The 70,508-nt window shown below is 53.3% G+C and overlaps 1 protein-coding gene across 1 annotated transcript; it reads left to right on the top strand.

Annotated features, from left to right (window-relative positions):
• The first annotated feature begins 18,331 nt into the window (after window positions 1–18,331).
• Window positions 18,332–38,868, top strand: LOC140694461 (rho GTPase-activating protein 20-like). The gene is made up of 7 exons (XM_072957706.1): window positions 18,332–18,511; window positions 25,597–25,775; window positions 27,159–27,320; window positions 30,635–30,744; window positions 33,179–33,368; window positions 34,526–34,640; window positions 35,792–38,868. Exons 1-7 carry the CDS (start codon window positions 18,349–18,351, stop codon window positions 37,636–37,638), a joined length of 2,766 nt encoding a protein of 921 aa, XP_072813807.1. The 5' UTR covers window positions 18,332–18,348; the 3' UTR covers window positions 37,639–38,868.
• Window positions 38,869–70,508: the final 31,640 nt, after the last annotated feature.

Here is a 70,508-nt window from a genome sequence, read left to right on the forward strand (position 1 = left end):
TCCTCCCTTGTCCCTCTCAGCCTGTTCTGAGGGTGTCCTCTGCTGTCCCAGGTCCACTGGGTGCACATGACCTTGTTGGCTGGCTCCCTGGACGCGGGTGTCGCTGCATTCAGGGGGCGGTGAAAGGAGTGGGGGCGGGGCGGCCACACGGAGGCCGGCAAAGGGGGACAGGGGCTGCCCAGGCAAGCCTGTGGGTTTCCTCCCGGGTCCCCTTCAGCCTGTTCTAGGGGCGCCCACTGCTGCATGGGCTTCACTGGGTGAACATCTCCTTGTTGGCTGGCTCCAAGGAGGCGGGCGCTGTGCGCTCAGGGGTCCTTCTAAGGGGTAAGGGGGGGAGGCTCCAGAGAGTGCGGCAGCGAGGGTCGGGGGCTGCGGAAGTAAGCTTTGGATTCCTAGCGTGTCCCCCTCAGCCTTCTCTGAGGGCGCCATCTGCTAACACAGCTTCACTGGGTGCACTTCCCCGTGTTTGATGGCTCCAGGGATGCTGGCGCGCTATGCCCAGGGGGCGGGGCGGCTGCAGACAGGGCAGCAAGGAAGGACTGGGCCTCCCAGGAAAGCCTGCGAATTTCCTCCCGAGTCCCCCTCAGCCTGCTCTCTGGGGTCCTTCTACTGCCTCAGGGTGGCATTTGACATCCTTCCAGGTCAGTCGAGTCCTGGGAGGCTTCCTCCAATACACAGACAGACACACATATCAATAGAGAGGCAGAAACACTAGTCTCTTCATTCGTTTATTAACAAATAGATATACTAACCTCCCCCTCCTCCTCCTCCTCCATTAGGTAGGTACACACATACATAGATACAAAGACAGACACACACACGCACGCACGCACACACACATACACACACACACACACACACACACACACACACTACCCCTCCTTCTCCTCCTCAATTAGGCAGACAGACAAGCACACTAGCCTCCTCTGCATCCTTCGTTGCACAGATAGATTGGCAGAGATATAGGTAGGCAGAGAGAGAGACCGACATACTAGCCTCCTCTGCCGCCCTCCTTGTGGCTGCGTCGCCCCAACCCCTTTCACCGCCCCATGACCACAGACGAAGCCTCCTCCAGGAAGCCAGCCTAAAGGAGATGTGCACCCAGTGAACCTGGGGGAGCAGAGGGCGCCCCCAGCGGAGGCTGAGAGGGACAAGGGAGGAAACACACAGGCTTGCCTGGACAGCAGCCAACCTTCGCTACTGCCCTGTCTGCAGCCACCCCGACACCCCTTCCCCGCCCCCAGCCCCTAGGCATATCAAGAGAATATCTCAGGAGCCGGCCAACATCGGGAAGTGCACCTAGTGAACCTGGGGTAATAGTGGGCGCCCCAGCGCAGGCTGAGGTGGACAAGGGAAGAAATACACAGCCTAGCCTGGGCAGCCCCATCCTTCGCTGCTGCCCTGTCTGCTGTCGCCCCACCCCCTTTCCCGATCCTGCCCCCTGGGCAAACCGCGCCAGCACCCTGGGAGCCAGCCAGCACGGGGAAGTGCACCCAGTGAACCTGGGGAAGCAGAGGGACGCCCCCAGAGAAGGCTGAGGGGGACAGTGGACGAAATCCACAGGCTTCCCTGGGCAGCCCCCATGCTTCGCTGCTGCCATGTCTGCAGCCGCCCCGCCCCCTTCCCAGATCCTGCCCCCTGGGCATCCTGCGACAGCATCCTGGGAGCCAGCCAACTCGGGGAAGTGCACCCAGTGACCATGGGGTAGCAGAGGACGCACCCAGAGCAGGCTCAGGGGGACAGTCGATGAAATCCACAGGTTTCCGTGAGCAGCCCCATCCTTCGCTGCTGCCCTCTCGCAGCCGCCCGCCCCTTTCCTCGACCCCGCCCCCTGGGAATATCGCCCCAGCATCCCGCGAGCCGGCCAACACGGGGAAGTGCACCCCGTGCACGAAGGGTAGCAGATGGCGCCGCCAGAGCAGGCTGAGGGGGACAAGGGAAGAAATACACAGGCTTTCGTGGGCTGCCGCCATACTTCCCTGTTGCCCTGTCAAAAGCCACCCTGCCGCCTCCCATGACCCCGCCCCTTGGGCATACAGCTCCAGCATCCTTGGAGCCGGCCAACCCTGGGAATTACACCAACTCAAACTGGGATAGAAGAGGGCGCCCACAGAGCAGGCAGAGGGAGACACGGGAGGAATCTAAAGCTTACCTGCGCAGCCCCCGCCTCACGCTGCCATACTCTCTCTAGCCGCCCCGCCCCCTGCCCCGTAGAAGGACCCCTGAGTGAATAGCGCCCACTTCCAGGGAGCCAGCAAACAAGGAGATGTGCACCAAGTGAACCTGGGGCAGCATGGGGCGCCCTCAGAGCAGCCTAATAGGGACACGGGAGGAAACCCAAAGACTTGCCTGGGCAGCTCCCGTCCTTCACTGCTGCCCTCTCTGCAGCCGCCCCGCCCCCTACCCCAATCCCGGCCCCTGGGCGTACAGCCCCAGCATACGCAGAAATAAATTCAAAATGGCTTAGACACTTAAACGTAAGACAAGACACCACACACCTCTCGGTAGGAAACGTAGGCCAAACAGTATCCTACGTACACCTCACCCATTTTCTCCTAGGGTAGTCTCCCCAAGCAACAGAAAACTCAGCAAAAATACAAACACAAACGGGAGCAAACTGAATTCATCAGCTTTGGCACACCAAAGGAAACCAGAAGCAGAACTAAACCACGACCTACGAAATAGGAGACAATCTTTGCCAAACATGAGACTGACTAGGGGTTCATTTCCACCATATCCAAACAGCTCATCCGACTCAACGGACAGAAGACGACCCAATCCAAAAATGGGCAGAAGACGACCTCAGGAAGCAATTCTCCAGCGAAGACCCACCAGCGACCAATGAGAGGCACATGACAACACAGGCTTAAGGTTGCTAATTATCCGAGGAATACAAGGCAAAACTACAATGAGGTGGCATCTCACCCCAGTTAGAGTGGCCATCATTCCAAAGCCCACACAGGATCACGGCTACAGAGGCTGTGGAGAAAAGGGACCCCTCCTACACTGTCGGTGGGAATGTCGTTTGCTGCAGCCACTGTGCAAAACAGGAGGGAGGGTCCTCAAAAGACGGAAAATACACTGGTCAGAAGCTTTGGATCTCGGGGGCAGGCTAACAAGCTCCCAAAGGCCCGGCCTCGCCCCTGCTTCTGCCCCAGCTCGCCTGTGCCCCACAGGGTCCGGGGCGGCCTCCACTCCCAGGGCAGGGCCACCCGCGCGGGAAGGCCTCGCAAGGCCTCGCAAGGCCTGAGGGCCAGTCTCGGCTGGCCCGGGGCCGTCCAGCGCCCTCCCATCTCCCAGGGCTGCTCCCACTTTGCCAAAGCCGCCTGTGAGCGGCGGCCAAGAAAGCCGCGCGGTTCAGCCAGTACTAAGGAGGGGGAGGAAGGCACCCCAACCAGGCCGGGGGGCACCAGGACCCGCCTCACGGTCCCAACCTGGACGCGCGGCCTGGACCCCACCGACGCACCCCTCCCCCACCCCGGGCGCCTCCCCAACTGTACAGCCCAGGCCTCACCCGCCCGACTCCCCGACCTGCGCGCCCCCACCAGCGCCCCATTACCTGGCTCGCGACGGCAGCAGAGGCGACAGCAAGCGGCGGGAGGCCGAGACCCCAGGCAGCCTTCCTCCTCCGGGAGCTGGTCCAGGAGCAGCCAGCTCCCGCCCAGCTTCCTCACGTTCTGGGCGCGCCCCAGCGCCCCGGCGTCCCGGCGCCCGTGCGCGCGCGCGCACGCGCAGCTTTCAGCGCCCCTCCCCCTCCCGCCTGCCTGACAGCAGCATGGAGGCTTGGCTGCGACTCCAGCGGTAGGGATGCTGCGAGTGGGGCCGGGCGGTGGGCCGGTGGAGCTTCGGGCGGTGGGGCGGTGGGGCGAGCCCAGCCCGCGGCCAGGGCTGGCCGGGTCCCCAACACCAACGCGGCCCCCCACGCCCTCCTCCAGGGTCCCGGCCCCCAAGTAGGACCACCACGGGCCCAGAGCCAGGCCTCACCCCACCAGCCCCACTACCACTGCTCGCCGACCCCCCACCCAGTCAATGCCTCCCCACCCCCTGCCACGCCCGGTCCCCGATCCACTGCACCCCCGAGACAAAGCTGCTTCTCCTCACACCCAAATCCCGCCCCAGGTCTGCGCCCCACTTGGTCCTAAGCTACAGCCCCTGTAAACCGCGCTCACCCCAAGGGCCTCACCCCAGGTCCCCCCACCGTCCGGAGATACTCCCCTAACCCTTCACCTAGGAATGAGCCCCCACCCTTCAGCCGGGTCACTTCCGCTCCCAGCAACCCCTCCCCCTCCCCCTGTCCGCCCTCATCGCCAGATCGCCGCACACCCGGAGTGCACCCCTACCCCAGATGACCCCCTCAGCCCTCTCCTCACGAGAGCCGGGCGCTCCGGGCTCCGATCACCACGGCGACAGCCGCTAGACAGGGATGCCCCGGGCCCATGGCAGGCACGCAGTCCTGGCTCCCAGGGGCGCGGCCCCGGCGGCCGGGTGGGCGGGGCTTGAGGCCATTCCAATTCCCTGCCCCACCCCCACGCCCCCATCCCACCCCGAAGCCCAATGCCTCCTCAGAGCCCATGGGATAGGTGGTCCCGAGCTGCACACCGCTTGCCAGTGGGCCTTGGCTGCTTGATGCTGGTGCGGGGAGGGAGGGTGCAGCCTTAGCCCGGCCCTCGGCCCCCGGGATGGACAGCGGGCAGCAGTGGCAGTGGCAGTGGTAGTGGTAGTGGGGGTGGCGGCGGAGGCGGCGGAGGCGGGACAGGGCGGCTGTCCTGGGAGAGCAAGTCCACTTGCTCCCACTTCCCCCGCCGCCTGGCCTCTGCTGCCAGAGCTTCCTGGAAGGAGTTTCCCCCTGTCAGCCTGCCCCTGGGAGGCAGGCCGGCTATGGCCAGGGGGCGGGGCGGCGGCAGTGGCAGCAGCAGAGCTGGAGATGGCAGGATTGGGGCTGACCCATACTACTAGCCAGGTACTTGCTCCCATTGCCCGCTGTCTCTGTCGCTGCCCCCGCCCCTGCACATTGACTGCACCACGCCCACCTCTCAGGAGCAGGATCACCTGAGGACAAGCCTCCAGGGACCCTGGGGCAGCAGAGACCGCCCCCAGAGCAGGCTGAGGGGGACACGCGAGGAAATGCACAGGATTGCCTTGGCAGCCCCCGCCCCACGCTGCCGCCCGCCCTCTCTGCAGCCGCCCCAGACCCCGCCACCACCACTGCCCCCTGAGCACACCGCGCCAGCATCCCGGGAGCCGGACAACACGGACATGTGCACCCAGTGAACCTGGCGTAGCACAGGGCGCCCCCTGAGCAAGCTGAGCGGTCACCAGAGGAAATCCACAGGCTTACCTGGGCAGCCCTCGCCACCGCTGCTGACCTCTCTGCAGCCTCCCCTTCCCCGCCCCGGGCCACCATCCCCTCAGCGCACCGCGCCTGCCTCCTGGGAGGCATCCAACACCTAGGCGTGCAGCCAGGGAACCTGGGGTATCAGAGTCCGACCCCAGGCCAGGCCAAGGGATCATGGGAGCAAATCCTCGGGCTTCTAGGGCAGCCCCGCCTCCTCTCTGCAGCCCCTGACCGAACCTCCCCAGCCTCCCATGACCTGGCTGACAAGGAGACTTCAATCCCGCAAACCTGGGGTGGCAGAGGCTGTCCCCAGGCCAAGGAGAGGGGGAGATGGGAGGAAACTTGCCAACTCGCCAGGGCAGCCCCCTTAGCCGCAGTGCCTCCGGCCCCTCCACCACTGACCTCTTTCACTGACCGCACCACGCCCGCTCCCAAGAGCAGGCTGATTAAATGGCTTCAGTCTGAGGAACGTGGGAGAGCGGCGGTCGCCCCCAGGCTAGGCCGTTGGGGACACGGGAGAAAATCCTCTGGCTCACCAGGGGCACCCCAGTCCCCGGACCCTGTCCCCATCACTGTCCCCTGACTGCACTCCGCCTGTAGTGAGTGTGTCTGTCCGTCTGCCTGCCTGCCTGCCTGCCTGGCTGTCTATCTATCTGTTGGAGGAGGGGAGAGGCTAGTCTATGTCTGTGTGTCTCTGTGTGTCTATGGAATGGAGGAAGAGGAGGCTAGTATGTCTATCTCTCGGCCTATCTATCTCTCTGACAATCTATCTAAGCAATGGAGGAGGCAGAGGAGGCTAGTGTGTTTGTCTATCTACCTAATTGAGGAGGAGAAGGAGTGTAGTGTGTGTGTGTGTGTGTGTGTGTGTAAGTGTGTGTGTGGGTCTGTCCATTTCTGTATTTGTCTATCTAATGGAGGAGGAGGTGGAGGAAGCTAGCGTGACTTTCCGTCTGTCTGTCTGCATACGCACCTAATGAAGTAGGAGGAGGCTACTGTGTTCCTCTAAGTGTCTTTCTATTGGAGGAGGTGAGTGTGTCTGTCTCTCAGTCTGTCTGGGTGTTTCTTTATCTACTAGAGGAGGAGGCTAGTGTGTCTATCTACTTACCTACCTGATTGAGGAGGAAGAGGAGGCTGCTGTGTGTGTGTATCTCTCTGACAATCTATTTCATGGAGGAGGAGATTGGTGTGTCCATCTACCTACCTAACTGAGGAGTAGGAGGGGGCTTCTGTTTGTGTGTGTGTGTGTGTGTGTGTGTGTGTGTGTTGGTGTGTGCCTGTCTGTCTTTTTATGTATGTATCTGTGTACCTATCTAATGGAGGAGGAGGACGAGGTTAGTGTATCTATCTGTTAATAACAAAGAAAGAGACTAGCGTGTCTGCCTATTTATATGTCTGTCTCTCTGTGTATTGGAGGAAGCCTCCCGGGACTCCATTGACCTGGAGAGATGTCAAATGCCACCCTGAGGCAGAAGAAGGCGCCCAGAGAGCTGGCTGGGGGGGACTCGGGAGGAAATCCACAGGCTTGCCTGGGCAGCTCGCGTCCTTCGCTGCTGCCCTCTCTGCAGCCGCCCCGCCCCCTACCCCAATCCCGGCCCCTGGGCGTACAGCCCCAGCATACGCAGAAATAAATTCAAAATGGCTTAGACACTTAAACGCAAGACAAGACACCACACACCTCTCGGTAGGAAACGTAGGCCAAACAGTATCCCACGTACACCTCACCCATTTTCTCCTAGGGTAGTCTCCCCAAGCAACAGAAAACTCAGCAAAAATACAAACACAAACGGGAGCAAACTGAATTCATCAACTTTGGCACACCAAAGGAAACCAGAAGCAGAACTAAACCACGACCTACGAAATAGGAGACAATCTTTGCCAAACATGAGACTGACTAGGGGTTCATTTCCACCATATCCAAACAGCTCATCCGACTCAACGGACAGAAGACGACCCAATCCAAAAATGGGCAGAAGACGACCTCAGGAAGCAATTCTCCAGCGAAGACCCACCAGCGACCAATGAGAGGCACATGACAAAACAGGCTCAAGGTTGCTAATTATCCGAGGAATACAAGGCAAAACTACAATGAGGTGGCATCTCACCCCAGTTAGAGTGGCCACCATTCCAAAGCCCACACAGGACCAAGGCTACAGAGGCTGTGGAGAAAAGGGATCCCTCCTACACTGTCGGTGGGAATGTCGTTTGCTGCAGCCACTGTGCAAAACAGGAGGGAGGGTCCTCAAAAGACGGAAAATACACTGGTCAGAAGCTTTGGATCTCGGGGGGAGGCCAACAAGCTCCCAAAGGCCCGGCCTCGCCCCTGCTTCTGCCCCAGCTCGCCTGTGCCCCACAGGGTCCGGGGCGGCCTCCACTCCCAGGGCAGGGCCACCCGCGCGGGAAGGCCTCGCAAGGCCTCGCAAGGCCTGAGGGCCAGTCTCGGCTGGCCCGGGGCCGTCCAGCGCCCTCCCATCTCCCGGGGCTGCTCCCACTTTGCCAAAGCCGCCTGGGAGCGGCGGCCAAGAAAGCCGCGCGGTTCAGCCAGTACTAAGGAGCGGGAGGAAGGCACCCCAACCAGGCCGGGGGGCCCCGGGACCCGCCTCACGGTCCCAACCTGGACGCGCGGCCTGGACCCCACCGACGCACCCCTCCCCCCACCCCCGGGCGCCTCCCCAACTGCACAGCCCAGGCCTCACCCGCCGACTCCCCGACCTGCGCGCCCCCACCAGCGCCCCCTTACCTGGCTCGCGACGGCAGCAGAGGCGACAGCAAGCGGCGGGAGGCCGAGACCCCAGGCAGCCTTCCTCCTCCGGGAGCTGGTCCAGGAGCACCCAGCTCCCGCCCAGCTTCCTCACGTTCTGGGCGCGCCCCAGCGCCCTGGCGTCCTGGCGCCCGTGCGCGCGCGCGCACGAGCAGCTTTCAGCGCCCCTCCCCCTCCCGCCCGCCTGACAGCAGCATGGAGGCTTGGCTGCGACTCCAGCAGTAGGGATGCTGCGAGTGGGGCCGGGCGGTGGGCCGGTGGAGCTTCGGGCGGTGGGGCGAGCCCAGCCCGCGGCCAGGGCTGGCCGGGTCCCCAACACCAACGCGGCCCCCCACGCCCTCCTCCAGGGTCCCGGCCCCCAAGTAGGACCACCACGGGCCCAGGGCCAGGCCTCACCCCACCAGCCCCGCTACCACTGCTCGCCGACCCCCCACCCAGTCAATGCCTCCCCACCCCCTGCCACGCCCGGTCCCCGATCCACTGCACCCCCGAGACAAAGCTGCTTCTCCTCACACCCAAATCCCGCCCCAGGTCTGCGCCCCACTCGGTCCTAAGCTACAGCCCCTGTAAACCGCGCTCACCCCAAGGGCCTCACCCCAGGTCCCCCCACCGTCCGGAGATACTCCCCTAACCCTTCACCTAGGAATGAGCCCCCACCCTTCAGCCGGGTCACTTCCGCTCCCAGCAACCCCTCCCCCTCACCCTGTCCGCCCTCATCGCCAGATCGCCGCACACCCGGAGTGCACCCCTACCCCAGATGACCCCCTCAGCCCTCTCCTCGCGAGAGCCGGGCGCTCCGGGCTCCGATCACCACGGCGACAGCCGCTAGACAGGGATGCCCCGGGCCCACGGCAGGCACGCAGTCCTGGCTCCCAGGGGCGCGGCCCCGGCGGCCGGGTGGGCGGGGCTTGAGGCCATTCCAATTCCCTGCCCCACCCCCACGCCCCCATCCCACCCCGAAGCCCAATGCCTCCTCAGAGCCCATGGGATAGGTGGTCCCGAGCTGCACACCGCTCGCCAGTGGGCCTTGGCTGCTTGATGCTGGTGCGGGGAGGGAGGGTGCAGCCTTAGCCCGGCCCTCGGCCCCCGGGATGGACAGCGGGCAGCAGTGGCAGTGGTAGTGGGGGTGGCGGCGTCGGCGGCGGAGGCGGGACAGGGCGGCTGTCCTGGGAGAGCAAGTCCACTTGCTCCCACTTCCCCCGCCGCCTGGCCTCTGCTGCCAGAGCTTCCTGGAAGGAGTTTCCCCCTGTCAGCCTGCCCCTGGGAGGCAGGCCGGCTATGGCCAGGGGGGCGGGCCGGCGGCAGTAACACACAGGAGAAACAGTAAATCCAAGTGGTTAAGAGCCTGACCTGCAGGCAGAAGCCGTAGTTTCAAGCCTGGCTTCACTGCTTACCAGGTGTGTTTAACAAGTTTTTTAACATCTTTGCAGCATGGATTTCCCATGTGTAAAATCACGTGTGTGGATATCTACCTTGTAGGATTATAAGGTAGATTTACGTTAATTAATATATTAAAATGCTTAGAATAGTGTCTGATATAAAGAAAGCATTCAATAAATATTATCTTTTGCTACTACAGAAGGTGTGCTCAATCCTGTGTTTGTGTGTGTGTGAGTGTGTGTATACACTTACAGATATAAACACGTATATACACACATATACATATATATCCACATACATATGTATTAGCATAGCTTATATAATTATATATGTGTATGTGTGCATGATTTATAAAGCCTGTGTAAGCCTACTTTAAACCACATGAGATGGACAAGGCTCAAAATGGGCTGGAACATTTTCCCCCCATTACTTCCACTATAAACAATTCCGGGCTTTGGTGAGGTGTTTGTGTGTGGGTGTGTGTACGTGTGGGTGTGTTTTGGACAGCAACTCCTGTTTGGAATAGGGCCCGCCAGAACCCTGTTCTTCCTCAACCTGTCCCGGTAACAGTCCAATCCGGCAGGAACCTCGATCTGTTTCTTTCTTCTCACAAATACAAACAAACCCCTTCAACAAGCTAGTATCATAGAGTGGCGTGCTTCATCACTAATCCGCCCTTTCTGCAGTCCTGACTCCAAGGGAAGAATGCCACCTACCCAACCATCCGCACCAGTCAGCCAGTCCTGCAAAGTGCGTCAATGCTCAACTCAGCCCGGGTCGGCTCCAAATCCCCTCCCTCTGATTATTCTTTGGCCTTAAAAAAATTTGCCACTATTCGGGCTGACAGGAAGTTATGCTCTCAGCACCCATACCTGGTAAACATTTCCGCATATTGTAGCCTTCTTGAGAAGCCAAATTTCGGAGTCCGCTCTCTGCGTGCGTTTTCCCTAATTGCGCTTGCACTTTTGGAATGCCCGGGTCTCTGCCGCTCACAGACAGCGGAAAACGCCGGTGCAAATTGCGTGGGGGCTGCTGCCAGGCCCGGCCCGGCCTGGCGGCTGCAGAAGCCGGCGCAGGTCCCCCCGGGAGGCTAACGTGCAGGATTGCACAGGAAGTCAGCCGGTGCTTCCAAACCCCTCTGCGACGCGCGACTCCGTCCGGGGCCTCCCGGGCGGGGCGGGGCAGGGCGGGACGGGGGGCGGAGGCCCCCCCTGCTGCACGGAGAAAGCCTGACAGGCATCACCGGCGCTCCTCTGTTCGGTCTGAGGTCGCCACGGCCTCGCCGATGCATGGGCTGCCGCGGCGCCTTTCCCGCGGGCGCAGCGCGGGAAGGGATGGGGTCGGGGGCGAGTGGGCTGCGCGTCGGGAGTGGCGCGCATCCGCGCGCTAGAGGCCCGGTTAGTGACACCGGCCGCTGAGCCCCTTCGGACGGGACCCACTCGGCATCGCGGACTGAGAAGGTCAGTAGGTGGCCGGTTTCCTAATGTGTATCTAGAAAGGCGCGCGGCAGGCCAGGTCGCCACAGGGAGGGCCGTGGCCAGAGGAGGGCAGCCGGGGGCGAGCCCGGCGCAGGCCGCCTGGCACGGTGGGCGGACCCGAGGCGGGGTGGCCGCCGCCGCAGTTGCCTGCAGCCACGCTCCGGAAGGCGGGCGGCGGTGCATGGCCCCGACGGGAGGTGCGCGTCCCGGACCCGGAGCTCCGCGCGCCTCCTGAGCGCTGCAGCCGCCTCTGCGCTGCGAGTCCTAGGCACTCCGGCCGCCGTCCCGCGGACAGGACTGCGTAGCCTCCTCTTGGGCTGGGATTTGCTTGGAAGTCTTCTTCCTGGAAGCGATGTCCCCCCAACAGGAGACGCTAGGGGGGCAGCCGGGGCGCTCCTCTTTCCTGACAGGAGTGTCTCGAATCGCGGGCGGCCCCAGCACCAAGAAGGTGAGGACGCCGAGCGGAACCCCGCCCCCGCCGCCGCCGCCGCCGCCGCCGCCGCATTCCAGGCGCGCGCCCTCTGCGCCCGTCACCTCCGTGGGGTTTAACGTTCGAAGCTCGCGTTCGGTGCCGTTTGTTCCAGACCATTCCCTCCTTACCCGCCCTCACGCCCGCGGCGCTCCCAGCACCTCCTGGCCTCTTCGCGTCTAGTCTCACTCGCTCCACAGAGGACCCCGCGGCAGCCCATCCACCGCGGCCCCGGCGGCCCCGCTCCCGCCCCCGGCGGGGGCGGGGTCCGGGAGCCGGGCAATGCCTTTTCCGGTCCCCTCCTGGTGCCGGCTCTCGGCGCCCCGCCCGAAGTCCCCCGGGCGATCACCGCTTCTTGACCGGGTCAGCTCCGACGTCGTTCAGGCCGGCGGCGTCTGCCTGGGCGCGGCTACCGCGCTGAGTAAGGTAGACGGCCGTGCTGCATCGCCCGCGGGACCCAACCCCTCACCTGGACCCCGCGGCGCGGCCGCTCCGCGTGATTTGATGGGGTCGGGGAGTGGGTGCGCGCCTCGCACTGCGCTCCTGGATGGACTCCGGGTCTTCGAGGCGGTGGGCAGCCTCCTAGGTGTGCTGGGGATGCTGACGGTCAGCTCCATGGAGGAGCCTGAGACCGTGCTGGGTGGGGCCGGTGAGCTGCAGCGGGGGGTCGTGAGGGCTGCGGTGAAGGGCCTTGGCCCTGCGCTCGGTCCTGGCTCCAGGAATCGGCGGGGCTGGGCAGGGGCCGGGTGTCAGTGTGGTTGTGCCGACAGTGCGCTTGATCCCTGTCAAAGCTCGGAGGAGGGATGCGGGCCACAACTTGCAGCGTACCATGCCGATAAACACAGCCGCCCTGTGGCGTGTCCATTACGATCGGGTGAGGTTTCCTTGGAACCGTTCCCTCCGCAAGTGCACGCGGCCGCGAGCGGCAGCCTCTGCGGCTTGGCTCTCTCTCCAAGTGATTGATTTGGGTGTTTCTAGCCTTGCCTTCTCTCGCTCCTCCCCTCCCCCAAGACCTTCTGCTAGTTGGCCATTTTTGCTCTGTGTCCTGGTGGTGCCCTTCCAGCTTCTGTGGAACCAAGTTGGGATTCGAGGGATAACTTAACTCTTCCTTAAGAAATGCCTTGAGGCATTTTATTTATATCTTTGGAGCCCTAAGGGACCGCGGAGGCTCCCTGATGTCAGAGTCTTACAGCCTTTCATGACTCCTCTGACCAGGATCCAGATGGGCTCCAGGTCAGTGGAAGAGCGGCGAGATCCGTGCGTCCGTGCGCCAAGTTCAGAAGTGTGTGTGAGCTCCCAAGGACCATGACCATGTCAGCAAGCCATCTAGGTGTCGGTGAACTCGATGTATCGCTGTAGTGCAGGCTCAGCCTTTGATGTATTGAGGCTGAGGTTTGTCCTTGTTGCTTGTCCCCTTCAGAGATGCACGGATGGGGGGGGACTCACTAGGTTAGAGCTGTATTTGGGACGGTAATTGAATGTTCAGTAATTAGCATTTTAAAGCATTTTTATTCTTGTTAACTTAAGGAATTGGGAAAAATCAAATATTTCTATTCGTGAACAGATCTCTTCCTTTTTTTACTAACGGTAATTAGGCATACTGGTGAGGGGAGAACACATTAGAGGAGCTTGCTCATGTATCAGTAGTATTGTCCAATAAATGATAGGTTGCTTTGCATCTTAAGCCATTGTCCTAAAATGCTGTCCTTCATTATAAAACATAATGGGTTGTCTCGTTACCAATCCAGTCTTTTCCTTTTCCTTTTTTAAAAACCTAAATGGATGTTGCCAGTCTGGTCTTTTGACAGCATTTTACTGCCTATAGAGCAGGAGTAAGGTTGAAGAACTGTTTCATTTTGCTTTTAACATTTTTTTTCCAGAAAAGTGCGTCTCCGCCTGTTTCAAATATTAGTAGGCATGTCTGTTTGATTTCAGACCCCCAGAGCAATAGAAAGTAATACTAATAAAAGATTATTTACAAAAGCATAGCTCAGAGAACACTGCCATTTACACTCATGGACCGCAATCTTCATGTATCCCAAATACTCAACAGACTGATCTTTTTCAGATTTCATCTCACCATTCTAGTGCTTGGTAGTCCGAGTGAGTCATGGGATTTACTTCTAAAAAGTCTACTATGTGGTTGTAATGTTAATTACTAGGATTTGGATCCATGTTGTTTAAATTACCAGTTATAATCAACATTTAAAAATGAAATAGAAAAGAAAATATTAGCAGGGTAGTAAGGGTAAAGACTGTTTTGTGTAACTTCTTTTTCTCTGTTTCACATCCGTATATGTATTTTGGGTAGGGATGTAAAATGTATTTCTTACTGAGTGGTCAGAATTTTTAAAGATAGGTTTATTGGCCAGACCACTGTATGGGATGAGTTCACTTGGCTTTTAGTTCTAGCTCTATTACTGTCTCAGTAATCTTGACAAAAATCACTTAACTTGTTTGTTTCCTCATCTGTAAAATGGGAATCAAAGAGATAATGCTGCAGCAAGTGCTTTGAGAAGCATACACAGTGGACAGATACATCTTTTACTCTATGAAAATAAGATGCTCTTAAATAATAGGCCTTAAAGGAACACGCTAAGCAGTAAAGCAGTAGGATCTTTCAAGCTAGTCATCCTGAGAGTCTGTGAATTCAGTGGTGTTACCAGTGCCTCGAATGTGGTTCATGGTCCTAGAAACTGTTGCCAAGGATGCGGTTTTGTACACTGTGATGAAATTTGGAGTGTGATGACCTAGGTTCAATTCTACATTGTTTCTGTCCTAGCCTACTGACCTACTGAACCTTTCAGTTTCCTATGTGTAAAATGAAAATAACAATAGTACCTAACGCCTCGAGATTTTGGGGAAAATCGAATGTGAAATTGAGTGAACATTGACATATAATAAGCACTCAAAAGGTGTTAGCTCTTATTGTTTGTACTTAACGTGCATGTCTGTTGTAATTCATAGTACTATGTCCCAGTGGTTCAAGCCAAAAATCTAGGATTCATTTTCAGCTCCTGGCATTTCCTCACTCTATAGCAACCATCAGAAAGGCCAGTTGACTATCACTTCAAAACATGTCTTGAATTTCTCCACTTCATCTCCACTGTTGTCACTGTAGTCCAAGCCAAACCATCACCATCTCTCTTGTACCTTTGCAGAAAGTCCTTAACATGCCTAACACCTTTTCTCTTGCTCTTCCCTGACCCAGTCTCCATTTTGAAGCACCAGAGTGATCTTTTAAAAACGTAAATTGATGTTAATTAATGACATGACTCATTTTCTTATTTATGCTTTTCTTTTGGGTAAGTGATCGGTCTCATCACCCCAAAAGTATTTCTGTTCAGTGTGTAGTTAGGAATTGAGTCTCTCTGGTTATACTGCTCTAAGGAATTATTAATGTGTACACTACACTACATGAAAAGAAAGGATTTTTACTAGATTGCTCTTCCTGTTTGCAATAAAAATTTTTGACTAGAGGATAGGAAAGGAAGTGACAAAGTAGGGGAGGGGACTTGGCAGGATGATCTCCTAGCCAATTCCCTTCATTATAAGGTCAGGGTCATGATTTTTAATCAGAAGATAAAGGCAAGAATATTAAATATTGCCATTCTGTTCTGCCTTCACTTTAAACATTTTTGCTTTATCCTCTTCTAGACAATACAGCAAAGTCTGTATAATTTGGTATTATTTCTTTCAAATAGGATTTTTAGTATTACTGGGTTGTAATTCTGCTAGTGAACGGTTTCATTGTTTCCCATAACTGGGCCTATTCTCTAGACAGAATTCTTGTCCTTTCTGTCCCCAGGACTGGACTTGCCCAAAATAAAGCCAGTGTACACTGTGCCAACTACCTGTCTCCTCAAAGCCCCTTGGTCAGTCTTTTCTTTCCACTCAGGAGCAGCTGACTTAATAATCAGCCTCTGAGATTTTACTTTTTCATCACAGACACAGCAGTGTTGTGGTTTTCTGGATAACAAGATTGTCTTTGCAGGGGCACATTGGAGATTAATTCTAGTATTTGCTAAGTAGTGCAGAGACCTAACAGAAGTCAGGACTCTAAGTAAGATAGATTGATCTTTTAGTAAACCAGGAAGGGTTTGGGGTTTTTTTTTTTTTGGTTTTGTTTGTTTGTTTGTTTGTTTGTTTGTTTGTTTCTTTACTTTACACAAGGGCATGTATGTGATCTCACATTCTGTGGGCTACCCTATTTATAATACTGAGAGCCTGATTCCACTGAAGTTCATGGATCCCTCATCATCACTAGGGGAAAAGGGCAAGATTTCTGAATCCTCTGTTAGGGGTTAGAGGAGAGATGGGTTGTAGGAACCAGCATTACCACCTTTTAAAACCATATCACCCCCATGAACCATGAAAGCATTTATATTGGCCCTATGTTTTTGCAAAACATAGAAATGCCAAAAAATATGTCTTTGTTTAGTTACCAAATGTGAGAGAATGATTGTTAATTCTTTTATCTCCAAGGGCTCTGAGAAAGAGTACCATTTCTGGGCGAATTCTAGCAAAGAAGAGGCACCATATCCACTTATTGGTAAGTTTCTGTGAAAATATAAGATGGATTGTGTTTTAATTATAGTTCTAAATGTCTCAGAGAATTGGTCATATGGCCCTAAATTTAAATACTATTAAATAATTAATCCCATGTAATATTCACCTATTCATTTAATAAATACATATATCAAGTATGTCCTATGTGCAGGTAAATGATATCTCTTCATTCAAGCAACTAGTGGTGTAGAGGGGAAGAGAAATGTCAATTTTCCTTTCTTTTTTTTTTTCACTTTACAAACAGAACTATTTTGTCAAACCTTTTAAAACTTTCTTTCTAAGAGAAAGCAAGATGTGCTGGAATTCCATTTTCCCTGTATATTTATTTTTCATATTTAGTTCTTGAATCTCCTTTCCTTTTCCTACCGTTTGCCTCTATAGAAAACCTCCTATGATCCAGTCATGCCTCTTAATCTATCAGTGAGTACTTAACACTTGCCCTGTACCCAGATCTTTGTTAGGCATCAAAAAAGAAAATGAAATCAAACCGTTTAGATTCCTAAGACTCTTTATTGACTTATTTAGCAATAGGTACTACCTTACCAACTAACTACTTTGCTATTTCTCCAGCCAAATTTCCCAGCATCTGTTTTGAGGAATTACTGGTAAATAGGTCACATCTCACCTTATTTAAACCATTTAGCTACAAAAATATTTCTTGATCAGTGAAGTCCTTCAGTATAGTTAACGGAAGTAGGGCAATTAAAATAAGGGACAGCATCTGTAGCAAATCTTGAGATGATGACATTGATGATGATGACGATTTCTGTTAATGATTTTTAAATGCTTGCTATCTGCCTAGCATTATGCAGAGCATATCACATGAGTTATCTCATGTAATCCTTTCATTGACCTACAGTGTAATTTAGGTTTCAAGTGATATGAATAATCTAAATCCAAACTTTTCTATGAAATGTATATTCTCAAGCTTTAAAGCAAGCCATCATGCACATAGCACAAAATTCCCTGCATTTCCAGTTTATTTCTTAATGTTGTCATTTGTGTAAAAGTCAATGAGCAACAATTAAATCTGTGATGAAAAGTCAAATAAGTACTTAAAATAGTTGTTTTAATAAAATATATTAATTTAATTAAAACTATGTAGGTAGTAACTGTCAGGCTTAAAACAACATGAAGCTTCATTTTTAACTCACTGAAAAAGACACATAGGATATGGGACATGGTTGTTACTTAGCAGCAATTCTCCATTGTATATTTTACTGCATCTTGCAAATTTCAGTTGTGGATTAGCTACTGGCTATTTTGGTAAATCAATTTTGTTTTATTGCTGTCATAGAAGTCTTTATTTTTCTGCCTTTGTCCCTGAAAGTTGCTGTAGTACTTAATATCAATGAAACATTGACACTGTAGGCCTATGCGAGATGAAAAGGAAAAGTTCACTGAATTAGATTCAGTGATAAGTCTGGAATGGAAGAGACCTTACTCTCTGTACTTAAAAAGTAAACAAATCTACAGCACAATGGTACTTAAGAATTGAGAAAATGAAATTACTCAGCGTACTAAAGAGCAAAAACTGATATTGCAGTCAGATGTCCAGGGTTTAGTTTTTCTAGTTTGAAAATTCCTTTTTGAATCTTGTTTTTGTGTCTCTCATGCCCTGCAGTCTTCCTCCTAACTATTGCCTGTGAAAAACGGCCTCAGAGTGGCGTGGTGGGAGGGAAGCATAAGTCAGACAAGCCAGCCCTTGAGTAACTCTAATTGTGTATAACTAATAAAGAGTATAAAATGTCTTCTTTCAGGCAGATATCTTGTACTGAATAATAGTAATAATAGTGATCTTTGAAATATATAGTTATTTGCCCTTTGTATTTAAATACTATTAACCACTGAATTTTTACTTATTTGATCCTTATAATACTGTGTGATGGGTAGGATAAATATTTTAAATCATGGATTTAAGGCTGAGAGAGGTCAGGGATTTGCTGAAGATTTACAGAGGTAGGTAGTGTCAAAGGAGAAACTAGAATGCCTTTCAGTATTCTCAGATGTGAACATAGGAAAAGTCAACATGATGCAACTCACAAACTAACCTGTGCATTCCCAAACAAGATATTCTTTAAAGACTTTTTCCTCTTTGTTTCTCCTCTCTACCCCCACCCCCCCAAAAAGAACTACTTTGGTGGGGCCACCTGCATTACACAGTGGTCTCCAAGTGTAAGAGTGTGCATGGTGATCACTCAGTCAACAAAAGGATTCTTTATACCAAAAGTCCCAGGAGCAAATTGCAGGACATTCCATCCTGTAGCACACATGCTCATACTGACACAGTGCCAGTCAGCCTAAAGTCTACATTTAGATTTTTCTCTGTGTAGGACATGAATTCCCCTATGGGATTGAAATGGGTCACCTTCGAGACACGGCACTCCTGACGCGGGGGTCAAAGGACTCCCCGACACCTTCCAACCTCCAAGAGCCCTTCCTCATGGAACAGCTGCCCCAAGAGAAGCAGTGCCACTTCATCTTGAAGCCCAGCCGGCTGGCTGTGGCCCAACAACTGGGTGGTGAGTTTTCTTCCTCTTTCATGAGAGCCTCTTTTTAGCAAAACCTTTCTTTACTGAAAACCAAGTTTTCAAAGTTCTTTGCCTTTATACAGGCAAAGACCCAAACTTCCAGCCAGATGAGGTATTTTTTTCTTTTGAATTTTCTAAGTGTTTTGAAAGGAAAGATGGAGCTTTAGAAGATGGGTTTATAAATCAGCGGTAGGAGTGACTGACGGGTAATCAGCGGTTGGTTGTGGTACGGTCTGTTCTTTCTTCACTGTCCTTCCCCCTTTAACCTTATGCCCACTGCAGAGTCAAAGGCACCAGTCAGTGCGGCAGGTGCTTCAATGCCTTCTTTGTACTGTAATGCATTGCATTGTGTGTTCCCCCTAAATGATCACATTATTAAAAGAAGGCCGTCAGTGATGGGTGTCAGGAGACGCTGGTGCCCTACCTGGATCTGGCACTGATGATCATGGGAAGATGAAGGTAATTTCCACAGAAATCTCTCCTTAGCCTGCTAAGCTAATCTGAATTCCCTGGGAACATAGCCATCTGTTACCCTCCCCATAATAAAGACTCCAGAGTGATAAAAAGTGGTGCTCAACACAGGAGGACCATCATTAATTACCCTAACCCATGTTTGAGCTTTAAACCCTCAGTCTGAAAGTAAGATTGTATAGAAATAAAAGCATATGTATCATAACAAAAAGTGTGAGGTGGGGGGGTAGCTGAAAATTGATGCTGAATTTTTGGAGCTGCTTTTGTAAACCTGAACAAACTGGGATACCCCATGGACAGTGGCCACTGTTTTATGCTCATCTCCACACACATGCATGTCCAGCCCTGTCTCTTTCGGTTGATGACCTAGCCTCAAACTTTATACTTTATTGAAATCACTGGTCAGGACTCCTCCATCTTGCCAATACCAGTGATAAAAACTGACCCTGCATTTGCACCAGTCCTCCTCTCTCCCACAGAGTTAAAGTGAGTTTTTGAACTCTAAGGCTGTTTACTCACATCTTTGGGGTGTTATGGAGATATTACAGTTTTCCATCCCCTGAAACGTGAGCTCCATGAAGGCAGAGAGTTGAGTCTGTTTTGTTCACTGCTATGTTTTCAGCACCTGAAACAGTGTCTGCATATATAAATTGAACTCAATAAATATTTGTTGAATGAATTCTTTTATTGACAGGTCTGTTGCTGGTACTCATTGAAGACACAAAGGGAATGTTGCCTTTATAACTAAGCTGAGGAAAATGGTGTTTTACTCTTCTATCTTTATACCCATGTTGTTCAAAATGATTTCTCTGGGTCCCTTGTCAGTAAAATAAATTTATTTTAACTGACTTGACCAAAACAATCAGGGGTCAAGAATCCTAACAGTTTTACCCAACTTTGTCAACAGCTTGCTTAATTAAACTGTAGGCACCCTCTGTGTGTTAGTCCTCTGTTTCTCTCTGTTGGAAGTTAGGATAAGATTGGTTGCAGCTGTAAGATGATTCACGCTAAGGGAATGGAGTGACTACAGACCCATGGTGGCAACCTACCTGTGAAACTAAAACTTTAACAAGTGAACCAGTTTTGTATTTTTTTTAATGCCCAAGATTTTGATGAACAACTGCTTTGGAAACCACTGACTTAGAGCAGGGCTCAATAGACTTTTTCTGTAAAGGGCCAGATAGTAAAATTTGCAGATCAAGAGACAGAATTGACGGTATTACACAGGTACTTAAATGACAAGAGGAAAAGCAAATTTTAACAAATTTTTTTTATTGATGACATTCGATACATAGTAATAGAGTACAATTTTGTGTGGTACAGATCTACTAATGAGAGGAATTGGATTGTTTTGGGGGAATAACATTTCGCTTAATTGAAGTGCAAAGTTAGTATTCCAATTGTCACCATTGATTGGAAAGTGTTCTGATACGTAATTAGGTTTTACGTATTTCATCATCTTTGAAAATACCTTTTCACACAAGTAGGTACTGCCAAATACTGAGATACCAACGCTACAAGTGTACAATTTTAATTGAGCATGTTTCTCTCTTCAGAGATATTTGTAGAATTTTGTTAGATTCTTCTTTTGATATTTGCCTTTTGGCGTGTCGTTTCATTGCATATTAATCACTTCCACTTGAAAGTTAGGTAGAAGTGAAAGACTTTTGAAACATGAAATTCCCCTTTGCACAGGTCAATTGCACAGTTACAGGATTTTCAAATGTAGAAATATCCTTTGCACTTACCTTGAGGCAGGTAAATACTGCTAGACATGTAGTTTGAGCTCAGAAAATATCACTGCTGCAGTTTTTTTTATGGGAATGGAGATCTTGCTTCTTGTTTTGACTTTAGACGGCGAGAAAAGTGTGAAAGTAGCTTGACATTACTTCATCACTAAATGTCATTAAATGTCAAAGTAGTGTTTTTGTTTTCTTTAGATAAATACCCAGCAGTGGAATTGCTGTGTCACATGGTTGTACTATATTTACTTTTTGGAGAAACCCCCGTGCTGTTTCCCATAGTGGCTGCCCCAAGTTGCATTCCCACCAACAGTGCGTGCGGGTCCCCTTTCTCCACATCCTCACCAACACTTGTCATTTGTGTCCTGCTGATAATAGCCATTCTAACAGGTGTGAGTTTCTATCTCATTGTGGTTTTGATTTGCATTTCCCTGAGAATTAGTGATGTTGAGCATCTTTTCATGTGCCTGGTTGCCATCTTTATATGTTTCTTGGAAAAAGTCTCTTCAAATCCTCTGCCTATGTTTAATTGGGTTGTTCATTTTTTTGCTGTTGAGTTATATGAGTTCTTTATATATTTTAGACGTCAACCCCTTATCAGATATGTGATTTGCAAATAGTTTTTCCCATCAACTTATTGAAGTAGGTTGATTTTTCATTTTGTTGATGGGTTTCTTTGCTGTGCAGAAGCTTTTTAGTTTGATGTACTCCTGCATTTTTCCTTTCTTTGCTTTTCATTTTTGGTGCCAAATGCAAAAAAAAAAAATCATTGCTCAGACCAGTGTCAAGTAATTTACCCCCATGTTTCCTTCTAGGAGTTTTATGATTTCAGGTCTTATATTCACGCCTGATCCATTTTGAATTAATTTTTTTGTATGGTGTGGTCCAGCTTCACTTTTCACTTACTGCTCTCCAATTTTTCCACTAGAACAAATCATAATAAAATTTATATGGAATCCCAAAAGACCTTGAATTGTCAAAGCATTACTGAAGAAAAAGAAGGAGGCGGGAGGAGTAACCCTCCCAGACTTCAGACAATACTCCAAAGCTACAGTAATCAAAACAGCATGGTATTGGTACAAGAACAGACATCTGGATCAGTGGAACAGAATAGAGAGCCCAGAAATGAACCCACATCACTTTTGAAGAGACTGTCCTTTTCCCATTGTATATTCTGGGGGGTATCCCAGCGGCCCTGCCCCTCAGACCAGTGCCTTAAAATTAGGAAATGAGTCTCTTTAACATGAAGTCAGTGATTTGGAAAGAACTGCCTCTGCCCTGAGCCCTGGGGTGGGTAGTGTGCACACAAGTGCTTTAAGAACTGTTCCCCAGTCCACCATGGACCACAGATCTCCTGGGCGTGAGCTCTGTTGGCCTTCAAAGCGAGATGTTTTAGGAGTTTGTCTCACAGGTGCCAGACCTTAGAAGTTGGGGTGACCTCTGTGGGGTACAAACTTTTCACTCCTTCTGGGGAAGGTCTGGATTTTGAGGAGATTTTAAGTTCCCTCCCAACTGTAGGTTGTTGCACCAGGGATGGGTTTTACGGTGAGATTGTCTCAGCCTTTTGTAGCCACTTCCCTCTCATTTGCCCAACTTGACAGTCTCTCTGTCAGTTTTTCGGTTTTTTTCCAGAGGAAACTGTTGCATAGGTAGCTGTAGATATGGTGTGTGCGTGGGAGGAGGTGAGATCAGGATCTTCCTATGTCACCATCTTGCTAAAATCTTATTAAAGGGTTTTTTTGTTGTGATTATTCTTTAACAATCTATGAGGACAGACTTCTGAGAATTATACTTTTTAATATTCAGCTCCCTAATTGAAGCATGGAGAAACACCGGCTTGGACCTTGTCGGGGCTGTCTGGGATGCTAAGCCTTCCTGAACTCCACCGGCCCTGCATTTACATCTCCCTTACAGTTTTTATAGCAATTGCATGTCTTTTCATCAGTCTTTGACATTTGGAAAGTAAGAGCTGTGTATTAAAGCTCTGCAAGAAAGTAAACTTTAATGAGATTTTTTTTTCTCTCAGTCCCAGAGGGAACGTGAGCTTTAAAATTGAATGTTGTACATAGTAAAAGACATGGCTGCAGCTGAAAGTATTTATAATAAAGTTCAGGACTCAATTTCTGCTTTATCCTCTGCACTCGTAGGATAGCTGGGTATATAACTTTATGATAGAGCATTCTTTCTAAGAAGTGTATGAAAGCTAAAAAAAAAGCAAATAATTCTGATAGTTTTAGAAATAATGAAACCAGATTAAATGTGAGGAAACTAGACTAAGTAGAACTACTCATCATATGTAAACATACATACCCAACAAACATTTGCACAGATTGGCATTGCTGGCACACAGGAACCCCCTCCTGGATTTAAGAATGGGTTCAGCTTTCTTTCCTGTTCTTTAAGATGGTGCAAGTTGGGAATGTCAGGACAGGAAGAAAGTGCTTTAGTTAAGCAGATTCTGGTATTTCTTCCTGTCCACACACTTCAAGAAGGCTGTTAAACAAGTGGAGAATGGATGTGGGGAGGAGGTCCTCTTTCTGGGGAGGAGATTGGTGTCTTGGCAGCTCTGTTCAAGGCTGCTGTGGACCTATGCCCTGGGCAAAGTAACACTTTTCAAACATTATCCTACTTAATTCTCTCGGTGAGGCTGTTAGCTGTAGGTTGTGTTCTCGTGTTAAGGTGAAGAAGCAGGATAAGTAACTTGCACAAATAAATATCTGAAGCAGGAGTCTAGCTGGGCTCCTGACTCCTGAAACAAAGAACTTTACACCTGGGTGTATGAGCATTTATGTTGCACTTCTTGTACCCTGAGGAAGCCAGGGGTGGATGATGGTCTAGCTGCTGTTCAGTAAAATGTTTCCTATTTGATTATCTTCCCACGACGTGGCTTTTTTAGTATTTGGTTTATGTTGGGTATGCTGAGGAAATAAACAGTATGAAACACTTGCTTGAAATGAGCACTGGGCACTGCCGACTGTGCCCCTCCCACCCCCTGGAATCATCTCCTTCGGTGTCCCCACCACCCGGAATAGTGTCCTTCGTGTCCCCCAACCCCCGAATGTTCTCCTCGGTGCCCCACCCCCCGAGATTGTCCCCTTCGTGCCCCGTGGTCAGAGAGAGCTGGGGGGTAATGCACCATCTCTGGCAGCATGGCTGGGGGTCAGGGCCTCAAAGCCACAGTGTGATGACCAGTTTCATGCACTGTCCCTGGTGAAAAATGTAGTCAGAATCTATGTGGGCACCACCTGTGGGCCCGTTCGCCTCAAGAGCTGTTTCACATCTGCCCCACGCAACGCAGGCTTCGGGGGTCAGCCAGAGGTTTGGGCAGAATTCATGCCCATTATTTGGGTTGGGGCTCCCACTAGTCTGTCTGCTCCTTCCTGGGGTTCCCCCTTCACCCTCCAGCTGCTGTGGTCACCTCCATCTCCATTCTCTATAGTTTTTTCAAACCAGCAAGAGGATAGGTTTCTCTCCACGTTTTAGTCACCCCTGCCAACCCGGGGTCCTACGCTCATGGAAGAAGCTGTAAAAGTGGGAAACTCACCCAGTGCCATGCCATTCCCTTCCTCCCAGGTGTCAAACTGTTACCTCCACTCTGTGCCTTCCTTTGGTCACTCTTTAGTGTCTTCAGGTCGGCTCTTATATCTTTAAGTGTTGCCTGGAGTTTATAGCTGTTACCTGTGTGTATTTGTTTAGGCCAGGGGGTGTAGGTGGCAGAAAGGTCAAAAAGGACCCTAAAGAGCTGTCTTTTTAGGTATCAGATCCTGTGCAGATCCATCCATTTTTGTCTTAAAATTAGATGCAGATGACATCAGAACTGTTTTAGAACTATGATCTCACAAAACCATGATTCACTGCTGACCTTTCTCCTGCCTGTTTTGTTCCTGCTGTCTTGTTTCACCTAAATGTCTGCTCAGTTCAATTACTGTTCGAGAATGATTTATTGATTACTCACTAGACATGAGGGATGATGCTGGATCCTCTACCTGTTGAAATCGTGTTGATTCCAAATTCACATCCAATGCAGGTGCCTGCAGGACCACTCCCTCTCTCCTGACGGGGAGGCAGATGTGCTTCATGGTTCTTCTGAACGCCTCTGGTGCCTTGTTCCTCCCTCAGGATGTCTTATTTATTAATATACTTGCTCTCCCCCACCCACCCATCACCAGTCTTGTCCCCCTGTAAGATTATAAACTTTACCGTGGCAAGGGTGAGTCTCACTCATGTTTTCATCCATCCATGCTGCCTTAAACATACTTTTTAAAGTCAGGAACCAAAAAGATACATGAAAAGTCTGCAGTTGGAGAGAAAGGGGGGGGCACAGAGCATTAGCTTCCTGCCTCTGTGCTCCACAGCAGAGTGGGGCATCAGGTAGCAGAGCCTTCTTGTTCTCAGAGAGCACCTTCATAGCGACGCCTCCTCCCCTTCCCCCAGGTCTCCTCCCTCCCCTTTTCTTCCTCCTCCTCCTCTTCCTTCTCCCCTTTCCCCTCTCTTTCTCTCTCCTTTTCCTCCTCCTTCTTCCTTTCTTTTTCTCATTACTGAATTGTGGTCTAATTTGATCTTCAGCTTTTTTGTTCACTTAGTCTCCTCTTTAAAATGGCCTGTGTGTTGGTATGAAATGCTTTGTGCTGTAAGTTCAGTAAACGGGGAGCCCTTTCACCTTTGAAAATTTGGTACCAGAATTCAAGCACATAGATCAGTGACGTCCCCAAAATGGGGGGGGGAGAATAACCCAAGCGTTTAATGTTTCCTTACCTTATAAAATACTGAGCCGTGGTGCTGTGCATACTATACAATGGAAACTATAGAAATAAGATTAAGTGAATTAAATTAGTTTTGCTAATAATCTCACTTCTTCCTTAGATTCAGGTCAGAAGACGTTTAAAAGAAGAAGATCTATCATTAACTGGGCCTTCTGGCGAGGCTCGAGCACCCACCTGGACAACCAGCCCGTGTCACCAACGTCTCTGATGCCGGGACAGCTCTTTGGAGTGTCTTTGCCAGATATCTGTGAGAATGACAATCTACCCAAACCTATCTTGGTAAGTCTCGTTTTGGTCTGTAACACTTAACAGGAAAGGAGAGCTCTGGAGGGAAAATCTACCCCAAATAGAAAAATTGTGGACACTCATGGCTTTGGCTGAGAACCTTTACTATTACTTCAAAGAATACAAATCTTGACTAAACTATTGCAGCATCATAAGGCAGACGTGATGGGGAGAGATGGTCTTGTCTGCTGGCGCAGGAAGGAGCAGCATGAACCTGCTCTGATAAACTAGAGTCTGTCTGCTCTGTGGACGGAGAATGCACTTTATCCCACACGTTCCTCTCACATCCTTTCTTGAACCCTGTGTTGTTCAGAACATGACTCTTTTAGTCATCTTAGCAGCAAGGACTAAACCTCATACTTTTTATTAGTATTCTAAGTGTTTAGGCATGAAGATAGATCCTCTGGCATTTAGTTACCTTTTGTATGTACAACAGATCAGGTGAAAGCCACTGAGTGTGTATGGTCTTCAGTGAAGGTAGTAAATGAACTCTGTCAAGCAGCATTTTTTGAGTGTCCAGTACCCTTCAGGCACCGTCCCGGATGCCTGGCACTTCATGCTCTGCTGTGTGTCTGTGAGTACCAGACGCTAGTCTAGTCACTTTATCGCTTGTCTTTCACAACAGATTTAGAGGGTAGTTGTCACCATCATCATCATCACCATCACCATCTCCATCATTCCTACTTTACAAATTAAAGCCCCACTCCCCCCCAAAAAAACCCTCAAGCTTACTGAAAGTCACACACAGCAAGCCTGAGCTGTAACTAGGTCTAAGGTCCTGTGGGTTGCATGTCTCCGACACCCACTTGTTCCTCCTCTGGAAAGGAAGCAAAATGAAACACTGATTGGAATGGAATGGGACAGAGAAGGCTTCCCAGAGGTGATGATTTTGGAGCCAGATTTTAAAAGAAGTCAATATAGGAAGTAGGATGAAGTGTAAAGTAGGATGAAATGTAAAGTCACAAGAAAAGAAAGACAAGCAAGTGGAGGATGAGTTAGGCAAGAACATTTCCATGTCTGGGGACAAGATTTCGTGTTAGAGAACAGTGGGCAAAGAATAGTGAGACAGGAGGGACATGAGGTAACAGGTACCTTGAAGTGACTATTGGATCGCTGAAAAAGGACAGTCGCATGAAAGCAAGTATTGAAATGTAGCAAGAACAAATGGGAGAAAATAGATTTAGACACACACACACACACACACACACACACACACAAAGTGACTTTAATCCTCTGGCAGCCTGTCCAGCCCCAGCCCTTCAGTGCCTCCCGCAGGGCCGCCCCGGCCCCTGGCAGCCGGGGAGGGCAGCGATGTGTTCTCTGGCTCCTTCTCCGTCAAGTGCCATTTTGATTTTTGTTTCCTTTGTTTCCCCATAGGATATGCTTTTCTTCCTTAATCAGAAAGGACCCCTCACAAAAGGGATCTTCAGACAGTCGGCCAACATGAAATCCTGCAGAGAGCTGAGAGAGAAACTGAATTCCGGAGTTGAAGTACAGCTAGACTGTGAATCGGCTTTCGTGATAGCCTCTGTCTTAAAGGTGGGGAACACATGCCCTTCGTCCCCCCCACAGTGGAGCTCTGGGGGAAGACAGCTGGTCTCCCTCATTATAACGCTATCCCCGTCTTTGAAGAAGCGTCATAGTTAGAGTTTCACAGCCAATTAGCTATGTGATAAAAGTATTTGTAGCAGAAATTCTTGTGGCAAAGATGTCTATGGCAAATAGGTTTACTTATGGGGGAAAAAAAACCTGGAACCCAGCCCCATGGTCACTTAACTCACATCCATAGTTGAGTTAGACTTCTTCTAAAATGTTTTCCTCCCCCCCATTCTTGAAAATGTCTCACGTCTTTGCAAAAGCTAAAGTCAAAATGAGCTTTCAGCAGCGCTCTTGACCACAGCAATGGCTTCTGCAGACCAGCGTCAGGCTGCCGTCTCTCAGCAGGCTTGGTGTGCACCCGTGCCAGGGGTAGGGACAGGGCCCCAGCCTGCATCCCAGGGCCTGGAGCATAAAACCCAAATTCCGGAAAACGTGGTGAAGAAGGCTCTTACGTGTCCCTGCTCCCAGTCAGTTGCTCACAGAACCGTACTCTATGAATTTAGGAACAGTCAGATGTCTCTTGGTAAAAGGGCCATGTCTGCTCTTAAAACAATCCCTGCCACAGACTTTGACAATGAAGTGTCACTCAGAAGAGCTGGAGGGCGGAAGCGGGGAGCATCTTGTCTATTTTACACAGGGTTTGCACTTGCCTTTCAGTCGTGGAGCTCAGTAGAGATATGTGTGGTGCGCTAGCTGAGCAAGACCCAAGTCAGGGACGTGTATGCATGGTGGATTTTTCTTTGCTTTTTTTTTTAACCATATGATTAGGCTTTCTCCCATCTCTTAATTTAAGAAGTTAAAGGCTATGTTTTAGAAGATTTTCCTAATTTTGCTATTCTTCACAGCACCACACTCCTCAAAATTTTGAACTAAATTGCTGAGGCTGTTAACAAAGAATTTTGGGTGTAAAAGAGTTAAGCTGCATTTCACATTGCAGAGAAAGTAGTTGTACAAGAATAAGCAAAGGGCAAAAATAATCCAAATGATTGGAAAGTCTGGTTAGATGGGTTCCAACTAATTAAATAAAGCTTTGTGATCATGGAACTGTGCTTTACTCTCAATTTTTTCCCAAGTGGTGGCAGGAAAGGAAATACTTTTTGCCAAAAGTTATTGAGCTTTAGTTTTGTTTTGTTTCTTGTTCTTGAGACTATTTGGGAGTGGTACTTAAGTTTTCCCTGAATTTTTCCCTTAGGCTGGTTTTGCTTAAATATAAGCTTCACTCTGAACTATAATTGGAATAAAATTGCTTGAGAAAGCATAACTCTGATCCATCAGACGTTTGAGGAAAAGTTCGCTTTTTAATCCTGTAAGAATCTCATCTCAGATTAATCTGGGAGCTCTGCTGATGGCCAGGGCCCTGCCTTTGGAGGGGAGGAGACTTTGAGTCAAGCGCTGGGCACTGGCGATTCTAATTCAGAACCAGCTTTCACATCCTTCTCAGCTGTGATGGTTGTTATTTCATAACTTGTTATTCCAGCTGTGGAGAGTCCATTACGATGTTACGAATTATCTTTCAAGTGTAGGTTTTAAGATTTAATGATGTTTTTCTTCAAGACAGATCATAAGTATGTTTTCCACTGAAGTTTAAAAAGAGAGCTATTGTCACTGCCCCACTTTGAAATAACTGATTTCGGCTCTTCTGAATCTGACTTGTCAAGTAGGTGCAGCACTAATATTAGTTAGGAATTATGAAAATTTGATAGCTTTCCCCCCAAAAAAAGGTAACTTTTGTGATGATGCATCTGAATCACGAGTATCCAGGTACATCTCTCCTGGAAAATACAATAGAACAGAGACAGACTTTAAATCAGTCACTTTCCTGCTTACTAACCACTCCAAAACATTGTCTTATAATAGGTAACATGACCACGAAGAGGCTTTTAAATTATTTGAGAGCCTCAGCTATAGTTAGCTGGCCTTCCCTTGTCCCTCGCTAATATTTGGCTATAGGACATACAGCAACATTTCAGTAATGACCCCTGCTACGTCTGCGACTATGCTTGGCATTGAGTATATGAAGTGAAAGGCAAGGGTCTGGTCTGATCCTGCCCTGAAGGAGCTCGTAGGCTCGTGGGAGACATGCTCACCTAATCAGCTGACTGCAGCACCGAGGCTCAAGGCTTCCATGTTAGTCACAGAAACACGACATGTTGTCTGCCACAAGTTGTGTGTCACCTTTGGTAAGGCACGTATGTAAGGCTGCTATTTGATTTTCCAGCAAGAATTAAAATTACTCCATTGCACACCTGTCTCTGTGTTGCAAGCAGGAACTTGCAAGAGGGTGGTCAGCCATGGGTCCAGCACTTAGACATGGAATTGGGTTTTCTCTGCCTGAAGTTTCCTAAGGTGGAGATCAGACTTCACAAGCTTGGCTTGTTAGGACCGTGCCAAAAGCAACAGAGGGTGTTGGCCTAGAAAGGAAAGGAACATAGGACCAGGACCAAAGTGTGTCTACTTTTAAGCTTTTTTATAAACAAATGTCAAACAACAACCTCCCTTGGTCAGATCCTACTTGTGTCATAGTCTGGTTTCACCCACACCTGGCCCCACAAGTGCTCTAAGGAGGAGTCTCGAAGGCCGAGAAGGATAATGTACCAGGGACATGTTATTTAATATACATTAGGGATGAGAGTGCTGCCCCAGGCTCCCAGAGCCAGCCATAGCCTGGAATGCCTTCTCCCCTCCTATGAAGAATACAGGGGGAAACTGCAGACACCTCTGGATGGAATTAGTCACCAATGCTGCTGGAATCTAAAGTTCTAAATTACCAGGGACTTTGTTTTATTTACTACCCTGTTCCCGGCACCTGAAACAGTGCCTGGCACAGATGAGTAAATATGTGTAGAATGACTGGATGACTGACTACCACATTATGAATCTCACAGATACCTTCGTGCATTCCTTTTAACTAGTGATTTGAGAGACAGAGAAAAAAAACAAGATTAGGATGGTTTGCCAGACCCTGCCATGTTATACTAGTTTGCTAAGATGTATACAAACAGGAGGTTTCAGCCCAAACAGGTTGTCCTTTATCTTTCCCACTGTAGTCCAGACCCCAATTTCCCTCCGGTTTTTTGTTAGAAAAAAAACCAAAGCATATTTTTCTGTGTGCGCACATCATTGGAGGGCTGGTGCAGAGCTCTGTGTGTTCCAAAGAAGGGAGGACTGAACTTTCCAATAAAGTGTCTTCTTTCTAATTTCTCCAATACAAATTATTAGAATAACAATTTAAAATTTTTTTCCCTCTATGTAAGGATTTTCTACGATGTATTCCGGGAAGCATCTTTTCATCAGATCTCTATGATCATTGGGTCTGTGTAATGGACGAAGAAAATGATGAGGAAAAAATAAATGCAGTTCAAAGGTAGTTATTCCAATTTGGTCATTTCTCAAAAATACTTTTTAAAAAACTTATATTTTACAAGCTTGTCTGTTAATGTAATAATAACTATCAAAGTCATATCCATAGGGGCTAGTTTAAAAATAGATTTATGCTAGCAACTGTCATTGTTATTATTGGGTTTTTTCCTAATCTTATTAATATGGAATACTCGACCATTGTACACCTTCTGTATATTCTAATCTGATAGGCACTGAAACCCATTAGACTAATAGCAAATACTGTAGACCCAATCTACAATTTATGACCTTAATTTTGGTAAGTATTTAATTAACCAGACGATTCCTTATACACTTCATTTAGCAGCCAAATTCATACAGAGAAAATTCCTTCCTCTCAAGGAGCTCACAGTCTAGTAGAAATAGACAGATAAAACCCAGAATTCCAGTGCGGTACAGTCAGTGCCATGACAGGGGTATGTGGAGAAGGGGATGTGAGGACACTCCAGAGAGACAGTCAACTCATTGAAAAGTGTCAAGGGAAAAGGGAGTTGCAGAGCCTTAGCCTGATCACAGAGAATGCATTGTCTGTCCTCATGGAAAGGGAAGTTGCCGGCAGAACCCAGCACCCCCATTCCTGAGTATTTCCCGCATCATAAGAGTATAGGAAAAAAGTGTCCATTAACAAAAAGCAATACTTGCATTTCTGTGAAACCCAAGAATCCCAGTATCATTTATTTGCAAACGCTTGTTCAGTGCAGTGTTATCTTGAGCAACTTTCAAATGTAAATCATTATCTACACGCAGCTACTGATGGTGTAAGTGTTGAAGGCACCAGACTCAGAGCCATGCACAAAATGCTGTCTCTGCTTTCGTGACAGCTTGGTGGGAACCGTTCAGGTACAGGGAACTTGAGATTCTGTATGTTGTTGCTCATTGTCTAAAATTTTATATCGTAGAAGCTGTTAAAGGATGATTTTTAAAAGGCCAGAATTATGGCTCTCATATAAACATATACACATGAAAGAAATTTTATTTAAAACATGGATTAATAAAGAGAACTACTAAGACGTTACTGCCGCCGGTTCAGAGAAGACAGTTAACTACCACAAGTTGTAATAGTTGAATCAGAAATGCTGAAATGAATTTATAAATAGACATAAAAAACAAAACTGGCTTTTTCTGCTGGGGCATGAGGCAGTGCAAGTAAATCACGTGACTCTTCACCAGAGAGAATTTTCAGGTCTATGGACAAGTCTTATGTGTGTTGCTGTCAATATGCTATAGTTTACAGAGGTGTAAAATAACTCAAAGGCTCAGGGCCCCCTCAGAATCTGACACCCCAAAAGAGCACACTAGGCAAGGCCTCACTGTCCAATGAAAACATTCAGTAATCTTTTGGCCCATTGCAATCTGTCATAATCTGTCCCTAGAAAACCATACTCATTGTCAGTCTGTGGTGCTGAAGAAGCGCCTCTCTGGTATTTATGCAACAAGAGCCAGATGACCTGATGTTCTTCCCCAGGCTGTGATACAGGAAAACGGGGCACGAGAGGAGGGCTGTGTCCCAGGTCTCACTTGAGTCCCTGGGATGCGCCCCGCCAAGTGAGGGTCGTTGGCTTCACGCGGGAAAGAATTCAAGAGCGAGCCCTAGTTGAGTAAAAGTAGATTTGTTTAGAGAGATGTACACTCTGTAGACAGAGCGCAGACCATCTCAGAACGCAGGAGAAGGGTAGAGGGGAGCAGGGTTGGGTGTTTAGTTTAAAGGAGAAGTAGACACACAGTCCATAGACAGAGTGCCGGGCATCTGGGAAGGTGAGGGAGCAAGAGAGTCCACGAGGCGCGGTGTTGTGAGTTTTTATACGTTAACAAGTGAGAGGATTACTCCAACTGCTTTGAGGAAGGGGTGGGGATCCCCAGGAATTGGGCCACTACCCTCTCCTTGACTTCCATGGTCAGCCTCAGAGCTGTCATGGCACCTGTGGGTGTGCCATTTGCGGTGCTAGTACATTACAGTGTGTGTGAGGGAGCTCAGGGTCCACTGGAGGTCAGCTCTCCATCCATCCTGGTCCTCAAGGTCCATCAGGAGTTGACTTTTCCTCCACCTTGGTGCTAACTGCTGTGTCATTCCTTCAATGGCTGTGTCCTGCCCCCTTCCCTCCTGTCTCAGTTACAGGTTCTTGTTGGAAAAAAGCAACAACCATGAAAATATATATATGTATGTATAAAGGTTCTCACCCAGAGACAGAATATACAAAATAAATGAATAAACCCCCTGAGTCTTACTCTCTCCCCTCTGTAAGACAGTCCTCGCTCTGCACGTACCATATGAGCTGACCCTCCCGCATACCTGAACTGTGTTTCTGCTTCGCGTGGTTCCCCATGAAAAGCGAAGAAAGATTGCCCTGTCTACAAGTTTTCCACGAAATGTCTTGCTTAAAGAGCACCTTTGTCTTTAGGCTATTAGACCGGCTCCCAAGAGCGAACGTTGTTCTGCTAAAGTATCTTTTCGGGTTATTGCACAAGATTGAAAACCATGCCTCATGGAACCAGATGAATTCATTTAACTTAGCAGTGTGCATCGCTCCAAGCATCCTTTGGCCTCCTGCTTCCTCCAGCCCCGAAATAGAAAGTGAATTTACAAATAAGGTAATGAAGTTTTTCATTTTTCTGCCCTGGGGCACTGAGTCCCCGTTTTGAACCTAAAGTTTGGGGTATTAGTTCTGAAAGACACGTCCTTAAGTACATCTTCTTATAAGTCTGAGTTCATCGACTGTTCTGTCCTCTCCTGGTAGACTGCAGAAAGCTGATTTCTTAAGCAAAGAAAGTGATAGTAATTGGGTTACTTCTGTTTTCCCTTTAAGGAGGCAAAACAGCTGTGATTGACTGAAACCATAGAGGGAGAAGAGCAGTTGATAAGATTTTAAAAAGAAACAAAAGACTTTGAAATTGAACAGGCGCAGGTGGAAATCTCAGCCCTCCCCACTTGCCAGATGTACAATCTAGGGCAGAATTAGTTATACTGTTCCACAGTTTCCTCATCTAACACAATGGAGGTGGCGATGGTACCACACTCACTCAGTACTTACTTGAAATCACACTCCTGCAGTACCTGATGGTTAGTACAAGGATGGGGCACTGATTCCTCTTCCTCCCAACGTTCTGCCTGCTCCTTTGCCTCAGCTACTGGGGCAAGAAGACTATGGAAAGGTTCCAGTATATCTCAGTGGAGGCACAGCTCTCCCCAGTGAGCTCTTCTCCAAGCATCTCCAGTTCTGGCTCCTCAGGGAGGCAAATGCATAGGAAGAGGCTGGTCAGGGAAAATGTACGCTTTTCTCTCCAGCCGTCCCTCTCCTTCACAGTTAATCCACAGAGGATGCCCACCTCCCACACTTATGACACCTGCCTTTTACATAAGAAACATATTTTATAAGTCTATCTAACGACGCTTCATGAATTTTAATAAGAAAGTATATTTCTTCATCCCAAATGCCCAGTACAGAGAATACTTAAAATTACCCTAATTTTAAAGACAGGACCATTAGTATAAAACTGTTAGCATTAAACCAAGGCCAGAAATAATAACTTTAAGCCACTGATTAAAATGGATTTCTATACTCAAACTACTGTTGTTTTTTTAGGGGAAACGGTTCTGTTTAGTTTCCAAGCAGACATGAACTTTGAATTTTTCTCAGGATTCTTCAGTTTTTTTTTTTTCGGTTTGAACCAGGATTCGTATATGAAGTGTGATTTATAGGTGCGCTATGTGAAACGTAACCCTTCATTTTTGTTCCTTTTTTGTGCAGGTTTCTCTGCTTCTACAATTTCTGATTGAAAATTGCTGTAGAATATTTGGAGAAGAAATCACTTCCCTTTTGGAAGAGGTTTCAGTGACATGTGCTACGAAAGAGAATGTCTCAGGTACTGTGAATAATGGGGTTGTTTTTGTGTGTGAGAAATAGACACACACGTGAAGGTCAGCGAGGGCACCGATTACCCTGCAGCCCAGAGCAGCTCGGGTGAAGGGGCCTCTCACCTGAGTCAGGGGCCGCGGGCTTCCGCCCCTTCCTTAGAAGGCCTGCTCGTAGGTCAGGCTGTGTTAACACTGTGGTCAGGTTACCTAGTGTATAAGACAAGGTTCCCAAACTCCAAGAAGTTGTTAGTGGCAGAATTCTAACTTCTTGTTTCAAAATAAAACCTTACAAGGATATACAATAGAACAATTAACAGATTTACAATATAACAATATTGTTACAACATATTGTTGCAATATCTTACAATATAACAGAAGTGCTGTGGTTGAAACTGGAGTAGGAGACCGAGAAGCAGGCCTGGCCTGGTTGCTCCTCATCTTCCTCTCCGAGGTCCCTGACATCTCTCAGAAATCCAGCGCCCTGCAAAGTACTTGAGAAAACAGCTAGCCTCATGGGGCGGGGCAGGGTGTGTGGGGCTTGAAGACATTCAGCCTTCCAAAATATGAATGCCTGTACCACCAATTCTTGGTTATCTTTGAACAATTATTCTGTGCCACCGTAACACTGGTATCTTCTCCTGTAATTATGGGAAACCATAACATCTAACTGGTCTGATTGCTGTAAAAAATAAACAAAGTAATAGATATTAAAGGACTTTGTCAAAGGGAAATTGATAAGGTTGGTAAATGGTTTCTCTGAGACTAACAGAGTTAATTAGGTGTATCCACCAGCTAATCCATTTAAAAGACACAGTCTTATTCAGAACCTGAGTGTATCTGCATTAATTTCTTTGTATTTTTTACCATTTCCTGGTATTATGACATGTCTTCATTGCTTTGAGGAAACCTTACTTAAAGAAAAGCTATTTCTTCAGGGACTGAGGTAAATCTAGTATACCCCCAAAATTTACTTTTAGTTTCTGCACTAACAACTAGAAAGATTATGAAAGATGCTTTCTTTCTTGAGAGTAGGAATTTGAAAAATCTGCATGAAAACAGAATTAAACTAAACATCATAGTTGTTTAGTTTTTTTTTTTTAAGGCAGCATGTATTTGAGGCAAATGCAAATGTTAATCATGGTTTGATTTTTTTCGACAGATAACTCTTTCTTCCAGCTGAATGACTCCTCCTATGACAGCCTGGAAAATGAGCTGAACGAAGTTGATGCTCCATGCAGTGACTTGGTAAAGAAACTCAGTCCAGGCAGCAGAAGCATGGACTCCATGTTAACCCTCAGTGACTATGACCTCGAGCAGCCTGAGGCGGAAGGCGTTTTAACCCTGAGCGACTTTGACTTAGACCATCCTAAAGATGAAGACGTTCAGGTGGAACAGCCCAGTGAGCCTGAGCCGGTGACCGTGGTGGCAGTGTACAGAAAGGCCTCGCTGCAGGACCAGGCCAGTGCCCCCTCTGGCATGAGCACCCCTAGCCACCTGTCCGCAGCTACGGAAGATGCTCCAAAAAGCCCGAGGCAACAGCGGCGCTGCTCGGAGCCCAGCATCGGCTACCTGGGTTCAAAGCTTTCCTTTCTCAGGGTGTTTTATCAGAAAAGGATACGCAAGTCCAGCTGTGATGCGATTCTCCTGAAAAAAGATGAGAACCATCTGAGTCAGAATCCACCCCTCCAGAAAGAGGGTAAGACAGGTTTTAAAACAAGTTTAGTCACAGACACTGATGTCAAGAAAAATGCCACTGATGAAAATGATAAGAAGAAAAGCTGGTGTGATAGCGAAGGAAATCACGTAAACCTTTTTCCTAAATCCAAGCCAGTGACCATTTCTCACAGCCACCTGTCCTCACACGATTGTCCCACGAACCAGCCCATCGCTGTGGACACGGCTGGGTACTCCCCGCCATGCCCAGCAGAGCCCCTCAAAGGCTCAAGGAGGCAGCGGCGCTGCTCAGAGCCCAGCACCGATGACCGACACTGCAAACTGACCTATCTCAGGGGACTTTATTCAAAAAAGAAGCAGCACAACGCAAGCTGTGACGCCAGTCTCTTGCACAAAGAGGAGGACTATCTCAAGCGGCACAAGTCTTTGCAGATGGAGGGGCAAAAGCTTATCAGTCGGAGCTTGGTCATGGGGATCGAGGTTGGCAAGAGTGGTGCCGCAAACCAGAACACTGAGAAGGTCTTCCCCCCAAGGTTAAACATTTGCCCGAGGAGTAGCTGTTCCAGCTTGTCCTCCCCAGACACGTCCCCATCTGGCTCGCCAGTGAGCTCCCAAGACAGCGCTTTTTCTCAGATTTCTGAACAGTCGGTGTTTACACCCACTGAAACATCCTCTCCAATAGATTGCACTTTTCGAGCTCTAGGAAAACAGGAAGAGCTTTCTTCTGACTTAAGCAGTTCCAGCCTCATTTCTGGAATTCCCGGTCCCTCATCAGGGCAGGCCAGTAGCCACCAGGCTCATACAAAAAAGGACAGTCTAGAGGGGCATTCACAAATGCGTTCTGTAACTCTGCACCCCAGCACATGGTTGAGAAATGGTATAGCCAGTTTGAAAAATTGGTCTCTCAAAAAGAAGGCAAGGGCACCGAGACCAGAAAACAATAAAACAGGTTCTCTAAAAGCACCCACGGAGCCACCTCCATGTGCTCCTGGCATTCCAGAAGCCAGCGCACCGCAAGAGAGACAGACAGACATTCCCCAAATGGCAGCCGAAGGGCTTGGGGCTGTGCAAACAGCCCAGTCCTGTAGTTCTTACCCCAGCCAGGAATCAGAGAAGGATGGTCGCTCTCCATCCAGCCTGGCGGAAGACCGACTTGAGCTTTGCTTGAAGTCACCTGAGGAAGGAGAGAAGGATGGGCAGTGTTCTCCTGGTACTCTGCCTCTAGAAGGATCCTCACCCAGCTCTTTGACAGTGGATGACGTGTCCAGCCCAGACTCAGGGCCAACAGTGGTTTCTGATGTTGAGGACACGCATGTAACCAAAGACATTTAACCACAATCAGAATCTAATATTTGCAAGGACAGAAACCGGGCTACTAATAACATAAAGATAATAATTACTATGACCCCTGTGTATAGAATAACCGAGACAGGTAGCATCGGGGTTATCACTGCTGATACTAAGGACAAAAAAAGAATCCTCTTTATTGAGACTATTTGGCAAAAAGTCAAGGCTAAAAGATTTTATCACCTAACTGCTTGGGAGGCTTTTCCTTATAAGAGCATGGATTGATCCTGTCATGCATTTTAAGAGATCCCAGCAGAGGGCTAAAGAAGCATCATCTCTAGAGGAAACACGCCTTAGATGACACTAAGAAGGCCAGGATATCAAAAGTGAAGAATAAAAACCATGGACAGAGGGGGAAGTCTGCAAAGAAACCATCCACATTCCATGAAATGTTTTTAATAAGCAAGAAGAATGCCACCAATCAAAGCATTAAGAGGGAAAGCATGTCAGATGATCAAGGAAATCACGCCAGACTTTTCCCCGAAACCAAGCAAGTGGCCAGTTCTGAGACATCTCATGGTCAATCACGTGCCCTCACAGAATCATTCCAGGTACCAGCCCATTAAGGCAGCTAGTGTGGAAGAAACTCGAGGAATTCGAGCCATGAGTACCATGACATCGTAGTTCTTGTTGGTCGGTTCGTTTTTCCATGAGCGTCTCACTGCTCTGCAGAGGCCCCCGGACACAGCTGTGGGGAGAAGGAAGGAAATGGGTGCTCCTTTCAGTGTTCTTTCCAGAGGTGCCTGAGCCAGAAACATTCTCCAGAAATGCACTTTTTCCTCCTAGGAGGTGCCCTCCTGACAGCACTGGCTGTCTTAGTGAGGAGGAAGAGTCTGCAACAACAGTCCTTCCTTTGTTGCACGGTCACTGTTGCCAACAGGTGATCAAAGCAGGACTCCTCTTTGCTGAAATGTTTTTCTGCAGCCTTGCCTCTTGGATTAATCAACCAGGAAAAAAATTGCTGATAGATCTTCCCTTTTCTGATGGCCATTTAACAGCTGAGAGAGCAGTTTTGAGAGCTGGCAGGTTGTAAAGAGTCACAGAACAGAAGAACCACCACAGTGGCTGTCTGGCCTTCTTTCAGATACTCCTCGACGCTGGATTTTCTCACCTCCAGAAGTTTTTACATCATTTCGTCCCCAAATGATTCATGGTGTATACCCCACCGGTCTATTCCAGTGGGGTATACACCACGGTGTGTACCCCACCGGTCTATTCCAGTGGGGTATACACCACGGTGTGTACCCCACCGGTCTATTCCAGTGGGGTATACACCACGGTGTGTACCCCACCGGTCTATTCCAGTGGGGTATACACTGCGGTGTGTACCCCACCGGTCTATTCCAGTGGGGTAATCACCGCGGTGTGTACCCCACCGGTCTATTCCAGTGGGGTATACACGGTGGTGTGTACCCCACCGGTCTATTCCAGTGGGGCATACACGGTGGTGTGTACCCCATTGGTTTATTCCAGTCGGGTATACACCATGAATCATCTTGGGACAAAAAGATGTAAAAACTTCTGGAGGTCAGAAAATCCAGTGTCGAGGACTGTCTGAAAGAAGGCCTGACAACCACTGTGGTGGCTCTTCTGTTCTGTGACTCTTTACAACCTGCCAGCCCCTCTCTCTCAAAGGTTACACCACTCCTGGATTACCTCCATGGATTATTAGGCCTTGCCAGACAGTACGAAGGGACAAGCAGGAATGGCTGTGCACCTTCCTTCATTTTAAACACTTACTTATTAGAAATTGCTTAGAACCCATTTGACCTCTTTAATTCAAATTCCAATGGCCCTTTCTCCCACAAACTTGCTTATTCCAAATCACTTTTCTTAGCCACCCAGAAACTTTCATGCCAAATATGCTTCCCCTGTTGTCCTAAAGATTGCATTTTTTCGTTATAAAAAAAATTTTTTTTCTGTAAGCTAGAAGAAGTCCTTTCAGTATTAGCCATAGGTTCTACCTGCCTCTTGGGGACATGGCCCTTTTTGTCCTTAGCATTATAATAAACCTTTAGAATTCTGTGTCCAAAGAGCTCCTTTATGACAATGGCCATATCAGTCACAGATGTGAAGGAGATTTTACCTTATCACCAACCACTCCTATATTTAGACTCCTCTAAGTGTCCATATGCCTCTCACGTGATATGATATATGAGAGCAGCAGGGATTCCCCTCACCCTGAGGGCACACTACTGTCAGAACTGCAATATGTGAATGAAGCTCTATGGCTTGGAGTGTCTTTTGCAGAAGCAAACTGCTTCTCTACTTAACAAAATAATAGTTCTAGCCATTTTTTTGTTTGTTTTTCTTTTGTATTGGTGGGAGAAAATCATATGCCCAGTTTGAAGCAGAGAAAAGAATAGACACTCGAGTTCTTTAATAACCATTTCTACTCTGTGTTCCCTTAGATACTCCTTACATACTTAATGTGAATACTTAATATTGCTGTAAAGTATTATATTGTATGATTTGAAGGCAGACTACATGTCATTTTATTACACTCTTGTCAACCTAGAATATATCAGACTGATGCTTTATCTAAGATTGTTTTGAGTTTGTATAATATATCTTGACAAATTTTACTACCATATGTTATATAAGAAATGTGTATTTTTGTACTTGCAGAAACCACTACTAACTTTTAAAGTTGTTTGATTTTTCAAGGCACTGATAATGGATGTGTATGAAGTCCATGCTATGTATTAAATGAAACACCATTCTTCAACAGTTAACAATCCCACCAGAGTAATACTGTCCTTTGTGTAATTGTTTTAGCTAATGAGCTCAATTTCTGCTTAACATTGGGAATTTCATAAAATGTAATTAATACTGAACTGGAACTTTGAACTTTTCGTCATAGGCCATGGTCAGTCTTTCCAGAAAAAGACACTTTTCTAATTTTGTCATTTACCAAACAAGTCATGCTTTAGACACAAAGTCTTCATTTTCTTAGGTAGTATATTCTCACGGTGCTCCTAGAATCAGATGCACACATATAGTCTACATTCTTGTAGCAAAAAAAAAATCAACTTGGTTTGATTGTATAAGATTTTCTAATCTAAATTTGAACCATTCTGACCAGAGTGTCCAGTTGATTCCAGACACATCCAGGCATCCCAGGATGTCTGGATCCAGATACTACAAGACATCAGTACTTCGAAAGTCATGTAAACTTAAGCAGTATTACTGGTTTCTTGTGACTGCTGCGTTTTTGCCCTCTCAAAGTTCACGGAGTTCACTCCGTGTGAGTTTAAGCACCATTTCAAAGAGATTCAAAAATATATATACTACCTAAGTCCAGAAAAAAAAATGATTTGCTTTGAGCAGTAAAGACCTACAACCCACTGTCAGAAATGTCACTGATTAAATTTGGGCAATGTACACATATACTGATGTTAATTTCTACTTAATGTTAAACAAATAAAGTAATTTTTTGCTTTTAAAGAAGAATCTCCATCTACTGTGAAAACATTGGATTGAATAAATTGTCTCACATTGTATTTTTCTGCTTTTCATGGTGTGATACTGAATTGAAAGCGTCTAATGTATCCTTGAACCAGTGGCATATTTTGTCTGTTGAAAGGTAACTGAGAATATTATGTATCTTAGTCCGACTTCTGGTAGTAAATGTTTAACTGATCTTTTCCTACCTGGTCATGTTTTAATGAATTGAGAGGAAGTCTTTGGAAAGTGTTTATTTCAATACAAAGAAAAAAATTGAACCATAAAGTTGGGTAAAATGTTAACTTTTTAAAAAAATATCTATTCTGGTTATGAGGATATCTCATAAGCTAACTTTCCTGCTGAAAGGAAGAGTACTCTTGAGTTCTGGGTTTTCTACACCAAGCATGGGTCTCCCTTATTTCTGAGCCACTTATGGGTATAAGTCCTTCATTTTTTTTTTTGAGTAAACTCCTTAAGCTTCCGTTTTGCATGATGTCAGATGTGTGATAGAATTGGCAGAGGCTCTGGGGTGTGATTTGAAAAATTTTGTTTCCTAATCCTCAAAAAAATTTACACAGGATGGTATTAGATATATACTGTTACTTCATTTGTACAGCATGTGTGCTCATTGTGCAGTGCCAGGGTGCACATACGTACATAGATAGATAGTTCAAAGTGTTTCTCTAACCTATTTTAATTTGTTAAGGCAAAGTAAATATGCTTTCTGGAGTTTGATATTACACGACAATGTGAGATGCAGGTTTGGGAGGTGTTGAGATTTAAATGCTAGTTGTTTTACCTAGGTTTGATCTTTAGATTACAGCAACTTGGACTTCAGTTTAGGACTCCTCGCAGCCTCTTGGTCTGCTGTGAGGAGTGAATAAATGAGCTAAAAACCTGTACTTGTGAGGCAGGCCCTTTACTTTGAGCAAGTAAAATAGGTATTTTAAAGAAATACTCCATCTTTCCCAGGTCACAGGGATGGTGAATATTATTGCCTAAAATTTTCAGAAGGAAAAGGAACATTCTATCTTTCCCAAGAATGAAATGACTGAAAAGCAGAGAATCTTCACATTGTGTTATTTCATTTAATGTTCACCGTATCCTATGTGGTGGGTACCTTCAGAACCTCACTCTGACTCCAGGCTCTTTTTTTCACCCTTTCTTAAAATAGGCATGATAATACTTCTTCCATAATAAAGCAGACACAAGGCGTGTACATGAGGACCCATCCAAACCTTACTATGTTATTGTGTCTCTGCTAAATATCTGTAAGAAAATGCCCTCTCCCCTCCACGCGCCGTCCAACAGGGACACCTGCTGATGCCACACACGCACTCAGAGCTGTGGCAGCGGACAGAGCAGCAATTGGATCTGCAAGAGGGGGACACGCAAACAGAGCTCCCCTCAGCCGGGCTGGGTCTGAGGGATGCTCTGACCTACAGCTCTACCTGTCCCCGACCTGGCGTCCAACACAGGCCACAGGCGACGGACAAAGTCAGAGGAGCTGATTTCAGTCAAGGCAGCTCTCTGCGCCCTGTCACACTAGCTCAACCAGTGGTTGGTCTCGTATCATGTGGACAAAACAACTCTTTGATGAGTGAGGTTTTTCACTTCCCTCAGCTCAAGTCAGCATGAGTCCAGGGTGGCGCCTGCCAAGTACGTGGGCGAACTGGGGCCCTGAACACCTTGCTGTTGGCCATGCTGGAGGCAGCCTCACTTTCTCACTGCCCTCAGAGGGGTTTGGTTTGGAGCCGGGGGCAACAGAAGGAAGCTAAGACTGGGAAACTGACAACTAGGATGGGGCTAACCAGAAAAGGTCTCAGGGGTTTCCCAAGTTTAGTTACCCTCTTGTCCAGAGTGGGGTTGGCAGAGACCTTGGCCTCACCCCAGCGTGTGCCTGTGTGTGACTGACCAGGCTGTAACAAAGGCTTTCTCGGAATCTGAGGTTAAGAAAGATGAAGGGCAGGGGCCGCCTGTCGACTGCAATGGGCATACTGCATAATAATAGCTTTCTCTGATCTTTCTTCCGCCTGTTTGTGGTTTCTCTACTTCCTTTCAACTTTGTAACGTGACACCCAGCTGCTGGCTTCTTATCTCTGCTACCTGCCCCCACCTCCCAAGTCTCCTCCTCAGACTCGCACAGAGAACAGAGACCCCTCCTCCTTTGAAGCCTGGAGGATCACACCAGTTCCCTTACCATCCCTCTTGTTTGCTGGACTCATTGTTCAGTGATGCTGTAGCCAGTTGAGGACAATTCATCCTGCCTCCATGTCTTCTTCTCCCAGTTTAGTCTAAGGTTACTTACTCAGGCAGGTCACATGCCCCCGTAAGCCAAGAGGACCCATCTCGGGGCCAGGATAGAGCCTAGATTTGAATATTTTATCTGGAGTGTTTCCACTCCTACATAAACTCAGGAGATGGAAAACAAGACTGCTGACTTTGTTAGACTGATGCTTGGAGGATAACAAAGACCCCTGTGCCATCAGGCTGAGCCCAGGAGAGACAGCATCTCCCGGGGCTGCACAGCTGGGAGGGGGGTAGGTTCAGGAGCAGGTGGCTTGGTGATGAGCTATAACAGGGCCGGCCCAGGTCAACACTTCTGGGTCTGAGGACTCCTAAGCTGCTGGCTAGGCAAGAACGTAATGAGAGTGTTTTCCAAGTGTCCCAAATTTGGAAACATCATTCCCATCAAAATAAACAGATTACTTTGTAAAGAGATTCTCTGCCTGCATTTTTTGCTCCTTCTAAAAAGGAGAACTGTGATTTGAAGGAAAAAAATGCCCTCTATGTAGCTTTTCTCAAAGACACTATGATGAGCAGGAGTTCCCTGTCCGGGGTCCCCAAATGCCTGGGCCTCTCAGAAGCAGAAATGGAGACACACACATAATCTCAACAGTGAAAAAGCCAATTATCAAACTGCACAGGCTAATGACGATATTAGCAGCAGCAGTGTCCTTTACTTTTAGATCTAATTCCTGAACTTAGTATGTTAACTCTGGGGGGAAATAAGGTCTGTGTCCTGACAAAAGAAAGTACCTGCAATCACATAAGTGTGTTGGTTGGTTTTTGTGGGGGGTTTGGGGGGTTTGGTGGAAAAGAATGTTAAAAATTGAGAAAAGAAGTAAGAATCTACAGGAAAAGGAAAAACTCAGGAGGAAAAGCAAATATGTAGTAAGGACTGAGGATCAATTGCTTGAATAAGCCACTACATAGTTTAAAGACAAAAAATGGCAAAAGCAGCTATAACTGTAATAAACAGATAAAAGATAAGCAAGAAAGATGTAAAGTGTAACATAAAAAAACAAATGTAGGGGAGGGCAGTTAAAATGTAGCTCATTTACCATATGATTGAAATTAAATGACTATCTTATTTAAAACAAGTAGATATAATTATACATCAACATCTATGAAACGCATGGTAACCACAAAACAAAAAATCTACAATAGAACATAAAAACTAGGAAGAAAGGAACACAAACATTCTGCTAGGGGAAATCATCAAACCACAAGGAAAGAAACAGAAAGAAGAAGAAATGAACGTAGGAGGACTACAGAAACAACTGGGAAACAAATAATGAAGCGGCAATAGGTTCTTCTCTATCAGCAGTTACTTTAAATGTCAATGGACTAATTGCTCTTGATCAAAAGACAAGGGTGGTTGTTTGGATAAAGAAACAAGAGTCATCACTACGCTTCCTAAAAGAGACTCACTTCAAAGCTAAAGACACACTGAAAGAGAGAGGATGGAAAAGGTATTTCATGCTAACAGAAACAAGAAAGCAGGGAAAGCAGTATTCCTATCAGACAAAATAAACTTGAAACCAAAGGTTATAACAAAAGACAAAGAAAGGCATTCTGTAATGACAAAGGGATCAGTACAAGAAAAAAAGTGTATTACATCCCTAAACACATGCACCCAAAACAGTAGCATCTAAAGAAACATAAAAGCAAATACTAACAGACATAAAGGCAGAATTAAAAATACTATAAAAATATTAGGGGATTTTAACACCTGCACTTAAATGAATGGATAAGTCATCCAGGCAGAAAATCATTAAAGCAGCAGTTGTCATAAATGATACAATAGAACACTTGGTCTTCAAAGAGACTACATGACATTCCATTCAAAACCAAACCAATACACTTTTTTTTTTTGGAGTGTAAGGTATTCTTCAGGACATGACACAAGTAGGTTAGAAGAGCTGACAATTCCAAGAAAAGACCAGGAAAGGGGCTGATCATGGGAAGAGGCTTCCAACAGATCAGGCATCACCAAGGGTCCCAGGGCTGCGTGTTCCCCAGGGCTGCGTGTTCCCCAGGGCTGGGTGTTTCCCAGGGATGGTAGCAGAGCTTTTGAGGAAACGACCATGCTAGATGCTGCACTCTGCATGAACCCAGGCCAACAAATAACATAAATAATCAGGATAAAAATTACATTCTCCCATCTCCCCAGCGGCCTGGCTTGTGGGCAGCATCTGGTTCCAAAGGTTTGCAGCACTCACGTGTTGAGGACAGTCTCATTCCTGGAACTGCGCGGTTCGGTCAGGGAGCACAAGGGAAGACCAAAATGACAGCAGCTGATGCCCTGGCGGAAGAGACAGCAGGAGAAGAGAGCGTTGATTTCCACCAGCCAGTAGCTCTGTTACCATCTCCCAAGCAGCCTGGCCTCGAGGTGACCTCTGCTGCACCAGGGAACCTGGAGACTTCTCCCCAAGACACCCTGATCCTGAAGGTGGGCGTGGTGCAGTCAATGTGCAGGGGTGGGGGCAGCGACAGGGACAGAGAGAGCGACAACGGGAAATGGGAGTAAGTCCCACATCTAGCAGCATGGGGCAGCCCCAATCCTGCCATCTCCAGCTCTGCTGCTGCCACTGCCGCCGACCCGCCCCTCTGGCCATAGCCGGCCTGCCTCCCAGGGGCAGGCTGACAGGGGGACACACACTGATTCCAGGAAGTACTGGCAGCAGAGGCCAGGAGGGAGGGGAGGTGGGAGCAAGGGGACTGGCTCTACAAGGGCAGCCGCCCTAAGCCTCCGCCATCGACACCACGAGAACTGCAACCCGCTGTCAATCCCGGGGGCCGAGGGCCGGGCTAAGGCTGCACCCTCCCTCCCCGCACCAGCATCAAGCAGCCAAGGCCCACTGGCAAGCGGTGTGCAGCTCGGGACCACCTATCCCATGGGCTCTGAGGAGGCATTGGGCTTCGGGGTGGGATGGGGGCGTGGGGGTGGGGCTGGGAATTGGAATGGCCTCAAGCCCCGCCCACCCGGCCGCCGGGGCCACGCCCCTGGGAGCCAGGGCTGCGTGCCTGCCCTGGGCCCGGGGCATCCCTGTCTAGCGGCTGTCGCCGTGGTGATCGGAGCCCGGAGCGCCCGGCCCTCGCGAGGAGAGGGCTGAGGGGGTCATCTGGGGTAGGGGTGCACTCCGGGTGTGCGGCGATCTGGCGATGAGGGCGGACAGGGTGAGGGGGAGGGGTTGCTGGGAGCGGAAGTGACCCGGCTGAAGGGTGGGGGCTCATTCCTAGGTGAAGGGTTAGGGGAGTATCTCCGGACGGTGGGGGGACCTGGGGTGAGGCCCTTGGGGTGAGCGCGGTTTACAGGGGCTGTAGCTTAGGACCGAGTGGGGCGCAGACCTGGGGCGGGATTTGGGTGTGAGGAGAAGCAGCTTTGTCTCGGGGGTGCAGTGGATCGGGGACCGGGCGTGGCAGGGGGTGGGGAGGCATTGACTGGGTGGGGGGTCGGCGAGCAGTGGTAGTGGGGCTGGTGGGGTGAGGCCTGGCCCTGGGCCCGTGGTGGTCCTACTTGGGGGCCGGGACCCTGGAGGAGGGCGTGGGGGGCCGCGTTGGTGTTGGGGACCCGGCCAGCCCTGGCCGCGGGCTGGGCTCGCCCCACCGCCCCACCGCCCGAAGCTCCACCGGCCCACCGCCCGGCCCCACTCGCAGCATCCCTACTGCTGGAGTCGCAGCCAAGCCTCCATGCTGCTGTCAGGCGGGCGGGAGGGGGAGGGGCGCTGAAAGCTGCTCGTGCGCGCGCGCGCACGGGCGCCAGGACGCCAGGGCGCTGGGGCGCGCCCAGAACGTGAGGAAGCTGGGCGGGAGCTGGGTGCTCCTGGACCAGCTCCCGGAGGAGGAAGGCTGCCTGGGGTCTCGGCCTCCCGCCGCTTGCTGTCGCCTCTGCTGCCGTCGCGAGCCAGGTAAGGGGGCGCTGGTGGGGGCGCGCAGGTCGGGGAGTCGTCGGGTGAGGCCTGGGCTGTGCAGTTGGGGAGGCGCCCGGGGGTGGGGGGAGGGGTGCGTCGGTGGGGTCCAGGCCGCGCGTCCAGGTTGGGACCGTGAGGCGGGTCCCGGGGCCCCCCCCCCGGCCTGGTTGGGGTGCCTTCCTCCCCCTCCTTAGTACTGGCTGAACCGCGCGGCTTTCTTGGCCGCCGCTCCCAGGCGGCTTTGGCAAAGTGGGAGCAGCCCCGGGAGATGGGAGGGCGCTGGACGGCCCCGGGCCAGCCGAGACTGGCCCTCAGGCCTTGCGAGGCCTTCCCGCGCGGGTGGCCCTGCCCTGGGAGTGGAGGCCGCCCCGGACCCTGTGGGGCACAGGCGAGCTGGGGCAGAAGCAGGGGCGAGGCCGGGCCTTTGGGAGCTTGTTGGCCTCCCCCCGAGATCCAAAGCTTCTGACCAGTGTATTTTCCGTCTTTTGAGGACTCTCCCTCCTGTTTTGCACAGTGGCTGCAGCAAACGACATTCCCACCGACAGTGTAGGAGGGATCCCTTTTCTCCACAGCCTCTGTAGCCTTGGTCCTGTGTGGGCTTTGGAATGGTGGCCACTCTAACTGGGGTGAGATGCCACCTCATTGTAGTTTTGCCTTGTATTCCTCGGATAATTAGCAACCTTGAGCCTGTTTTGTCATGTGCCTCTCATTGGTCGCTGGTGGGTCTTCGCTGGAGAATTGCTTCCTGAGGTCGTCTTCTGCCCATTTTTGGATTGGGTCGTCTTCTGTCCGTTGAGTCGGATGAGCTGTTTGGATATGGTGGAAATGAACCCCTAGTCAGTCTCATGTTTGGCAAAGATTGTCTCCTATTTCGTAGGCCGTGGTTTAGTTCTGCTTCTGGTTTCCTTTGGTGTGCCAAAGCTGATGAATTCAGTTTGCTCCCGTTTGTGTTTGTATTTTTGCTGAGTTTTCTGTTGCTTGGGGAGACTACCCTAGGAGAAAATGGGTGAGGTGTACGTGGGATACTGTTTGGCCTACATTTCCTACCGAGAGGTGTGTGGTGTCTTGTCTTGCGTTTAAGTGTCTAAGCCATTTTGAATGTATTTCTGCGTATGCTGGGGCTGTACGCCCAGGGGCCGGGATTGGGGTAGGGGGCGGGGCGGCTGCAGAGAGGGCAGCAGCGAAGGACGCGAGCTGCCCAGGCAAGCCTGTGGATTTCCTCCCGAGTCCCCCCCAGCCAGCTCTCTGGGCGCCTTCTTCTGCCTCAGGGTGGCATTTGACATCTCTCCAGGTCAATGGAGTCCCGGGAGGCTTAATCCAATACACAGAGAGACAGACATGTAAATAGGCAGACAGGCTAGTCTCTTTCTTTGTTATTAACAGATAGATACACTAACCTCGTCCTCCTCCTCCATTACATAGGTACACAGATACATAGATACAAAGACAGACAGGCACACACCAACACACACACACACACACACACACACACAAACAGAAGCCCCCTCCTACTCCTCAGTTAGGTAGGTAGATGGACACACCAATCTCCTCCTCCATGAAATAGATGGTCAGAGAGATACACACACACAGCAGCCTCCTCTTCCTCCTCAATCAGGTAGGTAAGTAGATAGACACACTAGCCTCCTCCTCTAGTAGATAAAGAAACACCCAGACAGACTGAGAGACAGACACACTCACCTCCTCCAATAGAAAGACACTTAGACGAACACAGTAGCCTCCTCCTACTTCATTAGGTGCGTATGCAGACAGACAGACGGAAAGTCACGCTAGCTTCCTCCACCTCCTCCTCCATTAGATAGACAAATACAGAAATGGACAGACCCACACACACACTTACACACACACACACACACACACACACTACACTCCTTCTCCTCCTCAATTAGGTAGATAGACAAACACACTAGCCTCCTCTGCCTCCTCCATTGCTTAGATAGATTGTCGAGAGATAGATAGGCCGAGAGATAGACATACTAGCCTCCTTTTCCTCCATTACATAGACACACAGAGACATACAGACATAGACTAGCCTCTCCCCTCCTCCATCAGATAGATAGACAGCCAGCCAGGCAGGCAGGCAGGCAGGCAGGCAGGCAGGCAGGCAGGCAGACGGACAGACACACTCACTACAGGCGGAGTGCAGTCAGGGGACAGTGATGGGGACAGGGTCCGGGGACTGGGGTGCCCCTGGTGAGCCAGAGGATTTTCTCCCATGTCCCCAACGGCCTAGCCTGGGGGCGACCGCCGCTCTCCCACGTTCCTCAGACTGAAGCCATTTAATCAGCCTGCTCTTGGGAGCGGGCGTGGTGCGGTCAGTGAAAGAGGTCAGTGGTGGAGGGGCCGGAGGCACTGCGGCTAAGGGGGCTGCCCTGGCGAGTTGGCAAGTTTCCTCCCATCTCCCCCTCTCCTTGGCCTGGGGACAGCCTCTGCCACCCCAGGTTTGCGGGATTGAAGTCTCCTTGTCAGCCAGGTCATGGGAGGCTGGGGAGGTTCGGTCAGGGGCTGCAGAGAGGAGGCGGGGCTGCCCTAGAAGCCCGAGGATTTGCTCCCATGATCCCTTGGCCTGGCCTGGGGTCGGACTCTGATACCCCAGGTTCCCTGGCTGCACGCCTAGGTGTTGGATGCCTCCCAGGAGGCAGGCGCGGTGCGCTGAGGGGATGGTGGCCCGGGGCGGGGAAGGGGAGGCTGCAGAGAGGTCAGCAGCGGTGGCGAGGGCTGCCCAGGTAAGCCTGTGGATTTCCTCTGGTGACCGCTCAGCTTGCTCAGGGGGCGCCCTGTGCTACGCCAGGTTCACTGGGTGCACATGTCCGTGTTGTCCGGCTCCCGGGATGCTGGCGCGGTGTGCTCAGGGGGCAGTGGTGGTGGCGGGGTCTGGGGCGGCTGCAGAGAGGGCGGGCGGCAGCGTGGGGCGGGGGCTGCCAAGGCAATCCTGTGCATTTCCTCGCGTGTCCCCCTCAGCCTGCTCTGGGGGCGGTCTCTGCTGCCCCAGGGTCCCTGGAGGCTTGTCCTCAGGTGATCCTGCTCCTGAGAGGTGGGCGTGGTGCAGTCAATGTGCAGGGGCGGGGGCAGCGACAGAGACAGCGGGCAATGGGAGCAAGTACCTGGCTAGTAGTATGGGTCAGCCCCAATCCTGCCATCTCCAGCTCTGCTGCTGCCACTGCCGCCGCCCCGCCCCCCTGGCCATAGCCGGCCTGCCTCCCAGGGGCAGGCTGACAGGGGGAAACTCCTTCCAGGAAGCTCTGGCAGCAGAGGCCAGGCGGCGGGGGAAGTGGGAGCAAGTGGACTTGCTCTCCCAGGACAGCCGCCCTGTCCCGCCTCCGCCGCCTCCGCCGCCACCCCCACTACCACTACCACTGCCACTGCCACTGCTGCCCGCTGTCCATCCCGGGGGCCGAGGGCCGGGCTAAGGCTGCACCCTCCCTCCCCGCACCAGCATCAAGCAGCCAAGGCCCACTGGCAAGCGGTGTGCAGCTCGGGACCACCTATCCCATGGGCTCTGAGGAGGCATTGGGCTTCGGGGTGGGATGGGGGCGTGGGGGTGGGGCAGGGAATTGGAATGGCCTCAAGCCCCGCCCACCCGGCCGCCGGGGCCGCGCCCCTGGGAGCCAGGACTGCGTGCCTGCCGTGGGCCCGGGGCATCCCTGTCTAGCGGCTGTCGCCGTGGTGATCGGAGCCCGGAGCGCCCGGCTCTCGTGAGGAGAGGGCTGAGGGGGTCATCTGGGGTAGGGGTGCACTCCGGGTGTGCGGCGATCTGGCGATGAGGGCGGACAGGGTGAGGGGGAGGGGTTGCTGGGAGCGGAAGTGACCCGGCTGAAGGGTGGGGGCTCATTCCTAGGTGAAGGGTTAGGGGAGTATCTCCGGACGGTGGGGGGACCTGGGGTGAGGCCCTTGGGGTGAGCGCGGTTTACAGGGGCTGTAGCTTAGGACCGAGTGGGGCGCAGACCTGGGGCGGGATTTGGGTGTGAGGAGAAGCAGCTTTGTCTCGGGGGTGCAGTGGATCGGGGACCGGGCGTGGCAGGGGGTGGGGAGGCATTGACTGGGTGGGGGGTCGGCGAGCAGTGGTGGCGGGGCTGGTGGGGTGAGGCCTGGCCCTGGGCCCGTGGTGGTCCTACTTGGGGGCCGGGACCCTGGAGGAGGGCGTGGGGGGCCGCGTTGGTGTTGGGGACCCGGCCAGCCCTGGCCGCGGGCTGGGCTCGCCCCACCGCCCGAAGCTCCACCGGCCCACCGCCCGGCCCCACTCGCAGCATCCCTACTGCTGGAGTCGCAGCCAAGCCTCCATGCTGCTGTCAGGCGGGCGGGAGGGGGAGGGGCGCTGAAAGCTGCTCGTGCGCGCGCGCGCACGGGCGCCAGGACGCCAGGGCGCTGGGGCGCGCCCAGAACGTGAGGAAGCTGGGCGGGAGCTGGGTGCTCCTGGACCAGCTCCCGGAGGAGGAAGGCTGCCTGGGGTCTCGGCCTCCCGCCGCTTGCTGTCGCCTCTGCTGCCGTCGCGAGCCAGGTAAGGGGGCGCTGGTGGGGGCGCGCAGGTCGGGTAGTCGTCGGGTGAGGCCTGGGCTGTGCAGTTGGGGAGGCGCCCGGGGGTGGGGGGAGGGGTGCGTCGGTGGGGTCCAGGCCGCGCGTCCAGGTTGGGACCGTGAGGCGGGTCCCGGGGCCCCCCGGCCTGGTTGGGGTGCTTTCCTCCCCCTCCTTAGTACTGGCTGAACCGCGCGGCTTTCTTGGCCGCCGCTCACAGGCGGCTTTGGCGAAGTGGGAGCAGCCCCGGGAGATGGGAGGGCGCTGGACGGCCCCGGGCCAGCCGAGACTGGCCCTCAGGCCTTGCGAGGCCTTCCCGCGCGGGTGGCCCTGCCCTGGGAGTGGAGGCCGCCCCGGACCCTGTGGGGCACAGGCGAGCTGGGGCAGAAGCAGGGGCGAGGCTGGGCCTTTGGGAGCTTGTTGGCCTCCCCCCGAGATCCAAAGCTTCTGACCAGTGTATTTTCCGTCTTTTGAGGACTCTCCCTCCTGTTTTGCACAGTGGCTGCAGCAAACGACATTCCCACCGACAGTGTAGGAGGGATCCCTTTTCTCCACAGCCTCTGTAGCCTTGGTCCTGTGTGGGCTTTGGAATGGTGGCCACTCTAACTGGGGTGAGATGCCACCTCATTGTAGTTTTGCCTTGTATTCCTCGGATAATTAGCAACCTTGAGCCTGTTTTGTCATGTGCCTCTCATTGGTCGCTGGTGGGTCTTCGCTGGAGAATTGCTTCCTGAGGTCGTCTTCTGCCCATTTTTGGATTGGGTCGTCTTCTGTCCGTTGAGTCGGATGAGCTGTTTGGATATGGTGGAAATGAACCCCTAGTCAGTCTCATGTTTGGCAAAGATTGTCTCCTATTTCGTAGGCCGTGGTTTAGTTCTGCTTCTGGTTTCCTTTGGTGTGCCAAAGCTGATGAATTCAGTTTGCTCCCGTTTGTGTTTGTATTTTTGCTGAGTTTTCTGTTGCTTGGGGAGACTACCCTAGGAGAAAATGGGTGAGGTGTACGTGGGATACTGTTTGGCCTACGTTTCCTACCGAGAGGTGTGTGGTGTCTTGTCTTGCGTTTAAGTGTCTAAGCCATTTTGAATGTATTTCTGCGTATGCTGGGGCTGTACGCCCAGGGGCCGGGATTGGGGTAGGGGGCGGGGCGGCTGCAGAGAGGGCAGCAGCGAAGGACGCGAGCTGCCCAGGCAAGCCTGTGGATTTCCTCCCGAGTCCCCCCCAGCCAGCTCTCTGGGCGCCTTCTTCTGCCTCAGGGTGGCATTTGACATCTCTCCAGGTCAATGGAGTCCCGGGAGGCTTAATCCAATACACAGAGAGACAGACATGTAAATAGGCAGACAGGCTAGTCTCTTTCTTTGTTATTAACAGATAGATACACTAACCTCGTCCTCCTCCTCCATTACATAGGTACACAGATACATAGATACAAAGACAGACAGGCACACACCAACACACACACACACACACACACACACACAAACAGAAGCCCCCTCCTACTCCTCAGTTAGGTAGGTAGATGGACACACCAATCTCCTCCTCCATGAAATAGATGGTCAGAGAGATACACACACACAGCAGCCTCCTCTTCCTCCTCAATCAGGTAGGTAAGTAGATAGACACACTAGCCTCCTCCTCTAGTAGATAAAGAAACACCCAGACAGACTGAGAGACAGACACACTCACCTCCTCCAATAGAAAGACACTTAGACGAACACAGTAGCCTCCTCCTACTTCATTAGGTGCGTATGCAGACAGACAGACGGAAAGTCACGCTAGCTTCCTCCACCTCCTCCTCCATTAGATAGACAAATACAGAAATGGACAGACCCACACACACACTTACACACACACACACACACACACACTACACTCCTTCTCCTCCTCAATTAGGTAGATAGACAAACACACTAGCCTCCTCTGCCTCCTCCATTGCTTAGATAGATTGTCGAGAGATAGATAGGCCGAGAGATAGACATACTAGCCTCCTCTTCCTCCATTACATAGACACACAGAGACATACAGACATAGACTAGCCTCTCCCCTCCTCCATCAGATAGATAGACAGCCAGCCAGGCAGGCAGGCAGGCAGGCAGGCAGGCAGGCAGGCAGACGGACAGACACACTCACTACAGGCGGAGTGCAGTCAGGGGACAGTGATGGGGACAGGGTCCGGGGACTGGGGTGCCCCTGGTGAGCCAGAGGATTTTCTCCCATGTCCCCAACGGCCTAGCCTGGGGGCGACCGCCGCTCTCCCACGTTCCTCAGACTGAAGCCATTTAATCAGCCTGCTCTTGGGAGCGGGCGTGGTGCGGTCAGTGAAAGAGGTCAGTGGTGGAGGGGCCGGAGGCACTGCGGCTAAGGGGGCTGCCCTGGCGAGTTGGCAAGTTTCCTCCCATCTCCCCCTCTCCTTGGCCTGGGGACAGCCTCTGCCACCCCAGGTTTGCGGGATTGAAGTCTCCTTGTCAGCCAGGTCATGGGAGGCTGGGGAGGTTCGGTCAGGGGCTGCAGAGAGGAGGCGGGGCTGCCCTAGAAGCCCGAGGATTTGCTCCCATGATCCCTTGGCCTGGCCTGGGGTCGGACTCTGATACCCCAGGTTCCCTGGCTGCACGCCTAGGTGTTGGATGCCTCCCAGGAGGCAGGCGCGGTGCGCTGAGGGGATGGTGGCCCGGGGCGGGGAAGGGGAGGCTGCAGAGAGGTCAGCAGCGGTGGCGAGGGCTGCCCAGGTAAGCCTGTGGATTTCCTCTGGTGACCGCTCAGCTTGCTCAGGGGGCGCCCTGTGCTACGCCAGGTTCACTGGGTGCACATGTCCGTGTTGTCCGGCTCCCGGGATGCTGGCGCGGTGTGCTCAGGGGGCAGTGGTGGTGGCGGGGTCTGGGGCGGCTGCAGAGAGGGCGGGCGGCAGCGTGGGGCGGGGGCTGCCAAGGCAATCCTGTGCATTTCCTCGCGTGTCCCCCTCAGCCTGCTCTGGGGGCGGTCTCTGCTGCCCCAGGGTCCCTGGAGGCTTGTCCTCAGGTGATCCTGCTCCTGAGAGGTGGGCGTGGTGCAGTCAATGTGCAGGGGCGGGGGCAGCGACAGAGACAGCGGGCAATGGGAGCAAGTACCTGGCTAGTAGTATGGGTCAGCCCCAATCCTGCCATCTCCAGCTCTGCTGCTGCCACTGCCGCCGCCCCGCCCCCCTGGCCATAGCCGGCCTGCCTCCCAGGGGCAGGCTGACAGGGGGAAACTCCTTCCAGGAAGCTCTGGCAGCAGAGGCCAGGCGGCGGGGGAAGTGGGAGCAAGTGGACTTGCTCTCCCAGGACAGCCGCCCTGTCCCGCCTCCGCCGCCTCCGCCGCCACCCCCACTACCACTACCACTGCCACTGCCACTGCTGCCCGCTGTCCATCCCGGGGGCCGAGGGCCGGGCTAAGGCTGCACCCTCCCTCCCCGCACCAGCATCAAGCAGCCAAGGCCCACTGGCAAGCGGTGTGCAGCTCGGGACCACCTATCCCATGGGCTCTGAGGAGGCATTGGGCTTCGGGGTGGGATGGGGGCGTGGGGGTGGGGCAGGGAATTGGAATGGCCTCAAGCCCCGCCCACCCGGCCGCCGGGGCCGCGCCCCTGGGAGCCAGGACTGCGTGCCTGCCGTGGGCCCGGGGCATCCCTGTCTAGCGGCTGTCGCCGTGGTGATCGGAGCCCGGAGCGCCCGGCTCTCGTGAGGAGAGGGCTGAGGGGGTCATCTGGGGTAGGGGTGCACTCCGGGTGTGCGGCGATCTGGCGATGAGGGCGGACAGGGTGAGGGGGAGGGGTTGCTGGGAGCGGAAGTGACCCGGCTGAAGGGTGGGGGCTCATTCCTAGGTGAAGGGTTAGGGGAGTATCTCCGGACGGTGGGGGGACCTGGGGTGAGGCCCTTGGGGTGAGCGCGGTTTACAGGGGCTGTAGCTTAGGACCAAGTGGGGCGCAGACCTGGGGCGGGATTTGGGTGTGAGGAGAAGCAGCTTTGTCTCGGGGGTGCAGTGGATCGGGGACCGGGCGTGGCAGGGGGTGGGGAGGCATTGACTGGGTGGGGGGTCGGCGAGCAGTGGTGGCGGGGCTGGTGGGGTGAGGCCTGGCCCTGGGCCCGTGGTGGTCCTACTTGGGGGCCGGGACCCTGGAGGAGGGCGTGGGGGGCCGCGTTGGTGTTGGGGACCCGGCCAGCCCTGGCCGCGGGCTGGGCTCGCCCCACCGCCCGAAGCTCCACCGGCCCACCGCCCGGCCCCACTCGCAGCATCCCTACTGCTGGAGTCGCAGCCAAGCCTCCATGCTGCTGTCAGGCGGGCGGGAGGGGGAGGGGCGCTGAAAGCTGCTCGTGCGCGCGCGCGCACGGGCGCCAGGACGCCAGGGCGCTGGGGCGCGCCCAGAACGTGAGGAAGCTGGGCGGGAGCTGGGTGCTCCTGGACCAGCTCCCGGAGGAGGAAGGCTGCCTGGGGTCTCGGCCTCCCGCCGCTTGCTGTCGCCTCTGCTGCCGTCGCGAGCCAGGTAAGGGGGCGCTGGTGGGGGCGCGCAGGTCGGGGAGTCGTCGGGTGAGGCCTGGGCTGTGCAGTTGGGGAGGCGCCCGGGGGTGGGGGGAGGGGTGCGTCGGTGGGGTCCAGGCCGCGCGTCCAGGTTGGGACCGTGAGGCGGGTCCCGGGGGCCCCCGGCCTGGTTGGGGTGCTTTCCTCCCCCTCCTTAGTACTGGCTGAACCGCGCGGCTTTCTTGGCCGCCGCTCACAGGCGGCTTTGGCGAAGTGGGAGCAGCCCCGGGAGATGGGAGGGCGCTGGACGGCCCCGGGCCAGCCGAGACTGGCCCTCAGGCCTTGCGAGGCCTTCCCGCGCGGGTGGCCCTGCCCTGGGAGTGGAGGCCGCCCCGGACCCTGTGGGGCACAGGCGAGCTGGGGCAGAAGCAGGGGCGAGGCCGGGCCTTTGGGAGCTTGTTGGCCTCCCCCCGAGATCCAAAGCTTCTGACCAGTGTATTTTCCGTCTTTTGAGGACTCTCCCTCCTGTTTTGCACAGTGGCTGCAGCAAACGACATTCCCACCGACAGTGTAGGAGGGATCCCTTTTCTCCACAGCCTCTGTAGCCTTGGTCCTGTGTGGGCTTTGGAATGGTGGCCACTCTAACTGGGGTGAGATGCCACCTCATTGTAGTTTTGCCTTGTATTCCTCGGATAATTAGCAACCTTGAGCCTGTTTTGTCATGTGCCTCTCATTGGTCGCTGGTGGGTCTTCGCTGGAGAATTGCTTCCTGAGGTCGTCTTCTGCCCATTTTTGGATTGGGTCGTCTTCTGTCCGTTGAGTCGGATGAGCTGTTTGGATATGGTGGAAATGAACCCCTAGTCAGTCTCATGTTTGGCAAAGATTGTCTCCTATTTCGTAGGTCGTGGTTTAGTTCTGCTTCTGGTTTCCTTTGGTGTGCCAAAGCTGATGAATTCAGTTTGCTCCCGTTTGTGTTTGTATTTTTGCTGAGTTTTCTGTTGCTTGGGGAGACTACCCTAGGAGAAAATGGGTGAGGTGTACGTGGGATACTGTTTGGCCTACGTTTCCTACCGAGAGGTGTGTGGTGTCTTGTCTTGCGTTTAAGTGTCTAAGCCATTTTGAATTTATTTCTGCGTATGCTGGGGCTGTACGCCCAGGGGCCGGGATTGGGGTAGGGGGCGGGGCGGCTGCAGAGAGGGCAGCAGCGAAGGACGCGAGCTGCCCAGGCAAGCCTGTGGATTTCCTCCCGAGTCCCCCCCAGCCAGCTCTCTGGGCGCCTTCTTCTGCCTCAGGGTGGCATTTGACATCTCTCCAGGTCAATGGAGTCCCGGGAGGCTTAATCCAATACACAGAGAGACAGACATGTAAATAGGCAGACAGGCTAGTCTCTTTCTTTGTTATTAACAGATAGATACACTAACCTCGTCCTCCTCCTCCATTACATAGGTACACAGATACATAGATACAAAGACAGACAGGCACACACCAACACACACACACACACACACACACACAAAGAGAAGCCCCCTCCTACTCCTCAGTTAGGTAGGTAGATGGACACACCAATCTCCTCCTCCATGAAATAGATGGTCAGAGAGATACACACACACAGCAGCCTCCTCTTCCTCCTCAATCAGGTAGGTAAGTAGATAGACACACTAGCCTCCTCCTCTAGTAGATAAAGAAACACCCAGACAGACTGAGAGACAGACACACTCACCTCCTCCAATAGAAAGACACTTAGACGAACACAGTAGCCTCCTCCTACTTCATTAGGTGCGTATGCAGACAGACAGACGGAAAGTCACGCTAGCTTCCTCCACCTCCTCCTCCATTAGATAGACAAATACAGAAATGGACAGACCCACACACACACTTACACACACACACACACACACACTACACTCCTTCTCCTCCTCAATTAGGTAGATAGACAAACACACTAGCCTCCTCTGCCTCCTCCATTGCTTAGATAGATTGTCGAGAGATAGATAGGCCGAGAGATAGACATACTAGCCTCCTCTTCCTCCATTACATAGACACACAGAGACATACAGACATAGACTAGCCTCTCCCCTCCTCCATCAGATAGATAGACAGCCAGCCAGGCAGGCAGGCAGGCAGGCAGGCAGGCAGGCAGGCAGACGGACAGACACACTCACTACAGGCGGAGTGCAGTCAGGGGACAGTGATGGGGACAGGGTCCGGGGACTGGGGTGCCCCTGGTGAGCCAGAGGATTTTCTCCCATGTCCCCAACGGCCTAGCCTGGGGGCGACCGCCGCTCTCCCACGTTCCTCAGACTGAAGCCATTTAATCAGCCTGCTCTTGGGAGCGGGCGTGGTGCGGTCAGTGAAAGAGGTCAGTGGTGGAGGGGCCGGAGGCACTGCGGCTAAGGGGGCTGCCCTGGCGAGTTGGCAAGTTTCCTCCCATCTCCCCCTCTCCTTGGCCTGGGGACAGCCTCTGCCACCCCAGGTTTGCGGGATTGAAGTCTCCTTGTCAGCCAGGTCATGGGAGGCTGGGGAGGTTCGGTCAGGGGCTGCAGAGAGGAGGCGGGGCTGCCCTAGAAGCCCGAGGATTTGCTCCCATGATCCCTTGGCCTGGCCTGGGGTCGGACTCTGATACCCCAGGTTCCCTGGCTGCACGCCTAGGTGTTGGATGCCTCCCAGGAGGCAGGCGCGGTGCGCTGAGGGGATGGTGGCCCGGGGCGGGGAAGGGGAGGCTGCAGAGAGGTCAGCAGCGGTGGCGAGGGCTGCCCAGGTAAGCCTGTGGATTTCCTCTGGTGACCGCTCAGCTTGCTCAGGGGGCGCCCTGTGCTACGCCAGGTTCACTGGGTGCACATGTCCGTGTTGTCCGGCTCCCGGGATGCTGGCGCGGTGTGCTCAGGGGGCAGTGGTGGTGGCGGGGTCTGGGGCGGCTGCAGAGAGGGCGGGCGGCAGCGTGGGGCGGGGGCTGCCAAGGCAATCCTGTGCATTTCCTCGCGTGTCCCCCTCAGCCTGCTCTGGGGGCGGTCTCTGCTGCCCCAGGGTCCCTGGAGGCTTGTCCTCAGGTGATCCTGCTCCTGAGAGGTGGGCGTGGTGCAGTCAATGTGCAGGGGCGGGGGCAGCGACAGAGACAGCGGGCAATGGGAGCAAGTACCTGGCTAGTAGTATGGGTCAGCCCCAATCCTGCCATCTCCAGCTCTGCTGCTGCCACTGCCGCCGCCCCGCCCCCCTGGCCATAGCCGGCCTGCCTCCCAGGGGCAGGCTGACAGGGGGAAACTCCTTCCAGGAAGCTCTGGCAGCAGAGGCCAGGCGGCGGGGGAAGTGGGAGCAAGTGGACTTGCTCTCCCAGGACAGCCGCCCTGTCCCGCCTCCGCCGCCTCCGCCGCCACCCCCACTACCACTACCACTGCCACTGCCACTGCTGCCCGCTGTCCATCCCGGGGGCCGAGGGCCGGGCTAAGGCTGCACCCTCCCTCCCCGCACCAGCATCAAGCAGCCAAGGCCCACTGGCAAGCGGTGTGCAGCTCGGGACCACCTATCCCATGGGCTCTGAGGAGGCATTGGGCTTCGGGGTGGGATGGGGGCGTGGGGGTGGGGCAGGGAATTGGAATGGCCTCAAGCCCCGCCCACCCGGCCGCCGGGGCCGCGCCCCTGGGAGCCAGGACTGCGTGCCTGCCGTGGGCCCGGGGCATCCCTGTCTAGCGGCTGTCGCCGTGGTGATCGGAGCCCGGAGCGCCCGGCTCTCGTGAGGAGAGGGCTGAGGGGGTCATCTGGGGTAGGGGTGCACTCCGGGTGTGCGGCGATCTGGCGATGAGGGCGGACAGGGTGAGGGGGAGGGGTTGCTGGGAGCGGAAGTGACCCGGCTGAAGGGTGGGGGCTCATTCCTAGGTGAAGGGTTAGGGGAGTATCTCCGGACGGTGGGGGGACCTGGGGTGAGGCCCTTGGGGTGAGCGCGGTTTACAGGGGCTGTAGCTTAGGACCAAGTGGGGCGCAGACCTGGGGCGGGATTTGGGTGTGAGGAGAAGCAGCTTTGTCTCGGGGGTGCAGTGGATCGGGGACCGGGCGTGGCAGGGGGTGGGGAGGCATTGACTGGGTGGGGGGTCGGCGAGCAGTGGTGGCGGGGCTGGTGGGGTGAGGCCTGGCCCTGGGCCCGTGGTGGTCCTACTTGGGGGCCGGGACCCTGGAGGAGGGCGTGGGGGGCCGCGTTGGTGTTGGGGACCCGGCCAGCCCTGGCCGCGGGCTGGGCTCGCCCCACCGCCCGAAGCTCCACCGGCCCACCGCCCGGCCCCACTCGCAGCATCCCTACTGCTGGAGTCGCAGCCAAGCCTCCATGCTGCTGTCAGGCGGGCGGGAGGGGGAGGGGCGCTGAAAGCTGCTCGTGCGCGCGCGCGCACGGGCGCCAGGACGCCAGGGCGCTGGGGCGCGCCCAGAACGTGAGGAAGCTGGGCGGGAGCTGGGTGCTCCTGGACCAGCTCCCGGAGGAGGAAGGCTGCCTGGGGTCTCGGCCTCCCGCCGCTTGCTGTCGCCTCTGCTGCCGTCGCGAGCCAGGTAAGGGGGCGCTGGTGGGGGCGCGCAGGTCGGGGAGTCGTCGGGTGAGGCCTGGGCTGTGCAGTTGGGGAGGCGCCCGGGGGTGGGGGGAGGGGTGCGTCGGTGGGGTCCAGGCCGCGCGTCCAGGTTGGGACCGTGAGGCGGGTCCCGGGGGCCCCCGGCCTGGTTGGGGTGCTTTCCTCCCCCTCCTTAGTACTGGCTGAACCGCGCGGCTTTCTTGGCCGCCGCTCACAGGCGGCTTTGGCGAAGTGGGAGCAGCCCCGGGAGATGGGAGGGCGCTGGACGGCCCCGGGCCAGCCGAGACTGGCCCTCAGGCCTTGCGAGGCCTTCCCGCGCGGGTGGCCCTGCCCTGGGAGTGGAGGCCGCCCCGGACCCTGTGGGGCACAGGCGAGCTGGGGCAGAAGCAGGGGCGAGGCCGGGCCTTTGGGAGCTTGTTGGCCTCCCCCCGAGATCCAAAGCTTCTGACCAGTGTATTTTCCGTCTTTTGAGGACTCTCCCTCCTGTTTTGCACAGTGGCTGCAGCAAACGACATTCCCACCGACAGTGTAGGAGGGATCCCTTTTCTCCACAGCCTCTGTAGCCTTGGTCCTGTGTGGGCTTTGGAATGGTGGCCACTCTAACTGGGGTGAGATGCCACCTCATTGTAGTTTTGCCTTGTATTCCTCGGATAATTAGCAACCTTGAGCCTGTTTTGTCATGTGCCTCTCATTGGTCGCTGGTGGGTCTTCGCTGGAGAATTGCTTCCTGAGGTCGTCTTCTGCCCATTTTTGGATTGGGTCGTCTTCTGTCCGTTGAGTCGGATGAGCTGTTTGGATATGGTGGAAATGAACCCCTAGTCAGTCTCATGTTTGGCAAAGATTGTCTCCTATTTCGTAGGCCGTGGTTTAGTTCTGCTTCTGGTTTCCTTTGGTGTGCCAAAGCTGATGAATTCAGTTTGCTCCCGTTTGTGTTTGTATTTTTGCTGAGTTTTCTGTTGCTTGGGGAGACTACCCTAGGAGAAAATGGGTGAGGTGTACGTGGGATACTGTTTGGCCTACGTTTCCTACCGAGAGGTGTGTGGTGTCTTGTCTTGCGTTTAAGTGTCTAAGCCATTTTGAATGTATTTCTGCGTATGCTGGGGCTGTACGCCCAGGGGCCGGGATTGGGGTAGGGGGCGGGGCGGCTGCAGAGAGGGCAGCAGCGAAGGACGCGAGCTGCCCAGGCAAGCCTGTGGATTTCCTCCCGAGTCCCCCCCAGCCAGCTCTCTGGGCGCCTTCTTCTGCCTCAGGGTGGCATTTGACATCTCTCCAGGTCAATGGAGTCCCGGGAGGCTTAATCCAATGCACAGAGAGAGAGACATGTAAATAGGCAGACAGGCTAGTCTCTTTCTTTGTTATTAACAGATAGATACACTAACCTCGTCCTCCTCCTCCATTACATAGGTACACAGATACATAGATACAAAGACAGACAGGCACACACCAACACACACACACACACACACACACACAAAGAGAAGCCCCCTCCTACTCCTCAGTTAGGTAGGTAGATGGACACACCAATCTCCTCCTCCATGAAATAGATGGTCAGAGAGATACACACACACAGCAGCCTCCTCTTCCTCCTCAATCAGGTAGGTAAGTAGATAGACACACTAGCCTCCTCCTCTAGTAGATAAAGAAACACCCAGACAGACTGAGAGACAGACACACTCACCTCCTCCAATAGAAAGACACTTAGACGAACACAGTAGCCTCCTCCTACTTCATTAGGTGCGTATGCAGACAGACAGACGGAAAGTCACGCTAGCTTCCTCCACCTCCTCCTCCATTAGATAGACAAATACAGAAATGGACAGACCCACACACACACTTACACACACACACACACACACACACTACACTCCTTCTCCTCCTCAATTAGGTAGATAGACAAACACACTAGCCTCCTCTGCCTCCTCCATTGCTTAGATAGATTGTCGAGAGATAGATAGGCCGAGAGATAGACATACTAGCCTCCTCTTCCTCCATTACATAGACACACAGAGACATACAGACATAGACTAGCCTCTCCCCTCCTCCATCAGATAGATAGACAGCCAGCCAGGCAGGCAGGCAGGCAGGCAGGCAGGCAGGCAGGCAGACGGACAGACACACTCACTACAGGCGGAGTGCAGTCAGGGGACAGTGATGGGGACAGGGTCCGGGGACTGGGGTGCCCCTGGTGAGCCAGAGGATTTTCTCCCATGTCCCCAACGGCCTAGCCTGGGGGCGACCGCCGCTCTCCCACGTTCCTCAGACTGAAGCCATTTAATCAGCCTGCTCTTGGGAGCGGGCGTGGTGCGGTCAGTGAAAGAGGTCAGTGGTGGAGGGGCCGGAGGCACTGCGGCTAAGGGGGCTGCCCTGGCGAGTTGGCAAGTTTCCTCCCATCTCCCCCTCTCCTTGGCCTGGGGACAGCCTCTGCCACCCCAGGTTTGCGGGATTGAAGTCTCCTTGTCAGCCAGGTCATGGGAGGCTGGGGAGGTTCGGTCAGGGGCTGCAGAGAGGAGGCGGGGCTGCCCTAGAAGCCCGAGGATTTGCTCCCATGATCCCTTGGCCTGGCCTGGGGTCGGACTCTGATACCCCAGGTTCCCTGGCTGCACGCCTAGGTGTTGGATGCCTCCCAGGAGGCAGGCGCGGTGCGCTGAGGGGATGGTGGCCCGGGGCGGGGAAGGGGAGGCTGCAGAGAGGTCAGCAGCGGTGGCGAGGGCTGCCCAGGTAAGCCTGTGGATTTCCTCTGGTGACCGCTCAGCTTGCTCAGGGGGCGCCCTGTGCTACGCCAGGTTCACTGGGTGCACATGTCCGTGTTGTCCGGCTCCCGGGATGCTGGCGCGGTGTGCTCAGGGGGCAGTGGTGGTGGCGGGGTCTGGGGCGGCTGCAGAGAGGGCGGGCGGCAGCGTGGGGCGGGGGCTGCCAAGGCAATCCTGTGCATTTCCTCGCGTGTCCCCCTCAGCCTGCTCTGGGGGCGGTCTCTGCTGCCCCAGGGTCCCTGGAGGCTTGTCCTCAGGTGATCCTGCTCCTGAGAGGTGGGCGTGGTGCAGTCAATGTGCAGGGGCGGGGGCAGCGACAGAGACAGCGGGCAATGGGAGCAAGTACCTGGCTAGTAGTATGGGTCAGCCCCAATCCTGCCATCTCCAGCTCTGCTGCTGCCACTGCCGCCGCCCCGCCCCCCTGGCCATAGCCGGCCTGCCTCCCAGGGGCAGGCTGACAGGGGGAAACTCCTTCCAGGAAGCTCTGGCAGCAGAGGCCAGGCGGCGGGGGAAGTGGGAGCAAGTGGACTTGCTCTCCCAGGACAGCCGCCCTGTCCCGCCTCCGCCGCCTCCGCCGCCACCCCCACTACCACTACCACTGCCACTGCCACTGCTGCCCGCTGTCCATCCCGGGGGCCGAGGGCCGGGCTAAGGCTGCACCCTCCCTCCCCGCACCAGCATCAAGCAGCCAAGGCCCACTGGCAAGCGGTGTGCAGCTCGGGACCACCTATCCCATGGGCTCTGAGGAGGCATTGGGCTTCGGGGTGGGATGGGGGCGTGGGGGTGGGGCAGGGAATTGGAATGGCCTCGAGCCCCGCCCACCCGGCCGCCGGGGCCGCGCCCCTGGGAGCCAGGACTGCGTGCCTGCCGTGGGCCCGGGGCATCCCTGTCTAGCGGCTGTCGCCGTGGTGATCGGAGCCCGGAGCGCCCGGCTCTCGTGAGGAGAGGGCTGAGGGGGTCATCTGGGGTAGGGGTGCACTCCGGGTGTGCGGCGATCTGGCGATGAGGGCGGACAGGGTGAGGGGGAGGGGTTGCTGGGAGCGGAAGTGACCCGGCTGAAGGGTGGGGGCTCATTCCTAGGTGAAGGGTTAGGGGAGTATCTCCGGACGGTGGGGGGACCTGGGGTGAGGCCCTTGGGGTGAGCGCGGTTTACAGGGGCTGTAGCTTAGGACCAAGTGGGGCGCAGACCTGGGGCGGGATTTGGGTGTGAGGAGAAGCAGCTTTGTCTCGGGGGTGCAGTGGATCGGGGACCGGGCGTGGCAGGGGGTGGGGAGGCATTGACTGGGTGGGGGGTCGGCGAGCAGTGGTGGCGGGGCTGGTGGGGTGAGGCCTGGCCCTGGGCCCGTGGTGGTCCTACTTGGGGGCCGGGACCCTGGAGGAGGGCGTGGGGGGCCGCGTTGGTGTTGGGGACCCGGCCAGCCCTGGCCGCGGGCTGGGCTCGCCCCACCGCCCGAAGCTCCACCGGCCCACCGCCCGGCCCCACTCGCAGCATCCCTACTGCTGGAGTCGCAGCCAAGCCTCCATGCTGCTGTCAGGCGGGCGGGAGGGGGAGGGGCGCTGAAAGCTGCTCGTGCGCGCGCGCGCACGGGCGCCAGGACGCCAGGGCGCTGGGGCGCGCCCAGAACGTGAGGAAGCTGGGCGGGAGCTGGGTGCTCCTGGACCAGCTCCCGGAGGAGGAAGGCTGCCTGGGGTCTCGGCCTCCCGCCGCTTGCTGTCGCCTCTGCTGCCGTCGCGAGCCAGGTAAGGGGGCGCTGGTGGGGGCGCGCAGGTCGGGGAGTCGTCGGGTGAGGCCTGGGCTGTGCAGTTGGGGAGGCGCCCGGGGGTGGGGGGAGGGGTGCGTCGGTGGGGTCCAGGCCGCGCGTCCAGGTTGGGACCGTGAGGCGGGTCCCGGGGCCCCCCGGCCTGGTTGGGGTGCTTTCCTCCCCCTCCTTAGTACTGGCTGAACCGCGCGGCTTTCTTGGCCGCCGCTCACAGGCGGCTTTGGCGAAGTGGGAGCAGCCCCGGGAGATGGGAGGGCGCTGGACGGCCCCGGGCCAGCCGAGACTGGCCCTCAGGCCTTGCGAGGCCTTCCCGCGCGGGTGGCCCTGCCCTGGGAGTGGAGGCCGCCCCGGACCCTGTGGGGCACAGGCGAGCTGGGGCAGAAGCAGGGGCGAGGCCGGGCCTTTGGGAGCTTGTTGGCCTCCCCCCGAGATCCAAAGCTTCTGACCAGTGTATTTTCCGTCTTTTGAGGACTCTCCCTCCTGTTTTGCACAGTGGCTGCAGCAAACGACATTCCCACCGACAGTGTAGGAGGGATCCCTTTTCTCCACAGCCTCTGTAGCCTTGGTCCTGTGTGGGCTTTGGAATGGTGGCCACTCTAACTGGGGTGAGATGCCACCTCATTGTAGTTTTGCCTTGTATTCCTCGGATAATTAGCAACCTTGAGCCTGTTTTGTCATGTGCCTCTCATTGGTCGCTGGTGGGTCTTCGCTGGAGAATTGCTTCCTGAGGTCGTCTTCTGCCCATTTTTGGATTGGGTCGTCTTCTGTCCGTTGAGTCGGATGAGCTGTTTGGATATGGTGGAAATGAACCCCTAGTCAGTCTCATGTTTGGCAAAGATTGTCTCCTATTTCGTAGGCCGTGGTTTAGTTCTGCTTCTGGTTTCCTTTGGTGTGCCAAAGCTGATGAATTCAGTTTGCTCCCGTTTGTGTTTGTATTTTTGCTGAGTTTTCTGTTGCTTGGGGAGACTACCCTAGGAGAAAATGGGTGAGGTGTACGTGGGATACTGTTTGGCCTACGTTTCCTACCGAGAGGTGTGTGGTGTCTTGTCTTGCGTTTAAGTGTCTAAGCCATTTTGAATGTATTTCTGCGTATGCTGGGGCTGTACGCCCAGGGGCCGGGATTGGGGTAGGGGGCGGGGCGGCTGCAGAGAGGGCAGCAGCGAAGGACGCGAGCTGCCCAGGCAAGCCTGTGGATTTCCTCCCGAGTCCCCCCCAGCCAGCTCTCTGGGCGCCTTCTTCTGCCTCAGGGTGGCATTTGACATCTCTCCAGGTCAATGGAGTCCCGGGAGGCTTAATCCAATACACAGAGAGACAGACATGTAAATAGGCAGACAGGCTAGTCTCTTTCTTTGTTATTAACAGATAGATACACTAACCTCGTCCTCCTCCTCCATTACATAGGTACACAGATACATAGATACAAAGACAGACAGGCACACACCAACACACACACACACACACACACACACAAAGAGAAGCCCCCTCCTACTCCTCAGTTAGGTAGGTAGATGGACACACCAATCTCCTCCTCCATGAAATAGATGGTCAGAGAGATACACACACACAGCAGCCTCCTCTTCCTCCTCAATCAGGTAGGTAAGTAGATAGACACACTAGCCTCCTCCTCTAGTAGATAAAGAAACACCCAGACAGACTGAGAGACAGACACACTCACCTCCTCCAATAGAAAGACACTTAGACGAACACAGTAGCCTCCTCCTACTTCATTAGGTGCGTATGCAGACAGACAGACGGAAAGTCACGCTAGCTTCCTCCACCTCCTCCTCCATTAGATAGACAAATACAGAAATGGACAGACCCACACACACACTTACACACACACACACACACACTACACTCCTTCTCCTCCTCAATTAGGTAGATAGACAAACACACTAGCCTCCTCTGCCTCCTCCATTGCTTAGATAGATTGTCGAGAGATAGATAGGCCGAGAGATAGACATACTAGCCTCCTCTTCCTCCATTACATAGACACACAGAGACATACAGACATAGACTAGCCTCTCCCCTCCTCCATCAGATAGATAGACAGCCAGCCAGGCAGGCAGGCAGGCAGGCAGGCAGGCAGGCAGGCAGACGGACAGACACACTCACTACAGGCGGAGTGCAGTCAGGGGACAGTGATGGGGACAGGGTCCGGGGACTGGGGTGCCCCTGGTGAGCCAGAGGATTTTCTCCCATGTCCCCAACGGCCTAGCCTGGGGGCGACCGCCGCTCTCCCACGTTCCTCAGACTGAAGCCATTTAATCAGCCTGCTCTTGGGAGCGGGCGTGGTGCGGTCAGTGAAAGAGGTCAGTGGTGGAGGGGCCGGAGGCACTGCGGCTAAGGGGGCTGCCCTGGCGAGTTGGCAAGTTTCCTCCCATCTCCCCCTCTCCTTGGCCTGGGGACAGCCTCTGCCACCCCAGGTTTGCGGGATTGAAGTCTCCTTGTCAGCCAGGTCATGGGAGGCTGGGGAGGTTCGGTCAGGGGCTGCAGAGAGGAGGCGGGGCTGCCCTAGAAGCCCGAGGATTTGCTCCCATGATCCCTTGGCCTGGCCTGGGGTCGGACTCTGATACCCCAGGTTCCCTGGCTGCACGCCTAGGTGTTGGATGCCTCCCAGGAGGCAGGCGCGGTGCGCTGAGGGGATGGTGGCCCGGGGCGGGGAAGGGGAGGCTGCAGAGAGGTCAGCAGCGGTGGCGAGGGCTGCCCAGGTAAGCCTGTGGATTTCCTCTGGTGACCGCTCAGCTTGCTCAGGGGGCGCCCTGTGCTACGCCAGGTTCACTGGGTGCACATGTCCGTGTTGTCCGGCTCCCGGGATGCTGGCGCGGTGTGCTCAGGGGGCAGTGGTGGTGGCGGGGTCTGGGGCGGCTGCAGAGAGGGCGGGCGGCAGCGTGGGGCGGGGGCTGCGAAGGCAATCCTGTGCATTTCCTCGCGTGTCCCCCTCAGCCTGCTCTGGGGGCGGTCTCTGCTGCCCCAGGGTCCCTGGAGGCTTGTCCTCAGGTGATCCTGCTCCTGAGAGGTGGGCGTGGTGCAGTCAATGTGCAGGGGCGGGGGCAGCGACAGAGACAGCGGGCAATGGGAGCAAGTACCTGGCTAGTAGTATGGGTCAGCCCCAATCCTGCCATCTCCAGCTCTGCTGCTGCCACTGCCGCCGCCCCGCCCCCCTGGCCATAGCCGGCCTGCCTCCCAGGGGCAGGCTGACAGGGGGAAACTCCTTCCAGGAAGCTCTGGCAGCAGAGGCCAGGCGGCGGGGGAAGTGGGAGCAAGTGGACTTGCTCTCCCAGGACAGCCGCCCTGTCCCGCCTCCGCCGCCTCCGCCGCCACCCCCACTACCACTACCACTGCCACTGCCACTGCTGCCCGCTGTCCATCCCGGGGGCCGAGGGCCGGGCTAAGGCTGCACCCTCCCTCCCCGCACCAGCATCAAGCAGCCAAGGCCCACTGGCAAGCGGTGTGCAGCTCGGGACCACCTATCCCATGGGCTCTGAGGAGGCATTGGGCTTCGGGGTGGGATGGGGGCGTGGGGGTGGGGCAGGGAATTGGAATGGCCTCAAGCCCCGCCCACCCGGCCGCCGGGGCCGCGCCCCTGGGAGCCAGGACTGCGTGCCTGCCGTGGGCCCGGGGCATCCCTGTCTAGCGGCTGTCGCCGTGGTGATCGGAGCCCGGAGCGCCCGGCTCTCGTGAGGAGAGGGCTGAGGGGGTCATCTGGGGTAGGGGTGCACTCCGGGTGTGCGGCGATCTGGCGATGAGGGCGGACAGGGTGAGGGGGAGGGGTTGCTGGGAGCGGAAGTGACCCGGCTGAAGGGTGGGGGCTCATTCCTAGGTGAAGGGTTAGGGGAGTATCTCCGGACGGTGGGGGGACCTGGGGTGAGGCCCTTGGGGTGAGCGCGGTTTACAGGGGCTGTAGCTTAGGACCAAGTGGGGCGCAGACCTGGGGCGGGATTTGGGTGTGAGGAGAAGCAGCTTTGTCTCGGGGGTGCAGTGGATCGGGGACCGGGCGTGGCAGGGGGTGGGGAGGCATTGACTGGGTGGGGGGTCGGCGAGCAGTGGTGGCGGGGCTGGTGGGGTGAGGCCTGGCCCTGGGCCCGTGGTGGTCCTACTTGGGGGCCGGGACCCTGGAGGAGGGCGTGGGGGGCCGCGTTGGTGTTGGGGACCCGGCCAGCCCTGGCCGCGGGCTGGGCTCGCCCCACCGCCCGAAGCTCCACCGGCCCACCGCCCGGCCCCACTCGCAGCATCCCTACTGCTGGAGTCGCAGCCAAGCCTCCATGCTGCTGTCAGGCGGGCGGGAGGGGGAGGGGCGCTGAAAGCTGCTCGTGCGCGCGCGCGCAGGGGCGCCAGGACGCCAGGGCGCTGGGGCGCGCCCAGAACGTGAGGAAGCTGGGCGGGAGCTGGGTGCTCCTGGACCAGCTCCCGGAGGAGGAAGGCTGCCTGGGGTCTCGGCCTCCCGCCGCTTGCTGTCGCCTCTGCTGCCGTCGCGAGCCAGGTAAGGGGGCGCTGGTGGGGGCGCGCAGGTCGGGGAGTCGTCGGGTGAGGCCTGGGCTGTGCAGTTGGGGAGGCGCCCGGGGGTGGGGGGAGGGGTGCGTCGGTGGGGTCCAGGCCGCGCGTCCAGGTTGGGACCGTGAGGCGGGTCCCGGGGCCCCCCGGCCTGGTTGGGGTGCTTTCCTCCCCCTCCTTAGTACTGGCTGAACCGCGCGGCTTTCTTGGCCGCCGCTCACAGGCGGCTTTGGCGAAGTGGGAGCAGCCCCGGGAGATGGGAGGGCGCTGGACGGCCCCGGGCCAGCCGAGACTGGCCCTCAGGCCTTGCGAGGCCTTCCCGCGCGGGTGGCCCTGCCCTGGGAGTGGAGGCCGCCCCGGACCCTGTGGGGCACAGGCGAGCTGGGGCAGAAGCAGGGGCGAGGCCGGGCCTTTGGGAGCTTGTTGGCCTCCCCCCGAGATCCAAAGCTTCTGACCAGTGTATTTTCCGTCTTTTGAGGACTCTCCCTCCTGTTTTGCACAGTGGCTGCAGCAAACGACATTCCCACCGACAGTGTAGGAGGGATCCCTTTTCTCCACAGCCTCTGTAGCCTTGGTCCTGTGTGGGCTTTGGAATGGTGGCCACTCTAACTGGGGTGAGATGCCACCTCATTGTAGTTTTGCCTTGTATTCCTCGGATAA

Source organism: Vicugna pacos, unplaced genomic scaffold, assembly GCF_048564905.1.
Source record: "Vicugna pacos unplaced genomic scaffold, VicPac4 scaffold_21, whole genome shotgun sequence".
Taxonomy (NCBI): domain Eukaryota; kingdom Metazoa; phylum Chordata; class Mammalia; order Artiodactyla; family Camelidae; genus Vicugna; species Vicugna pacos.

Coding starts and splice junctions, on each gene's coding strand:
- LOC140694461 (XM_072957706.1), top strand. CDS start 18,349: ATGGGTCACCTTCGAGACACGGCACTCCTGACGCGGGGGTCAAAGGAC. Junction 18,512..25,596: donor TGTGGCCCAACAACTGGGTG/GTGAGTTTTCTT, acceptor CTTCTTCCTTAG/ATTCAGGTCAGAAGACGTTT. Junction 30,745..33,178: donor AAAATAAATGCAGTTCAAAG/GTAGTTATTCCA, acceptor CTTTGTCTTTAG/GCTATTAGACCGGCTCCCAA.